This window comes from Martes martes (assembly GCF_963455335.1).
Source record: "Martes martes genome assembly, chromosome: 10".
Lineage (NCBI taxonomy): Eukaryota > Metazoa > Chordata > Mammalia > Carnivora > Mustelidae > Martes > Martes martes.
This window is the reverse complement of record NC_137898.1, coordinates 59,130,128-59,201,114: the sequence shown is the minus strand read 5'-3', so window position 1 is coordinate 59,201,114 and position 70,987 is coordinate 59,130,128. Positions and strand designations below refer to the sequence as shown.

Here is a 70,987-nt window from a genome sequence, read left to right as displayed (position 1 = left end):
ATGTGGGGTGGGTGAAGAGGCCTGGCTCTGGTCCCTGGAGCTTAAAGACGTGACCAAGCCTCCTCAGTGTCCAGGCTTGTGCTTGACCTAGACCCCACCCAGGGAAAGGGACGGGCTGGGGGGAGCATTTGGGACTGCATGCGGGATATGGTTACTGACTGTTGGAGGTGGTCAGCTCTGGTGCCCGTCGGCATCCAGCCTCATCCACAGAGGTGGGGGGTGGGGGGGGCAGGACGTGCCCATTGCCACTTTTCACTTAAAATCAATCACCAAGACTAACATCCATCAGACTGTCTGCTCATCTCATCCTGTGGTCCCTGCCTCAGCCTAGACCACATCCACCCAGTGCTGTCTTCCATCTCCCCAGCCAGCCCGTCTTCTTTTTGCAACCAGAGGGATCTTTGCTCAGCAAAAATCTGACCTCATTGCTCCCCTGCCTAAGCATTTTATGGTTCCCCAGGGCCTGGAGATAAAGGCCAAGCAGGGCCCTGCTGACATCTCTGTTCTTAGCACTCATGCCTGTCCCTCACATGTGACCTGTGGAGACCAGAGCTACTTTCAGTTCCTGGGACGTTTGCTCCTCACTCAGAACTCTTTCCGCCGGCCCCCGGATCGTCTGCTCCTCACATCTGCCGCTGGCCAACTCCCGCCGTGGGCTCAGTGACAGAGGAGATCCATGTCCTGCCCTCAGGTGCTCAGTGCAGACAGGGATCCTGAAGACCCATTACCTGAGGCAGGCATCCGTGCTCCAGACTCCTGCTGAAGCCCAGGCAAGGGGAGGGGATGGTTCTGCAGGCAGGGAAGGCTCCGTGGAGGAGGCAGTAATGGAATGGCCAAGTGTACATGGAGGCAAAGGCATTTCAGGCAGAGGGAACAGCAAGGGCTGAGGCTAGACGGGGCACGTTGAAGGATGCTGAGCCCAGCTGGAGCTGCCAGTGTACCGGCAAATGCAGCTGGAAAAGAGGCCCCAACGAATCCTACTAGTGATTCAGTTATTGGACCCTTACTGTGTGCCAGATGTACCACACTCCATGCAATCCTCATGATGGCCCTGTGAGATAAGACAGGTATTATCTCCGTTTAATCCCTCAAGTGGAGAAACCAAGGCACAGGTACGTTAGCTGACTTACCCAAGGTAGCACAGGTAGAAAGAACGGCTACTGGGCTAGGAGCCCATACAGTCTGGCTCCAGAGGCACACGTTCTAAGCTCCCACAATACACTAGGGCTGGAGTAGGGAGGTTCTCAGGTGCCAGGGAAATCCAGCCCCTCCAATCTCTGCCCAACCTGCCTGGGACCCATCCTGACCAGAGCTCACACTCCCACTAGTCACGGGACTTCCCCTAGGGAAGGAAGTTATCTGGGAGCAACTAAAAGGATTCCTTCTACTTCTCCCAAGGCTCCCCATGGGAAGTCTGAGGTGAGGGATGCCCTTTCCCAGACCTCTTTGGGGGAGGAATGTTTGCCTGTCAAGCATCTCTTGCTATGGGAAGCTCCCTCCCCCACCGCATGGTGATCTTGTTCATTTGAAGTGGGCATCCGACCCCGAGCTGACCAGTTAGAACCTCCATACAGACCTGTTACTGGTGATTGGTTTAGGGGAAACCAATCAAAGTTTTCTCTAGGAATTTTGGAGGAACCAGTCTGAAAGTTTCTCTCCCTTTTTCCTCTAGGATTATTAGTTGTGAGGGTCATGGAAGCCTGGTGCTTCTAGAAAGAACTTGCAGGTGAATGTAGGAAATAAGCAGAAAGTCAGGATGGAGGATACAAAAAGAGTGCTGATGGCATTGTTGTCACTGCTAGATTTAGTCAGGCCTCATCCAGGTCTATCTTCGACTTTTTCTTTACATTAACGTATAATACCTTTCTTGCCTACACCAGCTCTATTTGTCACTTGCAATCAAAGCAGCCCTGACCCCTAGGACACCAAAAGTACAGGCAACAGAAGAAAAAAACAGATAAATTGTATTTCATCAAGATTTAAAACTTTTGTGCAGAATGGGAGAGATTTACAAATCATGTATCTGGAAAAAAGATGAATATCCAAACCACACAAAGAACTCCCACAACTCAACAACAAAAAAGCCAAACAACCCAATTCAAAAAATGGCAAAAGACTTGAATAGACATTTCTCCTAGGAAGACACACAGATGGCCAATAAGCACACAAAAAGCTGCTGCTCATCATTAGGGAGACTCAAGTCAAACCGATAATGAGAAACCACCTCACACTCATTATTAGGATGGCTATTTAAAACGAAACAAAACAAAACAAAAGACCAGGAAATAGCAAGTTCTGGGAAGGACACGGAGATGCTGGAACCCTTGTGCACTGCTGGTGGGAATGCAAAATGGCGCAGCCGCTGTGACAAACAGTATGGCGGTACCTCAAAAACCAACAAAGAACAACCCATAGGATTGCCTTCGAGATCCAGCAGTTTCACCTCTAGGTAAAAATAATTGAAACTTATTTGTAAACAGACTCAAACAGATATGCATACACCAATGTTCACAGCAGCATTATTCACAGTAGCCAAAAAGTAGAAAGAACCTAACTATCCATCAGCAGAAGAATGGATAAACAGCGGTCTATCCCTACAACAGAACACTAGTCAGCCTCCAAAAGGAAGGGAACTCTGACAGATGCTCTAACACGGATGAACCTTGGAAACACAATGCTGAACAAGATACAAAGGACAGATACTATATGAGTCCACCTATATGAGGTATCTAAAACACTCAAATTCATAGAGACAAAAGGAGAATACTGGTTACCTGGGGCTGGGGGAGAGAGAAGTGGGGTATTATTATTTAGTGGGTACAGTGTTTCAGTTTGGGATGACAAAAAAGTCCTAGAGATGGATGGTGATTTTGATTACACAATTACGTACTTAATGCCACTGAACTGTGTGTTCAAAAAAGGTTAAAATGGTAACTTTTAGGTGTGCCAAAAGAAACATATTTGGGGGGCGCCTGGGTGGCTTAGTTGGTTAAATAGCCAACTCTTGGTTTCGGCTCAGGTCATGATCTCAGTGTTGGTCGTGAGATGAAGCCCTGCATTGGGCTCTGTGCACAGTGTGGGGGGGGTGTCTGCTTGAGATTTTCTCTCCCTCTCTCCCCCTACCCCCGCTTGTGCATGTTTTCTCTCTAGAATGAATAAATCTTTATATATATGTATATACATACATGTGTATATACACACACATATGTGTGTATATACACATATATATGTATATGTATATATATATTTTTGTCTTTGTCCCCGATTCCTGACACAGAGCTCCTAAATTCCTCGGAATTTCCTGCATAATAGGAGCATCTTTTGTTCTAACGAGTTGACTCTTGGCTGGCCCCTGAATGATTTCAGGATGGGGGTGGTTGCCAGAAAGAACAAATCTTGATGAGAAACTTAGAACTTTCAGCCCTGCTCCCTAATCTCCAGGGAAAGGAAAGGGGCTGAAGATTGGGTCAGTTGCCAACGGCCAGTGATTTAAGCAATCATGTCTTTGTAATGGTGTCTTCAAAAAAAAAAAAAGGCAGGGTTTGGAGAGCTTCCAGGTTGGTGAACACGTCCAAGTGCTGGGAAGATTGTGTCCCTTCCCTCATACTTCACCCTATGTACCTCTTCCATTTGGCTGTTCCTGAGTTGTATCCTTTAAATAATCTGGTAGGGGGCGCCTGGGTAGCTCAGTCGGTTAAGCATCTGCCTTTGGGGCAGGTCATGATCCCAGGGTCATAGGATCAAGCCCCACATCAGGCTCCCTGCTCAGTGGAGAGTCTGCTTCTCCCTCTCCCTCTGCCCCTCCCCCTGCTTGTGCTCTCTCACTCAAACAAATAAAATCTTTAAAAAACCAATAATAATCTGGTAATAGTTCAATAAAGTGCTTTCCTGAGTTCTGTGAGCCATTCTAGCAAATTATCAAACCTGAGAAGGGGGTTGTAGGAACTCCTGAGATACAGCTAGTCAGTCAGAAGCATGCAAGTTCCAGGATTGGTGACTGGCATCTGAGTGGGGGGGGACAGTCTTGTCCTGTGGGACTGAACCCTTCCCCTGTGAGGTCTAGGCTACCCCCTCAGAGTTGATGTCAGAACTGGCTGACGTCAGGAGGGGAAAACCCTGCACAGTTGGCGATGCCTTCCTCTGGGACAAAGATCAGGCCGGCTGACTGCCCATTATAAAAGATTCCAGTTGCCTCAGGTCCAGGCTTCTTTCTCGGAAGGCAGCCCACTGTGTGTGCAGGCATTCATTACTCGGCCTTGTGTTCTACTGCCCTTGTGGGAACTGGGGCTTGCCGAGCCAGTGCTAATACCGACATTCTCCCTGCTTCTGTTGCTGAGGAACAAAGTTCTCCGTCTGCAACCAGGAGTCAGGTCTTCTGCCAGCATCTGTCAGAAGTGCAGTAGGCTAACCTGTCAGCTTGGATGGCCCTTCAAAGTTCTTGATGATCCTTGTTTCAGAATTGCTGGTGGGAGATGGAGGGAATTCATGTTTTCAACAATTTATTATGATAGTCAGCCGACTCAGGCTTGGAGGACTCTCGCCTTAGAGTGAAACTGTGGGAGAGTTGGCCTTCCTCCGGAGCTGGCCCTTTCCTCCTCTGGGAGGCTGCTTCTCCCTTTTTGCTCCAGATGCCAGGAAGCTCACAGTCAAATTTCTCTGTGCTTCTGCCCTAGCGTCCACATTAGTCTCAACCTTCTGTGCCCCTTGTATGTTCCTGCTTCTGTTTTCTGAAAAATCAATACATAATCCACCTGCCATAAAATCTACACTTTCAAAATGTACAATTCGGTGGCTTTTAGTATATTCTCAAGATTGTGTAACCATCCCCACTATCTAATTTCGGACCATTGCCCTTACCACAAAAGAAATCTTGTACCCGTTAGCACTTCTCATTCCTCTCTCCTTCCATCCTGTGGAAGTCACTTACTGACTTTCAGTATTTACAGATTTGCCCATTCGGGAGACTTCATGTAAATGGGAATCATAGAATACATGCCTTTTGGTTTCTGGCTTATTTCACTTAGCATAATGTCTTTAGGATTCATACATATATGTATGGCTCAGAACTCCATTTTCACAGGTGAGTAATATTCCAAGGGAGGGAAATACTATGTTTTGTTTGTCCATTTATCAGCTGACGAACATTTGGGTTGTTTCCACTTTTTGGTTAATATGGATAACACAGCAATGAACACTGTAGGAAGTATTTGCATGGATACGTGTTTCCAGCTTTCTTGGATATATACCCAAGAGAGGAATTGCTGGGTTCTATAGTAACTCTATGTTTAAGTTTTTGAGAAATTGCCAAACTGTTTTCCCAAGTGGCTGTGCCATTTCACACTCCCAGCAGCAATGTATGGGAGCTCCAATTTCTCCACTTCCTCTCTGACACTTGCTACTCTCTGTCTTTTCCATTAAAGTCACTGTAATGGGGGTAAAGTGGCATTATATTGTGATTTTGATTTCTATTGTCCTAATTACTGCTTTTTCATGTTGTCATTCCCATTCTAACATTTTATTTTATGTATTTCTTATCTGAGGTTTGACATTTTTAATGGAACCAGTGCCCCATGGAGTCAAGGGTTTTAGGGCTAGACTTCCCTGGGATACCTTATCTGCTACTATTAGCTGTATGACCTTGAACGAGTTACACATCCCTCTGAGCCTTGGGTTACCCATTTATTAAACATAGTATTTGCCTTTCATGGTTGTTGCTGTTACTGTAAAGGTATATCTATGATACAGCTGTGGCTTAGGTCTGGCACAAAGTAAGTCCTCAGTGAATCTCTCTAAGCCTGGGAGTCTGACAGGGAGGTTTCCAGGTGGGTCAGGAAACCCAGGATGGGGGCTGTTGGATTTTAACTTAGTATCTGCTTTATTCTAGCAACTTTTTACAACAGAGACATTTCAGGATGTCTCACACATCAGCCTCTCCGAGTCTCTATTTCCCCTTTGAGACATGAGAAATGAGACTGTGCCCCATGATGTCGAATGTTGGCGAATCTATAGGGTTCCTCCTAACATCTTTACAAGTTTTGTCTCCTGCTTCAACCATCAGACTAGCTGCTGCCTAGAGGAGTGTCTCCTCCCTCAGACGAAGGGCTCTCCAGGGTGAGGCGGGAAAGGAATTAACACTTTGTAGGAACCTACAGTAATGCTTCGTGCATGTGAGTTTTCAGGTATGCTCTAGCATCCCATTTTACAGGTGGGGAAACTGAAATTCCAAGAAGTTAGGTAACTTGTCTGAGATCACACAGCCAGCAAATACTGGTGTCTAGGTTCAAACCTAGCTCTGATTTCAACATCTGATTTCTTTTCCCTGTGCAGAGTGTTCCCCCCATCTCTGCCCCTTAATTGGAGGTGCTCAGGAAAACTTTGCTGACCTGAATGGCTGGTTCTCAACCCCCTGGCTCAGCAGAGTCAATGTCATCCCTTTGGGCTGAGATCTGCCTCCTAGACACCGCAGGTCAGTTCACTCCTGGAGCCACAGAACAGCCCTCACTCAGTCCCAGCTTCCCCCCGCCAAACAAGTGCTGCGCTGGAAGTCAGGGTACCAGGATCTGCCCGCACTACTAGAGACGCAAGCCACCCAGGGCTCAGCACTCATCCCAAGTTGGCTAAGTGGAAGGTTGCACCTACTTACTCCTGGGTCCCTGGCATCCAGCACAGCGCTGGGCTCAGAGACCACAGACCTAGCCTAGGCCATCTCCACAGACCCACAGCTGCACCCTGGCCAGGCCTGCCCTCCCATGGCAGTTGCTAGTGACAAGGCCAGCCCTGGGGGAGGGGGAACAGGAGGCCACCTCCATTTGCCTAGGCTGGGGCTCTGGCCCTTACCAGAAATGCCAACAGTCAGAGAGGAAGAGTCTGAGCTGGGCCACCAGTACCCACCCCAGACTGAAATAGGAACCCATTTCAGAGACAAATGGGGAAATGGGCCCGGGACCAGAGAGCTGGGGTGGAGTGTCACTGGGGAGAACTCTGTAGACACAGCTGCCTGAGAGTCTTGTCTGGCCTCTGCTACAGAGAGCACCAGTCACCAGACTCTGCCGACTCATCCCTCCTCTGGGGAGGACAAATTCGAATCCCAGGTCTCACGCTTTAAATTCTCTGAACCTCAGCTTCCTCAACTGCAAAATGGAGAGAACAACAAGCTTGGCTGTATTCGTTGGTTCAGTCTCAGAACTTTGGAGCACTTGGCACCTAGTAGGTGCTCAATAAATGGCAGCCATTGCTGTCCTCACTTCACCTGCTCTTTCAGCTCAATACTGCCTGACTGACTCATTCATTTGTTCTCTCCTTCATTTATTCATCCGGCCAACCAGCCAGCACATGCCCACTAGGTGAGTCACAACAGTTAAGAATAAAGTCTCTGAGTCGGGTCACGGTTAAAAAACTCCAGAAATGCCATTAGTTGGCTGGGTAACCCTGGGAAAGCCACTTCCCCTCACTCAGACTTCATTTCCTACGTGTAAGATGGGAATCATAAGAGCACCTCTGGAGGGGGCTGGATGGGAGAACGGCATGACAGCAGCCAGCCCAGAGTCTTGGAAGGAAAGGTGGGTGGCAGGTGAGCCACACAGAGGAGCCAGGCAAGGCGCCAGCCCTGCAGACCACGCCAGCCTGGGAGCGACAGGCAGGCAGGCCTCTAGGGACAGTCACAGGATGAGGCGACGGCGGGTGGGAGGGAAGAAGAGTCAGCAGGCTCAGAGACAATTGCTAGGTTTCTGGACCATGGCCTGCTCCCTTCCTGGTAAACTAAGAAGCAGTGAGGAAACACACACACACACACACACACACACACACACACACACACACACATACACACACTGATTGTAGGAAGTGTAGAGGAGAAAAGCCCTAGCCAAACAGGGAGCCTTGGGCAGTGTGGGGTTACCCCACCCAGCCAGGCCAGGGGAACATGTCCACGTACACACATTGCACACATGTGCGCACACACTCACAAGCTGCACGGTCTCGCTTGTGCATCCACCCCCAAGGGCTTGCACACATAGGCACATGCCCCCTCAGAGTCACACACTTTGTAGTCTGCAAAGAGCCTTCTCATTTATCATCTCATTCCATACGGAGGGGTGAGAGGTTGTCCCTGAATTGGCCTGGGACGCGTTCCGGAGCAGACATGATATGTGACTCCCAGACGTCTTCAGGACACACCCAGGGCCCATCCCAGGTCTGTGCTGCATCAGTGTCCCCTGCCCCCCAACCCCGGAGGTGTTAGCAGGAGCTAGACGGCACCAGAAACCCCAGGAAGGTTTGAACGCAGCCTCCTTCCCCAGATTTACTTACTCACTCCACTTCACTCTCCTTCAGCAAGTCACACTGCGCCTCAAGAACTCACGTTCCCCACCAGTCACACGTGGTCGGCTCTAGGCGGTCTAGCGATTTAGCTGGGATGGCAGAGGCAAGAGTTTCCCAACCGCCTTTTCTGTGGACGCCCATCGGGTCACCTAATCTTTCTTAGCCTCTCCCACCGTAGACTCTCAGAGGTCTCTGAGGGCAGAACTCAGCCTCCTTCCTAGGGGACCCTCACCAGCATACAATACCTAACAGTTTTCAATCCTCAGGGGGCGTCATTGTTATCCCCATTTTATAGAGTGAGAATTGAGGCCTTAAGAGGGAACATGTCCTGTGCCACTCGAAACTCAAAACCAGATGAACATGGCTCCCAATTCTATCTTCACTATTCTACACCCCCGCCCCCCCCCCCCGCCCAGTACCGAAGTCTTCAACTCCTCTGCCCTGTGCGGCCTGCAGGCTCCAGGTACAACCAGGACCAGGAAGGGAGGAAGACCCCCGCGTCTTCTCCCACCCCCACTCCAGCCTGTGACCAGCCACAATGGCTGCAAGGGGGACTGTGGGTGAAGCCTTGAGAGGAGGTGGGAGCTCAGGGGCATTGACCCAGAACACTCACCCAGCAGTTAGTAAGCTCCACGTTGGTCCACGAAGTGTTGGGGCAAATTCTGACTCCTAGAACAACCCCTAGAGCTAGCCAGTTCCTGCGCCACAAACTGTCACGCGCACGTTTCACAGAAGTCCAAGGAGGTAGCAAGAAACCAAGAAATCAAGGAGGGGAAGTAACTTGCCGCAGCACAAAGATGGCAAGAGGCAGGGCTGGGGCTCAAATCCCAAGAACCAGTCAAGCTCATTCAGCCACTACCCAGTTGTGAGCAGGGACCCCCATCATCTGGGTGTGCTTACCTGGGTGTGCTCGCCCATTTAGTCTGAGGGCTGTTGGGATGAGAGTCTGAGATTGCCTTTCATGGTGACACAGGGAGGCACTCCTCAGTAACCATTTTTCTCCTCCTCCTTTCTGCCCTATCCCTCAGCCCTCTCCTGGCCTTTCTCAGAAAGGTCTGGAGAGAGTCCTGGCCCTGCTTCTTGTTGCCATCGGGAGCAACTGACCTGATTTTCTTTAATAGTGTCTGGAAGATCCATTAAGAGAGGCTGAGACCCTGAGTTAACAGCTCTGTCATCTACAGCTCTGACTCCAGATGCCACCCGCTCCTCCTAAGGGCCTAAGATGACTCCTTGGATTGAAGGTGATTCGGAGAAAAAACGGCTGAGCCTGGGCCACCATCCTCTTGACAGCTGTAACCCACCTTCAAGCTTGGGCTTGATGAGAAGGCGGACAGGGTGGCTCTGCCTAGAGCCAGTGGTGGCCTGGGACAGCCCCTCCCCCTCCAGAAGACTGGTTCCCCTCCTCCTCCTCCTCCTCCTTCTTCTTCTTCTCTCTCTTTTTTTTTTTTTTTTTTTTGGTCTTGTTTTGTTTTTACAAATACTTATTGGGTACTTACTCTGCCCAGGTAATGTCCATAAAATGAACACAAAACAAAGCCCCACCCTCACACCACTGACATTCTACCAGGGAGACCAGTCTATTTTAGTTAATGAGTTTAGTAACTACAGAGCAGGTCAGGTAGTGCGCTGGAGAGCGACATCAGGAAGGGTAAGGAGGACAAAGCGCCAGGGGCTTGCAATCTCAGCCAAGCTGGACAGGTGCCATCACCTCCCCCCCCCCAGCCCAGAGGAGACCCCAAGCCCTGAGTCCCCATTCTGTACCACGCCCTGCCTCAGGGGTTCTCAGAAGTAGGCCCGGGCTCCAGGGCACAGGCCTTAGCTCAGGACCATCAGGGCTCTGGCATGGAGCATCCTGAGCCTGCCTTCCTCTCATGGCCATGGGGAAGCCTTCTGAAGGCTCCACATTCTCCAGTCAACTCCAGTGTCCCAGTGTTGAGAGGGCACAAGGCCCTGATAGGCACAGGTAGGGACTGGCCTGGATCCCACAACGGGGCAAAGGTGTCCTTGCTCCCCCTCCCGCCTTCTCCCCTGGCATGTCCACAAGGGCAGACTCAGGGCTGAGCCTCAGGGCAGAGCACTGGCCTATGGGGGCTGTCTGTGCCCTCAGCCAGCTCCTGGCAAATGACTGTGAGGTGTTCCTCCGTTGGGCCTACCTGGTAGTCACAGCCTGCCCCATCCTCCCAGCGTGGACTGGCCAAAATGTCCTTCTCTAAGCCCCGGGGTGCTGCGACCACTTCTCCCCAGCTCAAGCTCAGGTGACTAGGGTTTTGGTTAACTCTGCCTCACCCTGCTGTCTGACTTCAGGCAGGTCCCATCTCTTTGTGGGCCTTGGTTTCTTCATCCGTCTGACAGAGGAAATGCAGACCCCTGTACCCCTTTCTGTCATAAAGAAGGAGCAAGCCACTGGCAAGAGGGCAGTTTGCAAACTTCTTGGTGCTATCCATGTGACAGGGGATATTATATCCTTGACACCCCTGCTTGTCTGAAAAACAGCCTCCTCATGCTTGTGGGACCCTGACGTAGCCCCCAGAGCAGGCCCTTGATGCTTAATGGGATCTGAGTGTAAATTCAAAAAAGACAAAAGCACCTCTGTTCCCAGCCCGACAGCCAACAGTCGACAGGAAAAGCCTCTCCTCTTTAAGAAGATGAGGAGGGAGACATGGAGAGGGACAAGGCTAGGAGGTCTGGGGAAGGCAATTCCAGGAGGAGAAGGTGGAGGCTTGAGGTAGGTGTAAGGGTCACTCTCCTCTGTCTCAGGCCCCGGGGCTAGGAGAGGATGAAACTAGATGAATGTTGGGTACATGTGGTCTACAAGGGAGGGGGGTGTCCGCCATGTGTGGGTTTGACCCGGAAACTGTACAGGTATTCACAGGGGCACACGTGTTTAGAATTGCACCCGTGTGTCTAGGGCACACATGTGTGCCCATGGGAGTGGCCCTGGAATGTCTATGTTTGTTCACACACATGACAGCCCGTGTCTGTGTCTCTGTGTGTGATACACACATGTGCCCACTCCTGTGAACTTCTGGTTCACAAGCCTTGTTTTCCCAGGAGATTTGTGGGGTCCTGGTCCCTGTAGACTCTCGATTTTCTCTAGGAACAAAAGCAGTTACGCAAGAGGAGGAGGAAGGCTTAGAGGATTAACTCAGGCTCAGGCGCTCCCAGCTCAGCCAGGGGTGTAGTCTCCTCACCATGGGTGTGTGCCCCAGGTCAAAGCCCTGCCTCGCGGGGGTCCTCAGACCCTCTGCAGCACGTGGGCACTGATCCCCCCCCAGTCACCCTCCTGTCCTCTAGCACTAGCAGGAGCCCCTCAGTCTCCGATGATAGCCAAGCACGTTACATTTTATGCCCCATGTCCTTGTTGGATGATTGCTGAATACGAACTTCAGAGTCCCATTCCCCCCACTCCCCACAGGCAGCGGCTGCCAACTGGGTCTCAGGGTCTCCCCTTCCTCACTCTGGGCTGGGCTCATCGGACAGCTCTGGCTACACCACAGGATAAGTCTCCCCTCTTCCCGAACATGGGTTTCTCCAGCTGCCCAATAAAGCTCTCTCTGCCCACAGCAGACTGGACCACTGAGAAGGCCCGTGATGAGCCACCAGTAAGCAGCAACAGTGTCCTGCACGTCCCAGACACCCAGACACCCAAGGCTACGGCTCACTGGCGCCTTGCTGCTCCCTGGAGCCAGGAAGGAAACACAGCCCTGAGTTCTCTGCCTGAAACAGGAGACCACCTGGCCCCAGGCTTGGGGGTAGACCTGGTTCCTCTGGGGTCCCCAAGGGCCTGGACCCTCCTTGAGGCTTGCAGGCAGCATGCCTGGTGGTCTCCTCAGACAGGGTGAGGCTAGGCCCTCTTGCCTGCACCTCAGCTTTCCTTCTCTGCAACCTGGGCACCCCGTTCTGTCTCGTGTCCGGGATCTGCTGTTACCCATCATCGGGAGGGTCAGAGGGGCATCCGAGAAGTGGTGGAGGAGGAAGGAGCACGTGCTGGCGGGGGCAGTCCCTCACTGGTGCACACCCAGCACACCCAGACCCTGACACAACTCCACACAACCCACAGGGGCCCACACATACACTCAGGGGCCCAGGCAGCTGGCGCCCTCTGGGGCACACCCCCGTGCACAAGGGCAAGGGCAGCCGCATAAGTGTGCACTCTCATGCAGCCCAGGATACACAGGGTGACCGCTTGGCTCCGCAGCCGGTTTCATTCCAAGACCTTTCAGAACCAGGAGAGGGGTACACAGGGAAGAGCTGAGTTCTTGGCTTCCGCCCAGAGAGGCGGAAGTTTTCCCAAGGACACCAAGTGGTTTTTCTGGCCCATCCTCTCCGGCCACCAGTCACAAGCCCTGCCCAGAGTGCTCAGAGAGAGCAGATCAAAGTCCTTCCGGGAGTGTGGTCCTCCATCTGCCCAGTCCTGTGTGTTTCCGGCTCAAGGGGAGGCCCTGGACTAATCAGTCACTCTGATTTGGGAGCCGCAGGGGCAGAACAGGGGAAAGAGGAGTTGTGGGGGGGCACAGGGCCATTGCTAGACAGAGAGGGACCAGTCACCCCCAGAGCCCTCACTGCACTAGATTTGTGATTCATTCATTCATTCTGTATTTATCAAGCTTTTCCGAGTATCAGTGACCTATGGTGAAGCTTCGCAGCCTGTCTCAGGCTTGGCTTGGAGTCCAGTTTCCACGGAGCTTCCGGGATGGTGTGGGTGGGGTCCAGTCCCAGGTGCCTCCACCGCGCTCTGGTTCTCCTGGATTCCAGCCACAGCCGAATCTGGTCCTCACCGCATGGACTGAAGTGGGAACTTCGCTCAGGAGCACTGGCATCGTCTAAGAACATGTTAGAAATGCACCCTCAGGCCCTGCCTTGACTTACCAAATCAGATCCCCAAGGAAGCTAGGCATACAGTGACATTTGAGAAACACTGATATAGAACATTCCATAGAGACCCAATTCTTCCTGCTGGCCTTTCTAGGATGGCAAAGGCCCATTTGGGTAACAACTATATGGGCAAACACACAGTGCTTATAACACCTTATTCAACCCTCATACAGCGCTATAGGGGAAGTACCATTACTATTCCCATATTACAGATGGGGAAATGAGGCACTGAGCAGTTGTGTAACTTACCCAAGACTGATAGAACTACTAGTAGCAGAGTCAGGATTTGAACACAATGCTTTGGACCAATACACTGCCCCATTCAGCACTGATGTCTCCCTATCTGGGTAGGAGTCAGTGTGGTGAGATAGGCCATAAAAAAAGTGGAAAACTTAAGGAGAGAGTGGACCTCCTCCTAAGAACCTAGGAAATAATCAGATTTTACTTATGATTTTTTTAGAATTTACAACTCTGGGGGCACCTGGGTGGCTCAGTGGGTTAAGCCTCTGCCTTTGGCTCAGGTCATGATCTCAGGGTCCTGGGATTGAGCCCCTTGTCATGCTCTCTTCTTGGTGGGGAGCCTGCTTCCCCGCCGCCCCCCACCCCGCCTGCCTCTCTGCCTACTTGTGATCCCTCTCTCCCTGTCAAATAAATAAATAAAACCTTAAAAAAAAAAAAGAATTTACAACTCTGTCCTCAAAGGGCTGGAGGCAGCACAGACAATAGCCATGCAGGCCACATGATCCTATTAGAGGCAGGGCAGAAAAAACCGGTAGAGAAATCCGGACTAAGATGGTGACTGAGCTTCCTGGCAGCCAAAATAAAAAGGGAGGGAAGAACGGGGCTAGTAGTAGAGAGGCTGTGAGGGTTCCTGAGCTGAGCCAGAGTCACAGGGAAGGAGACAAGGGGACCACTGGAGAGGTATTTGGGATGAAGGTTCAATGGAGTTTGATCACCAAATGGAGGAAAAAGCCCAGAATACACCCAAGCCTTTGGCTCCTGCTGGGGTGCTGGAGGACCAAGAGCACACAGATAAGGACTGGGCACAGCACCTCACACAGTAAGCACCAGTGAATGTGAGCGACCTGTTCCCTCTTCATTCATGGTAATGCCACTCCCTTCCGCACCCCGCTTCACACAGCCTGGAGGCTCAGGACTCTGGCGTCTGCTCTTCCCCAACCTCTGGGAGGCTCCTGCTCACCACCCCAGCCTCCAGAACCACTGCCCCCAAAGCTACAGCTCCTTCCCTCAATCATCAGCTTGGGGGGCTGAGGGGTGGTCGCGGGGAAAAACTCATGGCCAGCACTGTGTGTTAGCATGCCTGCTGTCCGGCTCAGGGCAGGGCTGGGTGGAAAGGCTGCAGGTCAAGAGGTGACACCCAGGGAGCCTGTCCCCCCACCCTCCCCAATCTCATAAACTCTCAGCCAATCCTGCATTCTTCCAGAGGACAAGCCTCCCCAGTTCTTTCAGTTCTGAGACCAATTTCTCACATGTGGGCTGAGACTGAGGCGGAGCAGAGAGGAGGGGACGAGAGATCACAGTCACGGTGCCTCGTGCTCTATTTTCCTAACTCTTCACCTGATTGTTCATTTCTTCACGCTCTCCTCACCTGTTTGACTAATATCTACAGTCTGGTCCAGGCATCCCACAACAAGGCTGATGTTCTCAGGAGCAGGAGCGAGAGGTCAGGGCGTTTTAGTCCTGTGTGACAGTTTATCAGGCAAGCAAAGTGGGTTCTGGAGAGGGAAAGTGACTTGTCCGAAGTCACATTGCTGACAAGGGGCCTGGCCGTCCGCCCTCCACTCCCCAGCCCACGCTGACTTCCAACACGGCTGTGCATTAATGGTGCCATTCTTGCGGACCCCACAACAGTCTTTTCTATAACCCAAGATGCTTAGAGAGTCCCCGACACAGTGATGTTTGCCTTTGGGTTCTCCTCAGGCCCATTTCTTTTTCTCTCCCTTTGTCCTCTTTGTGTCCCCTTCAGGAACTCAGTGATCCCACAGTTCCCTCATCCCGAGGGGAATGATGACCAACCCTGGATCTAAACCACTCCCTCTCCGTGGCCACCTCCTCCCCTGAAAGCCATGAGTTCCAAGTACCTTCACTGCCCTGTTGCAGAAGGGCCTTCAGGTTCACTGTCACCTATCCCGAGGAGCACGTGGTCATTTTACCAGGGACTTCCCCTTCCCCCTTCCCTTACCATGGGAGGAAGAGCTCCAATGGCTGCGGTTGTCTGTGGATGGACATTTCCTGGAGCTTCTCAGATAATCCTGCAGAAGTGACTACTAGCATATTTTCTCTGGCAGTTTATAAGCTTGAAAGTGTCTCAGGCTTCCAGAGCCAGGGTCAGAATCCTTGAACACTTGAAGTTGGAATCAAAGAATGTTACAGCCGGAGCACAGAAAGTTAGAGCTTAGGTTATAGACTTCAAGAATGTGTGAGTTGAGATTATAGATTCTTAGGGCTAGGGCTGTAGAATCACCGACAATTACAGCTGGGATTATGGATTAAAAGGAAATCTGACAGTTGAGAAGAGAGAGCTGGCCTTGTCACCCAGCCAGTCAGGGCTGGGCCAGGTCTCCCGCAACCCAGCAAATTTCTGTCCTCCAGGCCTCCTGGAGCTGCACACAGGGTCTCTGGGGCCAAAACACTGTCTGCCTGGGGACAGTGGGGACACTGGTCTGCCTCTGCCCTGTCCCAAGCCTCACTGCCAGGCCATCACAGCACCCCGCCACCACAGTGGATATATTTAGGTGCCCTCCCTAAATATGTTTCCACAGCTCCCAACACTGCCTTTTATGTCCCCTCCTCCTCCGAGGCCTCCGGGCACCTTCTCTAAACTGCCCCAATGAAGTCATCAGTATCAAGAGCTCTTGCTCCACCAATGCAAACATTCCCCTCCCCTAAACAAAGCCCAGCTTGAGGGGTCTCCTGGGTCACCTCAGCCTGGAGCTCAGGCCCACCTGCTCTAACTCTGACCTCACCTCCTCCCTCCAGCTCCCAGGGCCTGCCTTGGGCCAGGGACCAAACATCCTTGATCTTGCCTTGCCCTTCTCGACTTTCCTCATTCTAGACAAAGGGCACCCTTGCCCCCGCCAGTCCCCAAACACACACACACACACACACACACACACACGCTGGCATTTTTCTGTTCCTCTAGTGTTTGTCAGGAGAGAGAGTCCTCTGTCAGATGGCTACCCTCGCACTTCACCCCAGCCTCCTTCCCATACTCCATTCCAGCCTTGCCAGAAACTTGGCATCCTCCCTTTTCAGACTGCATCTTCCCAGGAGCACAGAGTCACTTAGAGTACCAGAGTGATGGAGACCAGGGTCAGGAATGGATTCCCGAGACGTGCTTCGATGGAAGGCTCTCAGATTCCCAACTGCCCAGCTCATGAGAAATTGTCGTTCCTGTGGGAATCAGGGTTCCTGGGGCAGGCAGGGAACCCCTCATGTAGGGGCTCCATCACACCCTTCATAGTTTTATCACCAGCAGTTAGTCTTATCACCAACAGTTAAGGGACTTTATGGGCTGGAGTTTGTGCTAGCGTTTTATATCCTTACAATGACCCTATGAGGCAACTATATTAATGTCTCCATCTTACAAAGGAAGAAACTAAGGCACAAACAGGTTTTAACCAAAGTCCCACATGTAGAGAGTGCCAGAGCTGGGACCAAGCCTGGATAACACAACCACCTCAACAGTCCCAGGTGGTAGCCTGCCATAGGGACCCCCTTCCCCGTAGTCCCCAGTGGTCCTGCAGCCTCTCCTCTGCCCAGCCAGGGGAGAAAAAGTGAGAATCTCATTGATGGTCAGGGCTGCTCCCCAGAAGCTCAGCTCCCCTGCTGCTGAACTAGAAATAACCAACAGACCCCACTACAGTTCCCTCATGCGGGGTACACCCCCCACATCACTGGAGCCCCTTCCTTCATAGCCCAGACACGCCACCATCCACAACTCCAGCTTCCCATAATGCCCCTGTGCTGCACACAGGCACACACAGCACAACCACACACCAGCCACGCCATGTGTTAAGTCCTGCCACCCCAGTCTGGAGGACAGGCAGGGGACTCCTACTCTACAGGTGCCAGAGGGCTCCCACCCCAGGACAAACCTGCCAAGTCTTGAGTAAACTCACGGGATGGTAATTTACCCAAACAATATTTTACATTAAAACCAATGCAGAAATCTTACAGAGAGGAATGCAAAATCCACATGAATGCTGAAGATTAGACTTCAGAGAAGCTGTGTGTGTGAGTGTGAGTGCGGGACTGTTTGCACTTCCTCCACCCAGATCCGGGGTGAGTTTTCATTCTCCCGAGCCTTTAGGGGTGCTGCGTGGAAAAGTAAGAACCACCCTGGGGTCACGGAAAATGTTCTGCCCAGGGTAACAGCTACACAAATGCTTCTCACCATCCACCACCGGGCTCAGCACACCACACAGGGCCGCACATGTGCCACACATCTCAAAACCCGCACAACGCGCGTATATAAGCACCACTGTGCTGCGGCGCCTGCCACAGTGTGCACACCCCTGGGGGCACACACGGAACCCCGGGGTTCCTCCCGCACAGTCACCCAGAGCTTTGGGAGGTACTGCACACACTTCCTGCGTGTGGTCACACCCCACAATCCACTGGTCACACGCCACACACACACACTAATGCATACAACCCGGCACACACATTGCCCATACTCCACACTCATGTCTTACTGTCAACATCACACACACACACACACACACGCGCACGCACCCCTAGGAATCCCACCCCGGCAGGGCTGCGAGCCTGGAGCTGGAGCTGGCAGGCATACCCCGCACCCGCGCTTGCCGGCACCTCCTGCCCCTGGATTCCCCCGACCCGCACGCCCTTACCTGGGCCCCGCAGCACCAGCCGGCTCCAGGCGGGGAAAGGCGCTCGCTCCGGCGCTGAGAGGCGAACTCGCACGCCTCAGGCTCTGGCGTTAGGAGGCGAACCCGCAAATCAAGCGGCCGCAGGCGGCGGTCCCAGCTCCCAGGCCAGCGTCTCCCGCCTCCCGCGAGCCTCGCAGCCCGAGCCGGAGCACCAGGGCTGGGGCGGGGGCGTGGCCGGGCTGGCGCGCAGCCACGTTGGAGTCCCGCCCAGGCTGGACCCGGCTGGGTTGCCCGCCCCTTGGGGAGAGCAGGGGGTGCCGAGAAGAGTCTGGAAGAGGCCACAGGCGTCGGGGGCGGCGCTCTGGGTTGGGAATCCGGACCCCTTGGACTCTAGTCCAGGTTCCGGCATCCTTACCGTTCCCTGGTCTCAGTTTCCCTCTTTGTACGGGGGCAGTGGGAAGTGGTGATTCCTCGGGTCTTTGGGGCTCTGACATTCTGCAGTTCTGAGCTGGTGGCAGAGAGGGAGGAATAATAAATGTTATTTCTTGAGTACCTGTTATGTGCCAGACACCGACTATGTTAGGTATTTTAATACGTTACCTCATTTAATCCCCATGGCAATTCCAGGGACTTTTTAAACCCCATTTTACAGGTGGAGAAACAGAAGCACAAAGAGATGAAGTGACTTGCCCAATGTTATGCAGCTGGTAAATGGCAGACCTGAGATTTGAAACCGGGCAGTCTGGCTCTAGAGCCCAAGTACCCCTACAGCCCGGGTTGGTGGCACTTTCCACACCAGAGACTGTTCCCTGATCCTCATAACAATCCCAGGAGCCTGGTGTTACAGATCCATTTTACGGATTAAGAAATTGAGGTTTGGGGAGATTATTTTACCCGGTCATGGAGCTGGTGGGGCATCACACTAAAGATGGGAGTTGGAGTGATGCTGGGGATGGTGAGTGTCAGGATAGTGTAACGGGACAGCACTTGGCACATAGGTGGTGCTTAATCAATGTCAACATTCCTCCTGACTGTCACTCGCTGTGCCTCTCTTCTTTTATCTCCTAAGATCTCCTACTGGACTCTGGCCTCCACTTCCCTCATCCCTGAAACCACTCTGACCTATAGCCCTCAGATAAGCCAGTCCCGGTGGCTCGGTGACCACTGCAGCTTTTATTCAACAACTGAGTTCCTAGTATGTGTCAGGTTCTGTGGTAGGCACTGGAAATGCACAAAGACAGTCCAGAAAGCTCTGGCTTCATGGAGTTTATGAGCCGGTGGGGAACACAGACATTAGTCACACAAATTAATACATGATTACACATTGTGATGAGTGCTAAAAAGGAAAAGTGAAGGGCTTTATGAGAGATTATAATGGGGGGCAGGGGAGACATCCAGTTTAAATCAAGAAATTTGGGAAGACGTCCCAGAGGAAGTACCATTTAAGCTGAGACCAAAGTGAGTGGCTGGCCTCATCCAGTTGAAGGTGAGGGGAAGAGAATAGAAACCACACAGAGGGCTCGAGGCAGGGAAGGGCTTCTCTGGTTCCAGGAAATGAAGTGCAGCCAGACTTGGGGGTGCCCCCACAAGCTGGGAGGCATGATGGGAGATGGGTTGCAAGAGCAGCAGTGGCCATCCAAGACAGGTCTTGTGGCAATGGTCAGGAATTTGGCCCTTGTCTGAAGGGCCATGGGAGTCACAGAAGTGTTTAGAGCAGCAGAGTGACATAATCCAATTTCACTTTCATAGATTTCTCCAGGTCCTGGATGGAGAATGAGGAATGGATGAGAGGGGGAAGGTGGCAGCAGGAGCCCAGCTAGGACGCTGGCTATAGTCGGCTTTCCATAGGCTGCAGGCTGGCTTTCCATAGTCTGGAACGAGTTGATGGTGGCAGGCTCTGGTAGGGAGTGGGGGATAGAGCTCTGAGGACAGATCCAAGGATGTCTAGTGTAGGGGGCTCTCTCTGACTGGATAGATCTTGAGGCAAAGCCTTGTCTGGTTCATCCCTTTGCAGGGAGAAGGTATTTGCCTGTGACTCAAGGGACTTGGGCCCCTAGAAACCCTCAGCCAGGGAGGCTCTCTCCTCTGCCTTCACAGTGGCCCTTCCAAATCCCCCCTCCTCACAAACCCTAACTCACAGATATCCCCATCCTAGCTGCTGACCCCACCCAATGGACTCGCCAAGAAAATTCACTCACAAATGTTCACTGGCCCTTTCTTGCATCAGACAGACACTAGGACTGAGGTCAGGCTTTCTAGAGGGGGCTCACTCAGGTTTCTGCCCCCAACCTTTCAACTCAACAACCTTCTATCCAAAAAGTGGCTCTTCTGTCGTCCGCAGTGAAGGCCCCAGCCAGTGCCCAGAGCGGTTCTTCTGCTTCTGCAGTTGGGTCTCCCATACCCTCAGGCAGCCCACTCTCTTCCGGTCTCCTTCCCTGCCAGTCTGAACCTGCTTCAGCATCTCCCCCAGCCCTGCTTTGGGGCCACGCTCTCCAGGTACTGCCCCTTCTCTTCCCTTCACTGCCACTGCAGTCCTTTCCCATTTACTTCAGTCCCTACAGCACTCCCAAGACAGCCCCTCCAAGAACCTAGGAACCCGTGTCTCCAAAGGAGTGTCACTCCATGGACACTGTCAAGAACTCCCAGGGTGGCCCCCACAATCCCCTTCCTGGTTCTCCTCCTGCTTCCCAGATCCTCCCAGGGCTCTGTCCCTGCCTCTTCTCTGCTCACTCTGCACATTGTCCCTGGGGGAAGGCTCCTTCAATTACCTCTGTGTGCCAGACACCCAGTCCCCACCTCCAGCCCAGCCTATCTCCCGCATCCCAGACCCATTGCTCCTTGGACATCTTTGATGTCCTTCGATGACCAAAGCATCCTCTTCTCTACGGTACTCTCCCTCACGTCCTCATCTCTGTGACGCATCAGCCCCGTCACCTCACCCCAATATCTGTGACACTCAGAAGACAGCCCCTCCTTTCAGCTCCCTTTGTAGCTTGTATTCAGCAAACATTTACTGAATTCCTGCTGTGGGCCAGGACTAGGGAAGGATTTCTTAAAGAAAAACAACAAAAGAGAAAAAGATTATGCAGGAAAAAATTGGTGAACTCAAGTCAAATAAAATTTTTAAAGTTCAGTTAATCACAGACATACACATACACGCACACACAGACACACCACACACACACGAGTGAAAAGACAGACCACAGGCTGAGAGAAGATAATTGCAATACGTGTAACAGACAAGGGTTACGATTCAGCACATATGAATAACGCCTAAGTATCAATCAGTAAAAGCCAAACTGCCTAATAGAAAACTGAGCAAAACACACAAACAGGCGTTTTAAAGAAGAAGCAAGTATGGTCAATGCACATAGGAAAATATGTTCAACCTCATTATCACCCAGGGAAATTTCAATTAAAACTGCGGTGAAATGCCATTTCACACACATCAAATTAGCAAAAATTGAAGAGCTTGAGAATATCAACTTTGCTGAGAGCATGGAGACAGGAACTCGTACGCACTGTTGGTAAGGCTAGAACGCACACAACCAAGTCCAAGGACAGTTTGTCAATATCTACAAGTTGCAGGTGCACAGAGTCTAAGACTGAGCCGTGCCACTCAACATGCATAAGCAGGAGAAACCCACAGATGCTTCAAATGTACATCACAGCATTATGTCTAAAGCAAAACACTGGAAGCAATCTAATGTCCATTAACAGGAGAATGGAAAGATACATTTTTATTCAGGTATCCCTTGCTGTCTGAACTCTCACTCTCCCGGTGTTTGTTATAATGGCTTGCAAAAATTTTACTTGTAGAAAACCTGACATAGTGGAGCTCCATGTGCTCACCAGTGTGAGTCTGGGTAAGCCAGTGTGGAGGGGGTGGTAGTCCTAAACTCAGCTGTTCTCCCAAGAGGGCAGGATCATGCCCCATGCTAATGTCCCTTAAACTCATTTGATCCATAATTGTCACCATCTTCCTTTCATTAAGTGAAAATGTCTTCTAAGGAAGTTGGAAAGCCTGAGAAGAAAGCAGGTAACCCCAAGAGGCTTAGAGAAGCCCATACACTGGAAGAAAATGTGGAAGTCATAAAACTCATTGAGAGGCCTGGCCAGGCCCACGTCCTCCTTCTTCACATACAGGAACTGTTCTGTGCATCGGAGAAAACAGGAAAAAAAAAACGCATTCAGTGTTTATGGAGTAATCAGTGTTTTAAATGTTTTAGAACCTTCCTCAATGAGGGAAACGTCCCATATCTGCCATTCACTGGGTAACTTCTAGTCCCATGTGGCTATTGAGCTCTTGAGATGTGTCTAGTGCAACAGAGGACCTGAATTTGTATCTTTTAATTAATTTACATTTAAATTTAAATAGCCTTGTGGGGCTAATAGGTACTGTACTGGACAGTATGGCTTTATACTGGGCTGAAGTCTTTGCTGATTATTAATACCTTTAAAGAATTTTAGTGCTATTGGGGGCAAATCAGTTGAAGTTTTTAGGTGAGCTGGGAACCTATTGTTTTCCCCAGCTAAAATTCTGTACTATGAGCTTTCACTATTCATGAATTTGCTGTTAGGAATGGACTATGTCCTGATAATAAGGGATGGCTGTAGAGTCTTATAACGGAGTTCTCTACAGCAGAGAAACTTAGGGAACCAGAGCAACACATAGCAACAAAGCTATGTTTCATAAGCATAACATGACTGAGAAACATACATAGGAGGGAGCACATGGAATGACACCGTGAACACCAAGTTTAAAAACGTGCGAGATAATGTCAAAGTCATGTAAAAGTGCATGAAGATATGAGTGGGAATGACCAACAGGGTAGAGGTCACCTTGGAGGGGAAGGAGGAGGTGGAATTATAAGGGACACACCAATGGCCTCTGTTTCTTTCCTGACTCCCTGCATGCCCTGCCGAGACCGAGGGTGAGCAGGACCCCATGGAGAGGAGGCACCTCTTGTCAGTAGCTTTCTTTGCCCTCCTCCCCACCAGACAGGGCTCAGCACTCCTCTTGGCTGCCAGGCCCCAGGGTTGGCCTCTGATATACCCAATCATTTCTGCCTAATGTTGTCTCTCTCCACGTCTCTCCCCTCCTGGCAGAGAAGTCTCTCAGGGCAGGACCATGTCTGGTGTTCACCAGCCCCATGTTCCCCCACACTTGGCACAGGGCTTTGTAACTATCTAAATGAGGGAATGAATATAGATTTTTTTTGAGGATTTAGAGTCATCCTTATCATGTATTTATTCTCTGACCCTTGCTATGTTCCCAGGCATGTGCAGGACCATGGATCCAAAGATGAATTGTTTGTGGCTAGTGCTTTCGAGAAGTGTCCAGTGTGGCAAGAGGATAAAGCAGGATGTGGTGGGCATTGGGACACGGAGACTTGCACTGAGGCATAGAATCCCAAGGGGTCCCTGACCCAGCCTGGGGCGGAGGCACAGGGGGTAGTAGAGTGCAAGTGTGTCCTAGGCTGAGTGTTCGAGAACAACTTGAATTGTTTGGGTAAAATCCGGGGAGGTGGCAGCATGCAGATGGGGATGAGAATATTATGAATTCTGGGGACCTTGTGAAGCTCGGTCCTACTGTAGCGAGGAGGAGTAGACAGGACAAGGCTGAAGAAGGGGCGGGGACCAAGTCTTGCAGGGACTCGAATGCTAGGCTGGGAATCTTGGTTTATCCTGAGGGCGATGGGAGCCATGGAAGGGCTTAAGCAGGGAAGGGTTAATCAGAGAGCTGTCTTAGAATGATTGCTTGTCCTGGCTGCTGTACTGGGCAGAAGAGGAGGCAGGGGACCAGTGGGAAAGCTGGACCAGTCGTCCCGGCAGTGGCGATGGAGGAGGGATGATAAGTGAGGAGCTGATTAGAAGATGGGTTGGGGTGCCTGGGTGGCTCAGTTGGTTAAATGACTGCCTTCGGCTCAGGTCATGATCCTGGAGTCCCAGGATCGAGTCCCACATTGGGCTCCCTGCTCAGATGGGATTCGGCTTCTCCCTCTGACCCTCTCCCCTCTCCTGCTCTCTCTCACTCTCTTTCTCTCAAAAAAACAAAATCTTAAAAGAAGAAGAAAAAGAAGATGGTAAGTTGTGGGGCTTTTAGGAGGTAGAATCAGCAGGACCTAGGCAGATTGGATATGAATATGAGGGAGACTGGGGGGTATCTTGGTTTGGGTTCCCCTGGAACTGATCCTGAGTTGAGGATTTAAGTGCAAGTACTTAATTTCTGAGGTGATCCTGGGAAGCGTGAGTAGGGTCTGGGGAAGCGTGACAAAGAGAAAGAAACGAATTTAGGGTGGTCAGTGAGCCTATCATCACTGGGGGTGAATCTCATTGGGAACCACTAGGAGGCAGCACAGAACAGGCCTCAGAGAGGTCCCACCTGAGGGAGGGAATCTGGAGCAAATTTACCTACCAACTCTGGCTGTCATGGGTTAAAGGCTGGTCCCCAAACTGTCTCGCACTTGTGGCCAAGTGTGCTCCAAACAACCAGAGAAAGCCCCTGGGTAGAGTCCCAGGCACCTTCAATGAGAAGCGGCAGGGGTGTGAGGAATAGTGGGTACTGAGGGTCATGGGCAGGGTGAGAGGAGTCCCATTTACTTCCCAATAGGTTGAGCCCTGGTTCTCCAAGGTGGGCAGAGGAGGGAAATCCGTGTCGGAGTTGGGAGAGTGGAGGCAGACATGGTGGCCCTGACTGTTCCCCGGCGTCCTTCCCTCAGACCTCAGCCTCCCTTGCCTGGTCCATCCACTGTCCCTAGGGCCTCCTGAGTATGCAAAGCCTTGCCCGATTTCAGTGGAGACTGCTCCAGTTGCTGGAAATGCCTCTTCTGATTGGCTTAGCTAAGTGATTTGATCCCTGCCCCCATATCAAGGCAGAGAAACTTGGTGACTCTTTAATAAAATCAAGTCCTGTCACCCAAGGTTAGCAGTGGATGGGAGACATCGATTTGGGGCTTAACGTATGTTCTCTAGGCCATAGGGTGGGTGAGGTTGCTTAAGAGGAGAGAGAAGAACAGAAAAGAACGTTTAGGATAGAGCCATCAGTTAAAGGAGGGCAGAGGAGACACCAGGGGATGAGACTGAGGAGGAGCAGCCAGAGCAGTGAGATGAGCAGGAGACCAATATGGTGTCACTGAGGCCAAGGGAAGACAGGCTTTGGAGAAGGCGGAAGAGGGCTGCGGCTCAGAGCTGGCCCAGGAGCCAGGCACCATCCCCTGCTGGCCCCGGGAGAGGTTAAGGACCGTTCATTAAACTGCGCCTGGCAGCAAGCTTACCTCCTCCTTTTGCTCTCCCTTCTCCTCCCCCTCTTAGCCTTGGTCCATGACCTCAAAAGCTGGCAGCTGGCAGGCGTCCAGTGAGACCTGGAGCTGGAGGAGCTAGGTCTGGCATTTCCAGTGACTCCCGAGACTACCCTGCACCAGTCAGCCCCCAGACTTGATGTGCCTGCAGCCTCCTCTTGAGGCCAGCACTGCTCTTTCAGCCCCAGCCATGGCCCCAGGACTCCCCAACCCCTTTCCTGAGGTCCGGGAGCCATTCGTCGCTCCTATTTGCTTTGTCAGTCCGAAGCCATGGCCAGCCCATGGCGGTACCCTGTTTCCCATCCCCACACTATTCCAGCTGCCCGTCTGAGTGTTGATTCGCAGATTCATGACCCAGGAATTTCTGCCATGGCAGCTCTTCCTCGGACTCTGGATCCCTCTCCTGCCTCCCCGTGTAGGGTGATGGTGGATGCAAGTGAATCACTGCCCTTTTCTGGGTCTCGGTCTCCCCAGTGATGCAAAATTGGGTTAGCAGTCCCTGCCCTGCCTCCCTCCCACAGCTGGCTCGGAGGGTTCATACTTTGTAAATTCTGCTATTTATACATGCTGCTCCCCGTCTTGGAATGTTATTCCTTTCCTTATCTTCTCAGTGGGTCTTATTTATCCTGCCAAGCTCTAGTAATAAAACATGCTACTATTTATTTCATGTGTGCTCTGAGCCAGTATTGCGCCAAATGTTTTACATTCATCATCATGCTTCATTTGTAAGTGGAGTCCGAGTAGCCACTCTGATCATTCCCATTTTACAGGTGAGGAAACTGAGGCTCAGAGGGACTACCTATATGACTTGTGTTAGGTTACACATCTAGGAAGTATTGCTCAGAATTTGAACTCAGGACTTCAGAGGTGAGACTTAGGTGTTTCTCCTTTCAGCTCAGCTCCTTCCCACCAGCTTCATGCCCATCAAAGCTGCTCCTGATTCAGAAGTTAACATGCTCTGAAAGGGAAAGAGGTGCCCTTTCGGTCTCAGGGTTGTAAGTTCAAACCCCAGGCTGGGTGTGGAGGTTACTTAAAAATTAAATCTTAAAAAAGTAATAATGTAATAGTAATAATAATAAATAAAAGGAATATGATATCTTTGACAAAAGAGGTGACATTCCAGAGAGGTCTGCGGCTCAACTGCCCCTACGGCCTCACTGAGCTCCATAACACTGATGCTGCTGAGGGGCACAGGGGTGACAAAATCAACACATGGAGCCAGGAGTCAAATAACATGAGAGTTGAACCTTGAGATCAGGAGGCAAATCTCTCACTTGGTGCCAACAGATTCCTGCCCCTCTTAAATCAGACTTGTTGAATCTGAGATACACCCAGACGTGATTGTTTGGTTCCCTAATTTAAATGTCACCATGAAGAAAGAATTGATATTTGCATTCATTTCAGGTCCTGAAGAAATCAACAAATCGATATCCAAAGCCTGGAAATGACCTAAATATCTATTCACAGGGAACTGGTTAGATAAATCATGGTGGGACTCAATCCCAAGACCCTGGGATCAGGACCTGAGCTGAAGGCAGATCCTTAACCAACTCAGCCACCCAGGTGTCCCAGGGATTTACCATTTTCTAATTAGTTTGCATAAGTGTACACATTAATTTTCTTAGGCCTTATATAGAACACATGATTACTCCCATTTTTTCAGAGGAAGAAAGGGAGAGATCCATGGTTTTGTCTAAGGTCACCCAATCTCTAAGGAAAGGAACTGGAGCCGGGGGTCCTGCTAACAGGAACAACAGAAAAGGCAGAACAAAACCCTCACCTGCACCTCTCAGAGAGCCAGTCCCTCATAAAAAGGGGGATAATAATTCTGTCCTCCTGTGTGGTTTGAAGCAATGTAAGTAAAACTCTTAGCACTGTGCCTAACCTGGAGTAAATAATCAAATCCTCTCTTTAACTATTAGAGTGCTTTATTTAAGTACTAGAACAAGACATTCCAATTCAACTGATATTTCTTGATATTTCAAATTGATATTCAATTTGATATTTCTTGGCATATAAATTAAGAAAGGGAGAAGCAAGCACTGAGGAAATGAAGGAAGTATAGGAAACCACTGTTGTCCTAATGATGACTGTGGTTTTTTTTTTTTTTAAGATTTTATTTATCTATTTGACAGAGATCACAAGTAGGTAGAGAGGCAGGCAGAGAGAGAGGAGGAAGCAGGCTCCCCGCTGAGCAGAGAGCCAGATGCAGGGCTTGATCCCAGGATGCTGGGATCATGACCCGAGCCGAAGGCAGAGGCTTTAACCCACTGAGCCATCCAGGTGCCCTGATGACTGTGGTTTTATCAGTGAGACAAAGTTAGGTAGACCCACATACCCAAACTTGTAGGCTGAGAGTTTGTTATTGTCGGTGTTCAGCTGATTTTTCCATGCTGAACCTCATTGTAAAATTAAGCAGATGAATTATTTATATGATTTTTTAAAAAGATTTTTTTAATTTATTTGAGAGAGAGAGAGAGCATGAACAGGGGGAGAGGCAGAGGGAGAAGCAGACTCCCTGCTGTGCAGGGAGCCTGACCTGGGGCTTGATCCCAGAACCCTGGGATCACAGCCTGAGCTGAAGGCAGACGCTTAACTGACTGAGCCGCCCAAGTGCCCCTACAATTATTTTTAAATGTTATTTAAGTAATCTCTACACCCAGCATGGGGCTCAAACTCACAACCCTGATCAAGAGTCTGTGCTCTGCCAGCTGAGCCAGCCAGGCATCCCTGTTTACCCAAATTTACGTTCAGCAGTTTTAAATGACAAAACTTGCCACAAGAGCTAAATTTTTTTAGAATATTTGATGCCATTTTAGATAATATTGTGCAACTTTCATACCACCAACCACCCTCCCCCCTGAGTTCTTGGATATGTAATTAGTCCTTTAATCACCCTGGATTAGTGCTGTTTGGGGCATTAATGGTGTCAAAATGGTGGCATTGTCATATGTTCTCTTTATCATGTAATGTTTTATTGTATTGACATACATGATGCTCACTTTGTTTTCTGGCAATTTGCAGATCAGAAAAATACTAACAGAGTATTACTGTCCTGCAGTGAAAATCATCAGATAAGAAATCGAGGTGCCTGGGTGGCTCAGTTGGGTTGAGGGCCCAACTCTTGCTTTCTGCTCAGGTCATGATCTCATGGGTCGTGAGATGGAGCCCTGTGCTGGGCTCTGGGCTCAGCGGGGAGGCTGTTTGAAGATTCTCTCCCTCTGCCCCTTTCTTTAAAAAATTTTTAAAAATTTTTTTTACGAATTTTGTTTATTTGAGATGGAGAGACAGAGTGAGAGCAAGAGAGCATGAGCCAGGAGGAGCGGCAGAGGGAGAGGGAGAAGCAGACTCCCCACTGAGCAGGGAGCCTGATGTGGAGCTCGATTCCAGGACCCAGAGATCATGACCTGAGCCAAAAGCAGATGCTTAAGTGAATGAGGCACCCAGGTGCCCCACCTCTGCCCCTCTCCGCTGCACGCATGCATTCTCTCTCTCTCAAATAAGTCTTTTTTTTTTTTTTTTAAGATCTTGTTTATTTACTTGACAGAGCGAGACACATCGAGAGAAGGAACACAAGCAGGGGGAGTGGGAGAAGCAGGCCTCCCGCTGAGCAGGGAGCCCAATGCGGGGCTCGATCCCAGGATCCTGGGATCATGACCTGAGCCAAGGGCAGATGCTTAACGACTGAGCCACCCAGGCACCCCCAAATAAGCCTTTAAAAAAAAGAAAATTATCAGATAAGAAGGAACATAATTGTTCTTTACAGTTTATTTTTTGTCTCCAAAGTTTGAGAATAAGGGGATGTGATTCACGTCTCAAAGGAAAAAGCCCTGACTTCCTTCTCTTTTGTGGAGGGGGGTCCCAAAGGTCCTTACTCACCAGGGAGCATGGTTTTATGTGGAAATAACCTCCACCTGCGACCTCTTGAAGATATGGCTGGCAGAAGCTCCTAGATGTCGCCACTCTTACAAGCAGACAAGAAAGGCCGGAATAACAAAGCGAGGGTGACTAGGAATAATAAACCAAGATCAAGACGGTTTGGGTCCACTCTGAGCTGTTTACACAGGCTGAAAGAGAAGCATTTCTTTGGAATCCTGCTGCCTCTTCCAGTAACAGAACTGACAAGAAAGAGAGCCCCTTCCAGAATATTTGGCACTTCTGGGTTTAGGTAAGCCAGTTGCAGTGTTCAACTTTTCTCCAGGTCACTCTGGACTCATAGTATATTTGCAGAATAGGGGAAAGAGCAGGAGACAAAGGGGTGCCAAAGAGAAGGGAAAAGTGTCTAATGTATAAGCAGCTTCACTTAGTCAAACCTGTCTGCACGGTGTGCAGATGAGAACGCAAAGAACAAGCCAAGATGACCTATGACGGAAGTGATGAAGAGTCTATTTTAAGAAAAAACCAAACATTTCTCCATACGTAGAATGAACTTAGTTAGGAACAAAAGCCCACCATGAGAAAATACCAATGAAATAAAAATTTAGATCCCCTTACATTATCACTCCTTTCCTGGATTTTAACCAGGATTTTCCATTTTTCCCCTCGGGCTTTACAGAGGGGCTTCAGCATGGACCCACATTGGAATAGAAACTACACCAGTTTGTAGATCCTGATTCATAGACCCTGGAGAAGAGTGTGTAAGACCCACAAATGTCGCTCACCCAAAGAAAAGAGAAGGGGCACTGGTGTGAGAGCAGTAGGTGCTGAAGGGTTTTGATTTGTCTTGAGCGGATTGAGTGAAAACGAAAGCAGCAAAGACTGGATCATGGATATCAGTGCCCACCGCAGCAAAAACGATCTCATTGACACAGGCGTTGGTGCAAGCTGTTTGGAGGACCAGGAAGGTATCATCTAGATAATGGTTGGTGCCATTCCCATTACAGAAGGTTGGCCTAAGCATATGCCCTATGCGCAGTGGCTCCAGCAAATCCCATACCTCCCCACACCCACACACGTACACACATACACACCTGATAAGATGGGCTGGCCTTATAACAATGATGGTTTACAGACAGCCACAGAGCAATTATAGGCCATTAAGGTCACTGCATGGTATTTGGAAATGACAATAAAGAGTAGGAAAATCAGCTGAGTCACGCAACTGGTAGAAGAGGTGATGTTCTTTGAAACCCATTGTGTATTTTATACCTGCAGCACAATTCAATTCAGATGGATCGTATTTCTAATGCTCAATGGCCACTTATGATATGATTACAAATACTGCTTTAAGGTTTCCTTGTAATTGTCTTTGTTCTTAGCATATGTCCCTCTTAAGGGTATACAGTGAGACAATTATTAATTCTAGGAAAAACAAAAAAAGTTCTGCAAGAAAGAAAATGTAATCATAGAATTCTATGTTATTGCAAACAATACTTGCAAGGTCATAAAAATGTTAAGCACTGAATATTGTTTTACCCAGAAATTGCAGTGGGAGGATGAGGGAAGAAAACTATGTCTTCATCTTTCACACGACAAATCAGTGGACAATGTCTAACATGGAAGGAACCAGTGTTTTGTGTTTTTTTAAATTTGTTCATTTTTGTTTGTTTTTAACAGTCTGAATGAGTTACCGGCAGGAAATGGTTTTCTTTTCCTCCAGGCAAGCGTACGTTTCCATCTCATTCCCATGACATGAATTTTTTAAATGGCGAATTGCACACTTAATTTTTTAAAGTTTTTATTCAAATTCCAGTTAGTTAAAAATAGTGTACTGAGTTCCAGTTGTATAGTGATTCAACACTTCCACACCTGGTGCTCATCATGACAAGTGCCCTCCTTAATCCCCATCACCTGTTTCACCTGTTCCCCCTCCTCTGGGAACCATCAGTTTGTTCTCTAGAGTTAACAGTCTGTTTCTTTGATTTGTCTCTCTTTCTTTTTTACCCCCTTTGCTCATTTGTTTTGCCTCTTAAATTCCACAGATGAGTGAAATCTTATGCCATTTATCTTTCTCGGACTGACTTATTTAGCATGATACTCTCTAGCTCCATCCATGTTGTTGCAAATAGCAAAATTTCATTTCTTTTTACGGTTGAGTAATATTCCATTGTATGTATATACTACATCTTTATCCACTCATCAGGTGATGAACATTGGGGCTCTTTCCGTAATTTGGCTATTGTAGATAATAATGCTGCTGTAAACATCAGGATGCACGTATCCCTTTGAATTAGTGCTGTATTCTTTGGGTAAATATCTAGCAGTGTGATTGCTGGATCGTAGGGTAGTGCTATTTTTAACTTTTTGAGGAACCTCCATACTGTCTTCCAGAGTGGCTGCACCAACAGTGCAAGAGGGCTCTCCTTTCCTCACACATGATATGAATTTGACACTTAACTCTCCTCCCCTCCCTCCTTGCACCACCCCTCACCCCTTCTTCGGAGTCCAGCTGCTCTGTGGGGAGGAATTTGGGGAAATGGAAAAGTGTTTTTTACTTACTTTTGTGATATAAATGCTTTTGGGGTGTCCTTCTTCCCTAAAAACCCCCACTTCGACAATGTCCTCTGTTGGAAGTAGGCTCTTGGTTGAGGGATTTTTCATCCTACCTGTGAGAGTTCTCTGCCCAGAGAGGTGAGGTCAGGGGCAGGGACGGTGATCAGCAAGGCTTCCTGAGGAGGGGATTTTGAAGGGAGTCTTGGAGGAGGAGGAGACCCTTAGCAGGTAAGCCAGGCAGGGACAAGGACAAAGACAAAATGCCTGGCGTGGGCTCTGCCCCAAACCAGAAGCCTGTGATTATTTCTCAGAGAAGCCATGCAGCTGCTCTGAATTTTCCAGAACCCAAAACATGGGGCCATTTTCTAATCTATTTAATAATAGGCAAATACCCTGGCATCTGCTCAGCTTATCATCTTGGAACAAAGGGATCCAATTAAAAGGCCATCATTGGGGAATTCACAGGAAGAGGAAAAAGCCATTGATCAAATCAATTCCCTGCTGCCCTGGGCTGGTCTGTGACCTCCTGCAACAGAAGAACCCTTCCTCCCATCCTGCCCGTTCCTCCCCCAGACACTGCACCACACCTGGGGACCTTCCTGCTATCCCGAGCGCCATTCTCTACCCACTCAGGGACCTGTGGGTGTGTCCCAGCCCACCAGACCTCCTCTGGACTGCAGTTTCACTGGCGGCCAAAACTTGCAGGGAAAACTCTCAGGAATCCTACTGGTTGTTCCTTCCAAATACATCTGGCATTGGTCCATTTCTCACCATCTCTGTTGCTACCACCTGGTCCCAATCCGAGATCTCTCTCCCGGCTTCCTGCATTAGCTCCTTCCTGCTCTTGCTGCTTGATTCTTACCCCACTCTGGTTTATGCACAACACAGCAGCCAGATCCTTCTTCTTTTATTTTTTTTTAAATATTTTTATTTACTTATTTGACAGAGATCACAAGTAGGCAGAGAAGCAGGCAAAGAGAGAAGGAGGAAGCAGGCTCCCTGACGAGCAGAGATCCCGATGTGGGGCTTGATCCCAGGACCCTGAGATCATGACCTGAGCCAAAGGCAGAGGCTTCAACCCACTGAGCCATCCAGGCGCCCTTCTTCTTTTTTAAAATTTTTTTAGAGAGAGAAAGAGGGAGGAAGTGGGTGCGGGGATGGGGCAGAGGGACAGGGAGAATCTCAAGCAGGCTCCGTGTTGAGTGTTGGAGCCCAACATGGGCTCCGTCCCACAACCCTGAGATCATGACCTGAGCCAAAATTAAGAGTCGGTTGCTTAACTGATTGAGCCACCCTGGTGCCCCTAGCCAGATCCTTCTAAAATGCAAGCTGGATTGTCATGATTTTCTGCCTCATTCCATGTCCTACGAGATTCCCCCTATCTCTGGCCTCCACTCCTCCTGCCTGCACCCCAGTCACTGCCTCCTTACCCAGGCAGTGGGAGCCCCTTGGTTAACTCCCCCTCCTCCTTCAAGTCTTCTCAAATGCCCTCTTTTGGGTACCGCCTGAGGCTTCACCTGACCATTCTCTTTATTTTTTTTAATTTTTTAAAAAGATTTTATTTATTTTTTCAACAGAGAGAGATCACAAGTAGGCAGAGAGGCAGACAGAGAGAGAGAGGAGGGAGCAGGCTCCCCGCCAAGGAGAGAGCCCGATTCGGGGCTTGATCCCAGGACCTTGGGATCATGACCTGAGCCGAAGGCAGAGGCTTTAACCCTCTGAGCCACCCAGGGGCCCCTGACCATTCTCTTTAAAATCCCACCCCCACCCCTTACCCTCTACCTGCCCACCTTCCCAATCCCTCTTTCTGCTCCACTGTTCACCTTCTAGCATACCATGGAATTTACATTTAATTAAGACTGGTGCTTTTTGTCTCTCCCATCCCCCCACAAGGGAAGGAACTTCCACAAGGGAAGGCTCTTTGTTCTTTTAATCACTAATGGTTTCCAACTATCTACAACCATACTTGGAATATAGGAGTAGGCTCTGTGTAAATATTTGTTGAACAAGTGGATGAATGAATCGATAATGTTTTTGCCTCAAAGAGCCATTGTGAAACTTACATGAAATAATTAATTTGACCTGTTTTGCAAAGGAAAGGCATTAATGTCTAATGAGTATTCACTGGTACTAGATAGTCTACAAAACAGTTTATAGAGGTTATCTCATTTTTCCTCACTATGAATCGCTCTGTATTCATTCATTCATTCATTCATCCATTCATTCATTCAACAAGTAATTGTTGTGTACCTACCATGTGCCAGGCAACTGTTCTGGGCACTGGGGATAAATTAGTGACCAACATAGACAAAGACCCCTGTCCTCTGGGAGCTTTCACCCTAGTAGAAAGAGACAGTACCAACAAAATGTAAATTTTATGATGAGGAAACTGAAATGCCCTTTAATCATCTGATAAATTAGTGGCAGAGCCGAGATTTAAATGGAAACAGCCCAAGGTTTCTGTGTTTTCTAAGTGTCGTGAATGAAGGCACCTGGATTCAGGTGGAGGAAAAGCTTGTGGGTAAGGGCTGCAGGTGTAGAGCAAAGATGTGAGGGCGGGGCTTGGAGGGCTGGCTCACCTTTGTGCTTCCCACTCCCCCCCTTCCACATGCCTGAGACTCGGATGCATTTTACACACTGATGTGCTGGTGGGATCCAAATTACATACAACACTTTTGCAGTGGCTGGACCCTGACTTCTGACGGGGCTCGGAGGACCAGCTGAGCTTGGTCACACCTCCCAGGAGGTGGAGTCCAGTCTTAGAGGCAACCCTGTGAGGAGGCAAGGACTTCTAGGGGTATCCAGAAATCAGGGGCTCTGGTGGGGGCAGAGGCACTGGAATGGGGCAGTGCTGGGGGCGGGGGCCTGAGAAAGCCCCTTAGGAGGGCCTCTCACCCCTCTCCCAAACACTCAGCTGTGTTCTCCAAACCAGAGCTTGGGTGCCTTCCTGACAGCCAGTGAAGGTGGGGAACCCCGTCTGGGACCCTGAAGGTAAGCAGGAGGTCAAAGGGACACACATGGCCAGAGGACATCATGGCACCATCCTCAGGGACACCCCCGCCCCTGCTCCTGGAAGAACCAGAGAGGGTCAAGGGAACATCTTTGAAACCTCAGGCTGGGGAGGCTGGCGGGGGCAATGCCCAGAGGATGGGGCAGCAGGGTCCGCCCCTCAGTCTTGCCTTGACAAAGCCAACATCTGGACACGGTGTGCTTCCTCTGAAGGAAGAAAACACCCAGTGTGGCACTTTGTCCTGGCGCCAGAGTGTACTGCGATGGGTCAGCTAGGGGCTGGAGGGCTCTACATGGGGCAGTCCCTGAGAGCCCCTGGGGGTGGGTAGGCTGGAATGTCACCTGCTCTCACTCCTTCTGCAGGAATCTCTTGTCAGTGCGGGCAGCTCCACCACGAACACACCTGCAGCCAACAAATCTGGGCTTCTTTTTTTTTTTTTTTTTTAAAGATTTTATTTATTTATTTGACAGAGAGATCACAAGCAGGCAGAGAGGCAGGCAGAGAGAGAGGAGGAAGCAAGCTCCCTGCTGAGCAGAGAGCCTGATGTGGGGCTCGATCTCAGGACCCTGAGATCATGACCTGAGCCGAAGGCAGAGGCTTAACCCACTGAGCCACCCAGGCGCCCCCAAATCTGGGCTTCTTATTTGCAGCAGCAAAGACTTCACACTGGGGGATCCCTGGGGTGTCTCCAAAGTGGGGAGTCAGAGAAGGGTGCTTATAGGATCATGGGGGGTTGGAGTTAGTCAAAGGATGGTCTTTATCAGAGATTGGTCAGAATTTGAGGAGCAGGAAGTTGCTGAAACGGTCAGCAATCCTATGTTGAGAACACAAGAGTCCTCCAGGAGTGTTACTATTAGATCCGCTTGTCTGCAGTCTTCTCTTGGAATCTGCAAGTCTAAGTACATTACGTGTGCACTTAGATAGTCTGGGGTGGACAGCATGGCTTGATCAAGTACTATTACCTGTTTTGCGAGTCACTGTATGTTTTGTAAACTGTGTTCCCTGTTTCAATTCTCAGTCCCACCCTGGCCTTGCACTCTCCAACAACTTGGCTGCCAGCAGGATCCTTTTCCTCTCATCACTCCACAGGGGAAGGTCTGGACCTCAGCCCCAGAGCCTCCATCTGCAGCCACTTTGGCCACCAGGGGGCAGCAGGGCAGCGTCCACGAACTGGGGACCTACAATGGCCCAAGCACAGGCCATGGAGGGAGGAAAGTCAGTGCTCAAGAATGAATAGGTCTAATGTTCTGAAGTGGCCTGTTCGCTTCCCTTTGTTACAGGGAGCCAAAAAGAGGAGGAAAATGGGGACTGTGGAGGGACGGGAGCTGGGGAAAAGGAGGAAGAGTGGGGAATGAGGGGAGCAGAATGGGGTCCCCAGAGCTAGCAGCTGGGGATTTAGTGGTAAATTAAGAATAGAGACCTTAATAGGGCCATGAAGCACACACACCGGGTCCTCTCCAGACTCCCTGTCTCCTGCCTCCTCCAAGCCCATCTCCTTCCAATAGTTTAACTTCCCGGCAGACCCTCTTCCCTCTGCTTTCTCCAGGGTGGCCACCCACCCGAAGCCCTTCTATCTCCAGTAGCTACTTGGTGTCTGGGGGGGGCTGCCCTTCCCCCCAGCCCTCTCCCTAGAACACAGATGTGACAACTCAACACAGGCATAAACACACACACGCAAGCACACATACACGCATTAGCACAGGCTGTGTGGTGACCCATGCAGTAGGCTTTGAATTTCCTCCTCCGCATTTTGCAGTTGCTTTGGTCACAAAGGCTGGTCTAACAGTTTAATCCTACAATGAGGTGGGACTTTTCATGTGGCTGCTGAATTGGAATTTGGCTCTAGGACATGAACCTGAAGATACATAGCGGGTAAAATACCCTACTTTTGACAGAAACCCGAAAACAATTGGGGTCAGACACCTTCTCTGAGTTTATTACCCCATCCCTCTACCACCCTCCATGATGATTCCACAGGCTGAACACCGGGCTCAGTGACCTTGAAAACATCCCTGCTGTTGTGAGCTATCAACCAAGCCAGGTGAGGGGTGCTCTAGAAAAGTCACTCAGAAGACTGGAGCATAGGAGCCAAGAGTCTCAGCAAGAGTCTCAGCAAGATGGGGCACACTCAGACTACGTGAACGAAGAGATTCTTTACAAAAGTATGGGCTGGCTTTTGGAGGGTTCCACGCAGAGAGGCACTGATGGTCATGTGGTCATAGCCAGAGAAGCAAGGACAGCAAGAAAGGGCTGTGGCAGTCCTGGGGAAGACACACTGGTTCCCTTCCTCCTCCCCACCTTGCCCAACACCCAGAGGAGAAAGGGACCCAAAGGAGGGGTGAGGAGGCACCCCCCAGCACTGGGGAAGAGGAGGGGTGGGCATTAAATTAAGTAGGGATTGGAACCTTAAGCTGGAGTGAACTTTGTTATAAGTGACTCAACTATTTGGAGTTTACCATATAAACAGTTTATGGAAGGGAAAGGGAAATTAGACATTGTGTAGGCAGGACTGACAGGAAAATAAAATAGCTGTGTTTGTGCCTGCCTGCATTCTCACTGTTCAGCAAACTGGAAAAAGAAGTATTAACAGTTCCATTTTACAGACAAAGAAATCGAATTTGTGCTCACAGAGCTGGTGATGGCCGAGCTGGGACAGAACCCTGCTCCTCCTACCTTGACTTCCCTGGGTCCCCCAACTCCTCCTTTCCCCAGAGCCACAACTTGGTAAGCCTGGATTCAGTGCAAGCTAAAGCCACATTTGGTAAAAACAGGACTGAACGGGGTGCTCCAGGTTCCCAAGATACACCCCCTTCCACCCACGTCCCCCAGGCCTCTTTCCAGCAAGCCCACCTGTGCTCCTCCAAGGTAAGCTCTCAGAAGGCACAGCCAGGTGTTGATGAGCGCAGCATCTAGTCTCCATGTTGACTGCTGTGTGGCTTTGGGCAAGGCACAGCTCTCTCTGGGCCTCTTGTCCCTCTAAGCAGCCAAACCATCCCTGGGGTCCCTGCCAGGAGGGAAAACTGATTCCAACCAGTCCTGTCTTCCAGGGACTCATGTGCTGCTTCACAACAGCCTTTGGGAGCTCACAGGGAAGACATGTCGAGGTGGGGACGCCCAGGGAGTAGGGGCAGGGAAGATATTTTGGGGCAGGCGGATCTCCTGGTCACTGCTGGACAATGGTCCAGGGCAGCCATTGTGCTGGGAGTGGAAAATCCTTTTCTGACTCCATCTCCAACAGCTGAAAATAGTCCAGGGTGAGCCCCCGGGGACTGAGTCTGGGGCCATAACTGACTGGCCCAGCCCCGCCCATTGTTCCTGGCTGGGACAGGGCTGAGATTGGACACCTGGCTGAACAGGAGCCAAGACGGAGGTAAGCTCAGGAAGCCTGTACTGGAAGAAGAGCAGCTGGGCAGAGCCAAGCCCCATGGCAGATGGGGAAACTGAGGCCCAGAGAGGAGGAGAAGGGATTCCCCAAGACATCTGGTGCACAGGGGAGAGGAAGAGAGCCTGGCTTTTGGAGTTCATCTCCTCCCACCCACTTGCACATACCACTTGGCAAGGCAAACACCTCTCTCACCCTCTACCTGTAAGGGGCAGGGCCATCAAACAGTGGACCAGCTCTGCTCCAAGCTCCCATGGGGTGCCCATAGAGTCGCTTTCCCTGTTACTTGATGCCAGCGGAGAATTGCTGCCAACTCTAGTCCTCAGAACTGAGAGCCCAGGGGGTTGGGATAATGCCTGGGGGAGCAACTGTTAGCTGTGCCTTTGCTGAAGAGCAAGGTGGCTGATGCCCTGAGGCAGGAGAACTGGGACTTGGGAGGCACGGGATCCAAGCTCCAGAGAGTGGCCCAGAGAGGGCAGGCAGCTAGCCTCCGGCCACACAGCAAAGTTGCCCATCTGTTGCTTGCTCTGGCCCAGCTCCCAGCTGGTCTGGGTCTCCGGGCTCTTGGTTGAACCAAGTAGTTGTTACAGCACCCCATAACGGCGACCATCACTTAGGGAGAAATGGCTAAGCCTGTTGCCATGGTGAGTGGGAGCTCTCTGGTCCACAGGGGCTGGCTCCAGAAGTTGGTATCAATGCCCTCCCTCCTCCTCTGCATGCTGCTCTCTCACAGCCTGGCAACAAGGTTCCACACACACACACAGGCCCATGGACCTGAGGTCCACCTAGTGCCAAGCAGAACAGCGGGAGTTCCCACACCTTACCCCAGGGTAGACATGCTTTCCTCCTGCTCCATCCTGGGAAACCTTGGTCACGGGAGGCCCACTGTGGCTCATTGGCTGGACATTCCTCTCCTCCAATAATGCATCCTAGCGTGGTTATACACTGTTATGTCAACTCCACGAGGGCAGGGTCCAGCTGCTTTGCCTGGCCTCACCTTGGCACTGTGCCAGCCGCAGAAATGCTTACCCAGTGCCTGGGACTGTTTGAAGTGTTTCATGCGTTATCAATCCAATGCCCCGCGTGGGAGGGAGTATGTCCTTTCAGAAATGAGAAAACGGAGGCCCAGGAAGATTCAGGAACTTGCCCGAGGCACTATAGCCACAAGACGTGGAGACCCCACTTGGGCAGCAGTGGTAAGGGCTCCCCACCCCCACTACAACTCCCCTTCCAGCTCGAATCCCAGGGAGGGCTGCTTACACACCCTCCTGCCCAGCAGGGGCTGCAAGCAGCCTGGGATGCCAGAAAGGGAACTAATCTATCTGATGGACCCGGATTCCATCCTGACCCACCCCTGGCTACCTGTATAACCTGGAGCAAGTCCTCACATCTCATGGCCTGTCTCCTCCTCTGCTAAATGGGGATGATAATGTCTATTTCACAGTCATGGGTAAGAATAAATTAGAGCGATGAGAGGTGCCTGGGACGTGAGTTAATACAGGAGTATCCTTCCTCATGAGCTTGACTCGGAACAGAAGAGCTCAAGTCTGCTGTGACAGGGTGGTGACAGAGGGGTAGCTCTGGGATACCCGCCCAAACCCCGTCTGGGGCAGAGGCCCCTCACGTGTCAGGGCCCCTGTCCTGGATGCACCAAGCTCACCAAGACTAGCCTGCAGGGAGGACAGCAGACCTTTACCTCCCTGCCCACTGCTCCCCTTCTCCTCTATGACCCAGGCCTCAGAGCTCAGTGCCACAGCTCCACCCACCAGCTCCATGTGGTGGGGGGAGGGGAGGGTGCTAGGGCAGCAGGGGCGATGACAGGAATCCCACTAAGGCATGGACCTGAACTAAAGGGAGCAGAGCAGCCGCGACAGCCTGAGCTGTTGGCACACATCCAGGCTCCATGCTGACCGGCTGAGTGACCTTGGGCCAGGCCCCACCCCTCTCAAGTCTACAGCTGGGCTGGATAATCCCCAGGGTCCCCATCAGGTGACTATGCCCTTTCACAGTGGCCTTCAAGAGTCAACAGCCCCAGGAAGTGATGTCAGGGCAAGGAGGTGGGGTGGTTGGGAGGGAGCAGGGAGGCCCAGTGAGTAAGAGGAGATATTTTGAGAGCAGGCAGGTCCCCCCACGTCACTACTGGACAATGGTCAGGGGCTGGGAGTGGAAAATCCTGCTCTCACTCCAGCTGAAAATAGCACAAGGCAGGGGTCAGTACCTCACCCGCTAGGTGGATGGTCTAGGCACTGAGCAGCAAGGACAGATGTCCACATCGAGGGGTCAGTCTTACTGGGGTCCAGGGGTAGAACCCTGGGCCCGACCCTGGTTCCCTTAGAGTCTCTCTGCCCCGCCCCCCCAACAGTGTCTGAGACTGGATTAGATGGTGAGTAAGGCCCTCCTTTCCCAGGTCCTCTGTCCTTAGAATGTGCTGGTTCAAGGAAGACATCCTGGGGCTAGGTCATAGTGTTGGCTCCATGTGCTGTAGGGCCCTGGGTTCTCAGGGTCTCCAGGACAGCCACTTGAGGAGTAGATAGGCAGGACATGAAAGGAATGGGGACTAAGGATACTTGGGTCTGTGGTGGCCACAGCCCTACCTCCAGCCACAGATGCACACTCAGGAGCCCCCAGAATCATGGTGTACAACCTCCTGCCTCTGGGTCTAAGCAGGACTGAGGGAATCAGAGCCCAGCATTTATACTCTTAGGTGTATACTCTTACCTGGGTATGGGGTTCCTATAACTAGGATGGGGTTCAGCCTGAGCAGCAGCTGGTAGGAAAGAGACAGGCTTGGGCCTGCAGTAAAGGCTCAAGGACAGTCTGCAAAAAATAGTCACAAAAAAGCTCATTGGGACTCCGGTCACATTAACAGAAGTATAGGAGCTAGAATGTGGTGAGCATTTCACACTACTTTGAGCACGTCACCACATTGCAATCCAGAATAATTTTTCTGGATCCTGGCTTTTGATGGGTCCCTGTTGCATGAAGGAGCTGTGGAGCTAAACTCAAACTCTTGAGGAAAGGGTGCTCTGTTCTGACAAAGTAGAGTGGGAAGGGTGAAGCAGTCGTAAGAGGGAGGCAGAATCTTCTCTGGGTGAGAAAAGAATCTTCTCTCAGGCAGAGTGGGCTGAAAGGGCAAGGGGTGTCCCCGAGGGAGGGAGTGAGTCTTTACATTTGAGATTAAGAGTGAGGCCTGTCAGCTTTGCCCTACCCGTCCTAAAGCTGAGCTGGGCCCTGTTCAGCTGAGTTCTACAAATCTCCACAGTAGTGCCGGGAGGACCCAGAATCTGTCACAGGTGAGAAAGATCTCCCTCACCCTAAGCCCTGACCCAGGCTGAGCATGAACTATTATGCCACATAGCTGGATTTTCCCAAGAGACAGAGGAATGGACAGGAAGAGAAATTAATCTCTCCCATACTTAGTGCCTGTGTGAAGGAAAGGCAAGGAGGGAACCCTGTCTTGCTATCCTTGCGATCCAACCCCAGTCTCATTCCTGCCGTGAGCCTGGGCACTGGCTGCCCGGCCTGCTTCCAGTTCCTGCATACCCTGCTTTCCTGTCCCCATGTCTTTGCCCAAGATGCACCCTGCACCTAGATGTTCTTCTCTGATGAACTGCTTTTCTCAGAAGCTACAGCCCAGGAGTGTCCCCCACTCCAGGCAGCCTCTCTGACCCAGTGGTCCACAGCCCCAACCACGCAGCATTATCTATGGTGTGCTTGCAAGAGCCAAGTGTTACATTCTCAGAACTGTGAAAGGAGGTTGATGTCACATTAATAGTCTGAAACTGGCCAAGGCAGGAGTATCTGCACCACTGCTGTTGGCAAGGCTACAAATAAGGGGTTCCCCTCACCCCCTGGAGAACCAGTTAGATGGTTTAGCATTTACCAGCACATGACTGGTCACAGCCATTGAGCCCTAAAGTGGGGGGATCCCAAGGACAGGACCCCACCTGACTCCTGTCTGCTGAGGCAGCTAATGGGAGGGCAGGTGGCAGAGGAGTACAGGTTGGAGAAAGGACCCCAATGTGGCTATTGAGAGCTTCTTAGGCTGTATCGTCATCCTCAAACCACACAACAGGGCACAACGCAGTAGGTAACAACCACTTCAGTACAAGTTACAGCCTAAAACTGGCTCCCAGCCCAGGGGAGCCTCCAGCTGGGTTTCTGACATTAGTTCCCTGACGTTTCGTTCATCACTCAGGATGGGGCTCCTCCTCAGAGGAAAGAACCATCCAGACCTGCCCTAAACCCCTCTGCAGGAAGCTCTGGCTCAGTCCTGGCGCCTTACCAGGCAGGTTCCTTTGGTCAGCCTCTAACCTTGCCCCTCCTAGGTGGCTCAGGCCCAGACCGTGACCTTCGTAAGTCACTTTCCTCTCTGGGCCCAGTTCTCCATTTGACTTGATCAGGCTTTGATCAAGCCTTGACCTGACCTGGCAGGCACGGCCAGCTATCTGTGTGGGAGACAGGCCAGGGGCCTTACCTTTGCCTTTCTTGAAGCCTTATTCCCCAACTCACACACACAAATTGTGACAGGCGTCCTAGGGACTGTTGAGATCTCTGGGCCATAGACAGCATTCTGAGCCCCTGCCAAATGACAGAGCACTGAGGTCACGGCTCCCTTGACCATCAGGCATGAGTCACTAATGGGGCCCTATCTAGGGAGAATATCCCATCTGCAGAAGTCCTAGTCCCTACAGCCCCAGCCCCCATATGAACTTGCACAGGCCTGAGGGGCTCAGAGCCTACAGCCGGATGTCCTTAGTGTTCTCACCACCAGCTGGTGTCGACTCTGTCCGCCTAGAGTCCTCACTGCTGGTCGATACCTCTCTGGTCCTCTTGATGTCAGTCCTGTCCGACCTGCGCAGGCCCACTCTGCGACGAGCAGGGGCCACTGGAGTGGGGTCGGTGGGCGGCTTAGCGTCTCGGGCAAAGCGCACGAGCCTCTGCCCGGCCAGGAAGTATAGTACGGGGTCCAGGCAGCTGTTGGCACTGGCAAGAGGCCGCGTGATCTTGTAGGCCATGTTGACCGCATTGAGGGTGTGGCAGCTGAGGTCCAGCGAGCGGAAGGAGTAGTAGAGAGTGCGCGTGACGTGGAAGGGCAGGAAGCAGAGCGCGAAGACTGCCAGCACCACCGCGATGGTGCGCACCGACTTGCGCTTGGCCCGCGGCAGGCCTCCCGACGTCCCGTAGGCCGGCTTCAGCAGTCGCCGAGCCATGAGCACGTAGCACACCAGGATGGTGGCAAAGGGCATGGCGAAGAGCAGCCCCAGCATCACGGAGCTGTAGGCCACGAACTGGCCGAAGAGCTCGGGCGCGGACGTGTCATGGCAGGTGATGCGGCCACCGCGCGCGCTGGTGGTGACGAAGTAGAGCACGGGGGACTGGCAGGCCAGCACCAGCACCCACACGGCTGCCGCCACCCGGCGGGCGTAGCGCGCGCGGCCCCAGCGCAGCGAGCGCAGCGGCCGCAGGACCCCCAGGCAGCGGTGCAGGCTGATGCACGTGAGGAAGAGGATGCTGCAGTACAGGTTGGTGTAGAAGAGGAAGCGCACGAGCTTGCACAGCACCGTGCTGAAGGGCCAGTGGTCGCCGCGCGCGTAGTAGTAGACCAGCAGCGGCAGGGAGGCGGCGTAGAGCGCATCGCACACGGCCAGGTGGAACATGTATGTGGTGGACGCGTTCCAGGTCTTGAGGCGGCACAGGAAGATGTAGAGCGCCACAGCGTTCAGACACAGCCCCAGCACGCACACCACGCCGTAGGACACGGGCAGCAGCACGTACTTGAAGTCCTCATTGAAACGGCACTTGTAGCCCAGCTCGTCCCCTTCCCAGGAGTCATTGGCCGTGCTGTTCCAGCGGCCCAGGGCTGTGGCCATCGCCCTGAGAGGGAGGGGGATGGCGGGGGTGGGGGGAGAAGAGCGTCAGGGTCACCACTGGGGCTGGGGGCGCTGACACACCCACCCGATGGGGGCCATGAAGGACCCCACGCACCCACAGAGCCCTTGGTTCAGATCTGCCCAACCAGGTACCAGGCCTTTGTAGCCATGTGACCTGACTCTCTCCCCGACCCAGAGGGCCCAGAACCGTGGAACCCTAGAACTTCGAGAATGCGTGAGCTCCATGAGTATCAGGGCCACATACCTCTAAAACTTCAGGACACGGATAGGCAAACTACATCCGGAGCGCCAGAGGCAGCTTACCAGTCTGTTTCTGAAAACAAAACAAAACAAAACAACTTGACTGGAACACAGTTATACCCATCTATTTATGAAGAGTTGAATGGTTGTGACAAAGACTGTATGTTCCCAAAAGCCTAAAATAACTACCACCTGGCCTTAAAAAAAAGTTTGGCCACTCCGCTCTAGAACCTCAGGAGCACAGAGTTCTAGATTGAGGACCCTGAGCTCCAGAATCTGAGAAGCTGGGGGTCCCACCGCAGTGTCATCTCAGATTCACAGAAAGGGGTCTCTTAGGATGGCTGGCTTGGCCCACACCCAGTGCCCACTGCCTGCTGAGGCGTTTCTGGCCAGGGGGCAGTCCCTACTTTCCTGGAAGCATTAGAAAGTTCTTTCCTTTAGGGGCTCCTGGGTGGCTCAGTCAGTTAAGCCTCTGCCTTCAGCTCAGGTCATGATCCCAGGGTCCTGGGATCAAGCCCCACATCAAGCAGCTCCCTGCTCATCAGGGAGTCTGCTTCTCCCTCTAACCATCCCCCCTGCTTATGAACTCTCTCTCTCTAATACATAAAATCTTAAAAAAAAAAAAAAAACCATAGACAGTTTCTTGCTATAAAAAAAAATGTAAAAGTCTAAAAAACAGATCATTAAAATAATTTGGCCAAGGTCACATAGCTAGGGATGCCTGCATTTCCTATCCAGGTCCACCCCACAATGGAAGGGGTCACAGGAAGGAGGTAGTGAACTCCCTGTTTGGGGGTAAGAGGCTCTTCTAGCAGAGTCTGCGGAAAGGCTTGTGTCCTGTGTGTGCGTATGTCTGGGAGGACAGAGAGGGGAGATGACATGTGAGTTCTCCCTATCCTAGGAATCTGGGGCTGTACAATTCCCTTCCTTTTGGAACTTGAGGTCCTGAGAGGCTGGGACTTGAGGATTCTGTAGGGCCGGTAACACCCACTCTCTTAGGCCATGAGCTTCCTGCCCAGCCTAGAAACAATAGTTCAGGCCCCCTGAGGTTGAGATTAGGGGGCTGAAAGACACATAGGTCCCTCAGTTTCCCTTCTCTGCCCATGCCCCATACCCCCAAACCCAGAATCTTATGTGTCTCCTATTGTCAGCAAATGTGTAAACAGGAAGAAGGGAGTGTGTACCTCCCAGAGACGCAGGTTCCTCCTCGAGGAGGCAGGGCTGACCCAGGGTGAGGGGACAGGGAGGTTACATGGTGCCAAGTTGAGTGGGGGCAGCACCCCCGCCAGGGGGAACTCTGGCTAGGGCTGGCCTGCTGGGACCCCTCTGGCCCAGAGCCAGGACTCAGGACCTGGCATCAAAGCATTTCCTGTATCCCACCCCTGCTCCACACTGCCCATGCTGCCTTCACCCTCCCTGCCTCTCTAGCCTCAGTTCCCCCAATCCAGAGGAGTCTTTGTAAAGACAAAGTCATTCCTTTGCTTGAAACCCTCTGTGACTCCTGCCTATTCTCAGGAGAGAACCCTGCTCCTCGCTCTGGTACAGTGGCTTTCTCCTGAATCTTCGGGAAGCTCTCTCAGGTCACCAGCGGAGGAGAGACAGGTCTTCACTGGAGACTGTGCAACAGGGGGGATGTGGTCGACCAGAGGAGTGATGTTAAGGCCCAGGCTGGGGGCAGGCCTGGGGATGCTGAGAGGGGAGAGACTGGCCCAGAGGGAGGGGGGCGGGAGAGGGAGGCTGGTGGGATGCCTGGCTCAGGGGTGGGGAGGAGGAGTAGGCATGGGAAGAGAGGCACTCCTTGTCAGATATGACCATGCTGAGGTCTGGCCGGTCTCTCCTCTGGGCAGGGCCCTCTCCCCCACCCCCACCCCTACCCCCACCCACCCCAAGCTACAGTATCTCTACACAAGTTTTCTGGCTAATCACTAAAGGACGAATTTCTGATGCTAGTGAGATGGGTGGGGACTTCCCTAAGTCTCTCATGAACCAAGGAAACTGCCCTTTCCACCTGTTTTAAGACATCCTGGCCTCCACCCACTCAGGCCAGCTGGGGACTCCATTGCCGTGGCCTCCATCCAGAATGAACCTGCCTGCCCTGTCCCTCCACTGGCTGGCCCCCCAGCTCCTGCTTATGAAGATAGCCAAATCCCCAGCCCTCTCCCTTGGCCCTCTGCTCTGCCTCTCCTTACCCCCAATGCCCTCGGGGTCTCACCCCCAGCTCCCACCTAACTTTATCCAACACCATTTGCCAGCCCCTCTGTGCCCAGTTCTGGCTGGTCCTGCCTTGTAAGTACCCTTCCAGGCTTCCCTACCTTTGCTTACGCTGTTCTTTCTGCCCGGAAAGCCCTCCCAGAACCCACTTGCACTGTACCCCATCCTGCTCACCCCTCCAGGCTCTTCTCAAATGTCACCTCGTCTCTGAAGCTCTGCCCCTCCACCACCCCCGATGTTCCTCACACCCTGTTGGCAATCTGTCCTTCCACCCTCTACCCCAACACATTCCAGGTGCTCCTAGAGGGTTGCGTCCATCTGACTCTTTTCTCTGTCCCAATCACCCAGGAAGAGGCCTGATCCAGAGCAGGTATGACACCATTGAGAGAATGAGAGAATGAATCAATGAAGCAAGCACAAAAGGATACAGGGGTCCACGGCAGTCTGAGCTTTATGACAGTGGCTCTTCTTTCCCTTATCCCTCTGAGGGCCTCCCAGAGTGGCCCTGACACAGATTTCTCAGCTGCTGACCCTAGCTGGCCTCCTGGGGAACACTCCTGGGGACTGGTCCACCCGAGGCCTATTCCTCCTCCTGCCCTAGGCAGGCACCTGGACTGCCTCTCGATTTCAAGAGGCCTACCCTTCTCCGGCCAGGCCAGGGAAATGCCGGGCGGGGGTGGGGGTGGAGGGGCGGGGACTGGACCCAGGCATCCTGGAGGTGCATCAGCTGTGTGAGCCAAACACATTCTTTCATCTTGCTCATCCCTGGTTCAGGTCATGGGGTCAGCCTGGATCAGGAGTTCCCGGGCCTGGTGCCCCCTTACCCGCAACCCCTCATTTTGTAGGGGCTGAGCCTGGGCTGAATAGCTTCCACGCAGCATCTTCATTTCACGCCCCCCCCCCTTACTCCTCAGCAGTTACTGCCACAGAGGTTGAGCTACTCATTCAAGGTCACACTGCTAGGAATGGGAGAAATTGGGCTTGATACCAGGGCTCTCTGGCTCTGAAACCTGAACTCATCACAGCCTGGGATGAGGGAGCAGGGTAGGGATCCCCCTCAACTGAACCCTGCTCAGCATATACACGTGCACGAGTGAAGCTGCACGGGCCTCCCAGCCAGGGGACCCCCACCCCCACCCCCGCACACTCATACCTGACCAGAACCTGCTCTCCATCAGGATGCTCAATGCCTGCTCAAGTTCCTCACTCATGAATGTGCAAGCCTGGACCAGGACACAGGGGATTCTTCGGGAAACAGGAAAAACAGGTCCCAAGGCCTGGGACTGCACCCAGCTTCTAGCATTTCTCAGGGCAGGCCATGCTGTGGGCTCTGTGGAAGTGGAGACAGCAGGTGCTCTTGGGTTCCTGGTTGCAGGAAGTCACCTGGGCAGAGCCCTCCCAGGCCCACTTCTGATGCTCTAACCTCAGTCCAGAAGAGGCAGGCTCTGGTGTACTTGTCCCAGTAGGAGTGCCCACTGCCCACCCACACCCCTAGCCGTCTACCCTTGGCTCACATGGTGCAGAGATGGTTGCTCCCAGCCTCCCTCCCCCAGCAGCCCCTTTCACAGGAGTGTGGCTCTGCTGGGGAAAGTCTTCCTTCCACAATCTGCAGGGCTGAGCACCATCTCCAATGCCCCCTCCTTCCATCCTGGTCTGTGCTTCAGTCCCTACAGTTGCCTGGTATACACTTGACAGAATTCATGCCAACACAGATTTGTTCAAGCTAGGCCTCTTCGGGAATCCTCCTCCTCCCTGTCCCACCTGTAATCATTCCTCCATAGGTGTTATAAACACACATGAACACACATGGACATAGCCAGATACCCAGAGACTTACACAGTCACAGTCAGATGTCTACACAGCACGAGCACACACATGCATGCGTGCGTGCATGCATGCACACACACGGTGTCCTAGACAGGGCCTGGAAGAGCCTTTAGAAATCACCTGCACCAGGGGCGCCTGGGGGGCTCAGTGGGTTAAGCCTCTGCCTTCAGCTCAGCTCATGATCTCAGGGTCATGGGATCGAGCCCCACATTGGGCTCTCTGCTCAGCAGGGAGCCTGCTTCCTCCTCTCCCTCTCTCTGCCTGTCTCTCTGCCTACTTGTGATCTCTCTCTGTCAAATAAATAAATAAAATCTTAAAAAAAAAAAAAAAAAAGCAATCACCTGCACCAAACTCCCATTTGACAGAGGAGGAAACTGAGGCCCTGACACCAGACCTCACCATACTCCAGGGACAGAGCCAAGACTGGAGCACAGGCCTCCTGGATTCTGGCCCTGGTTCTTATCTCTTGTCTTGCCTGCGAGGCCCTCACACACAACAGGCACAAGGATTCATTGAGGGGGCGGCTGGTTCCCTGGAGGGAGGGACCCCTCTGGATGTGCAAGTCCCAGCATCCGCCAGAACCTCAGGCTCATCAGAGGAGAGAAGGACATCGCCTTCATTCTTCCATCTGCTCCATTTCCCTACAATGGGGGGCAGGGGGTGCTGGTCTGAGACAGCTAAAGCCAGGTCTCCAGGCTGGAAGCAAAGTGCAAGGGGGGCGGGTGGCGCGGACGTGGGAAGAAGAGAGGAGGAGACAGCCGGCTGCAGGAACAGGGCAGGAGGGGTGGTGCGGAGAAACGTCCTAGTGATCTGCCAACCCGCTGAGGAGTCCAGTGACCAAGGAAAGAGCTTCACCTTCCCCCCGCACTCCCCTCACCCCACTCATCTTCTCCTCAGGAGATGCCTTCACTTAACAGACAAGGTGGAGCAGAGCACTTTCTCGAAGCCATTCCTCCCATTTCAGAGAAGGATCTCTCCCACCCGCCCTTCCATGCTGTAAAACTCTAATATATCCTCGACACTGTAGCTCTTTCCCACCCGCGTGTCACCCCCACTCACCAGGCCCTGTCAGTTCCACCAGTGCAAGAGCTCAGACAGGCCCCTCTTGCCCAGCCCACGGCCTCAGGCTTGTGTTTCTTCTCCAGACCACTGCATCAACCCACACACTAGCTCGCGTCCTCGCCCCCACCCTGCCCCCTACAGTCCCCTCTTTCACACCGCAGTCACTGGCTCTTCTAAAAACGCAAATCTGACCCTACCTATACTGTTGAACTCAAAACCCTTCCATGGCTTCCTATTGCCCTCAGGCTAATGACCAAGCTCCTGAGACTGGCATTCAAGGCTCTCTGGCTGAGCCGACCCGGGTCACCCTGCTGGACAACTCTGTCTCTCTGCCTTCAGCCTCATCTTCCCATCCCAAGCACAGAAGTCCCATGGTCCTATCTTTGCTCAGGAAGGCCGTCCCTTATCTTCTAACATTTATGTCATAACAAGAGTGGAGTGCTTTCTCTGTAACCAATCCCTATTAGGTAGACCACCTCTCATTTAATCCAGAGAAGCTCAGAGAGGCTAACTAACCTCTCCAGGGTAACAAAGCTAGCCAATTGCAACCTTGACCTGACTTTAGGAACTGTGCCCCTGATCACTACCTCTTACCCTCCACAACCCAGATCCTCTGCTCCAGGAAGCTCCCTGACCAGCCCTCTTTGAGCCCCATGACTCTGCCTATCTGGTCAGTTCTCTGCCAGAGGGAACACCCTAGTGTTCTAGAACTCTAGGTACTAGAATCTACTACTCTTCCTGGTATTTCGTCAGAGTGAAACACCTCTGATGGTTACCGTACCCATTTCACAATTCCAAACACCCCACCAACAACAAACCAAGGCCAGAAAGGGTAGCCCACAATCTCATCCAAAGTCACCAATGATGGGGCGCCTGGGTGGCTCAGTGGGTTAAAGCCTCTGCCTTTGGCTCAGGTCATGATCCTAGGGTCCTGGGATCGAGCCCTACATCGGGCTTTCCGCTCCGTGGAGAGCCTGCTTTCTCCTCTCTTTCTGCCTACTTGTGATCTCTGTCTGTCAAATAAATAAATAAAATCTTAAAAAAAAAAAAACAAAGTCACCAATGAGTGAGGGGCAGACTAACTGCCCCCTTCTACCTGCCTCTACCTCTATCCCACATGGGCTTCTCCTTGTAGCCCCAGGCTATTTAACTCAAAGCCACGAGGAGGGGCTGAGGCAGTTTCCAGGCCGGCTACAGAATTTCCAAGGTGGTTGAACAACATTCCCGCTTCTCTACTAGGGCAGCTGCAGAATGAATGGACCGCCCACTCACCCGCCTACCTGGCTGGCCCTGTGCAGCCGGCAGGGGAGTGTGACATCATCATTCTGGAAACCCCTGCACCCTGCTCCTGCTGGGCCTGAGGTGCTATGAGAGCAAACAGAGGACCTGGACCCAGATCACCACTGAGGGGCAGGGGAGGACAATGGGCAGGCGGGAAATCCCAGTTCTGCCATTCCCAGCTAGGGTACCTGGACAAGTCTCAGCTCCACGACCAGAGTCCCAATCTTACAATCTAAGAAAAGCACCCATGGCATAAGGTGGTTGAGATAGTTAAAGGAGATGATTTAGACTCATTTTATGAAATAATTTAAAAAGATACAATTTCAGCAGGTGGGGAAGGCAGGGAGGATGGGAACATCCCAGGAAGACAAGATGGGCAGGAATCCCAGAGGAATCAGGGCAGAGTAGCAAGGTTACAGCCACACTGGCTATATAGATCAAGTTTCCCACCCTGAAGGCCATCGTCAGAAGGGAGGGCAGTCCAGGGGACCCCCCACCCTGGCAGGAAGTAGACCCCATATACTCCTTAATTCACTCACCCTTTACAAAGATTGCCATATCTATGCCTGTCCCCATGCAGGACACTTGGGGACTCCAAGGTGGGTCAGACCCTTCTGTGACCTCAAGGAGCTCACTGTTAAGGTGGAAAGTGGAGGGAGGGTGGCAGGAGACCCAGAAACACTAAGTGACAACCCAGGGTAATCAGGACTGAAGGAAGCAGAGGCACTAGGGCTGAAGCGGCCAAGAGGGCCTCTAATGGGAAGTGGGGGGTGGGGTGGTCACAGAAGGCTTTCTAGAGGAGAGGACATCTGACCTGCATTTCAGAAGATGGAGAGCAGTCAGGTGAGTGGAAAGAGAAGAGGAGCAGAATGAGCAAAAATCAGAGCAAGAGATCATACAGTGTGTCTCCGGAACTGATAGTCATCCCTGTGGCTTGAGGGACTCCGAGAAGGCAAGGCTGGCCAGGAGGACATGAAGGATCTTGGAAGTTATTCTGCACCCCTTCCCAAGTGTCCTCCACATGGTGGAGGGCCAACAAGCTCTCAGCTTTGCTTGGTGTGCTCCCTGCACCACAAGTACTGGGGCTGGTCTGGGGAAATGGCTGGGCGGGTGAGCTCAGATGTTATCTGCAGGTGCTGCTGCAGTGTGAAGCCTGTGCAGCCTCCCCCAGGAGACCCTGGGGTTTGGCAGCCCCTTTTGTAGGGCTCTCTCCTTCTTGGAAGCCCCTAGAGTTCTGGCCATGGGAACCACACACTGAGAGAACATCTGAGTGTGGGTGTCAGACCAACCAGGCTGGCCTCCCATGTTCCAGATCAGGAGACTGAGACTCCTTAAGAGGAAGGGCCTTCCTCAAGGTCTGGTGTTCTAATTATATTCAGTGTGGGTTGAGCTCCCTCAGCCCCAGCCCTGAGCAGGGCTCCAAACTACCTGTCCTTCCTCGGACTCAGCATGGCCTGGCCCAGCCCAGTGCTCTAGAGACACACTGCTGAACCTGAGCCTGTCCAGAACCATACCCTGGACTCCACCTTGACCTCTCACACCCAGATGCCTTCAGCCAGGGTCAAGAAGAAAGAGCCCTGGACTCCACCTTGACCTCTCACACCCAGATGCCTTCAGCCAGGGTCAAGAAGAAAGAGCCCTGGACTCCACCTTGGCCTCTCACACCCAGATGCCTTCAGCCAGGGTCAAGAAGAAAGAGCCCTGGACTCCACCTTGGTCTCTCACACCCAGATGCCTTCAGCCAGGGTCAAGAAGAGCGAGCCCTGGACTTCACCTTAGCCTCTCACACCCAGATGCCTTCAGCCAGGGTCAAGAAGAGCCCTGGACTCCACCTTGGCCTCTCACACCCAGATGCCTTCAGCCAGGGTCAAGAAGAAAGAACCCTGGGTTCAGGCTCCAGTTTAGAACCACCCATGCTGTGCAATCTTGGTCAAGTCAATTCCCCTCTCTGAGCCTCCAGTTCTTCATTGATCAGGTGGGAAGAATCCCCACTCTACCAGATGGCTCGCGGGGAATGAATAAGACAAGGGAGCCAGTGGTGTTCCATGCAGGTAGCAAATCATGCTCTGTCCCGAAGTGGGTGGGGGCTGTGTCTATCTAGCAAAGAGACACAGGAACCCTTCTCAACAGGGGCCCCTCCTGGGTAACCACTCAGGGGGCAGAAGTCACAGTCCAAGTAGGCAGGGAAGGCTCTGGGAAGGGGATGTCATCAGGTCTGGAGAGAAGCAGGAAGAATCCAGCTTGGGAGGAAAAGGGAGAACTGGAAAAGCCAACGTAGAAAAAAAGGACACAAGTACAGAGCAGGGTACAAGTAAGCCTGTGATTCTGGGACTGTCTCACTCTGGGTGCTTTCAGAATTCTTTCATTGGTTCTGACAGTCCAATTCCAAGAGTCTCTGGCTCTAAGTGTTTCTTCAAGTCTGTTACTCAGTGCTTCTGATAGCCTTCCACAGGAGGCTGGGCTCTCAGAGCAATGTAATCACAGATCACTGTCCTTGGAGCCACAGAGTCTCAGCAAACACTTGCCAGTGTCCCCATGTGCCCAACCACAGAGAGACCCTGCAGACTCAGACTCAGATCAGACTTGGTGAGGAGCTCCAGTCTGGAAAGGGAGAAAGACACAGATGTGGACTAAGTCCACTTGGGTGACTAAGCCATGACCAAGGGAAGCCCAGGAGCCATGGAGCCCAGGGGAACTCCTAACCAGCCTGTGGGGGCTGCCCAGAGGAGGGGTCATTTGAGCTGGGACCCAATAGAAGATGAGTTTGACAGGTAGACAAAAAAAGGAGGAGGGCACTGAAGTCCGAAGGAAGAGCATGCGCGTAGACTCAGGGGTGTGCTAGCACGGCCAGGAGGTGATGTGAAGCCGGAATGGAGGGGTGGATGGCATAGCACGTGCGTGGGCCCGAGGGACTCACATGAAAAGGCTTGAATACCAGGTTGAGGAGCTGGGCCTCGATCCTGAGGACAATGGAGAGCCATGGCAGGGCTTAAGTAGGGAAGGACACAGAGTGACCTTGAGAGGAGAGGAGTAGGAGAGGCCTACACATGTAACAGTCTAGTGAGAGACGCAGGTCTCTTGGCCCTGGATTCTCTGAGAGATGCGGAGCATCTTTGGCGGCCCACAGCACAGCCAGAGCAAGACTCCTCCCACAGCTGGGGCAGGGGAAAATGGGCACTCGCCAGGAAGCCAAAGCAACACCAGGAGCCTCCCCCAAGGGAGGGGGAGAATAGAGGGTCATGTGGGCCCCAAGAAGCTTGAAAGAGGTCCTCCTCCTATGCTCCAGGGCCTAAGCAGTATCGCTATCACTGTCAACACAGTGCCAGGGTGACACGGTAGAGGGCCAAGGAGGAAGCAGCAGCCCAGGAGGGCCCAGGCTGCCCACCCTCCCATCAGGGACTCTAGCTACTCACCCCGGACTGGAAATACTCAGGCCTAGGAGATGTCGTAACAGGGGAGTGAAGGAAGTCCTCTGCTCAAGCGCCAGCTGTAGCTCTCCATGGAGTAAGGCCCTCATCTCCCCCCCGTATGCTCACTTCCACACGGCCCTTCATCTCCCAAGCACTCCTTGGCACCTGCTCTGCCCAGCCTGTGCTGTGTGATGCGGATGGAGAGACAGCAGGCTGGCCTCGTCCTGCAGCTGATCTCGGGGGTTAGCAGATCATCAGGGAAGGCCCCACGGCCAGCCTCGCCCCACCAGGACCGGATGGCTGGGAAAGGCCAGGACTGAGGACCCAAAGGCAGCCAAGAGGTAGGTGTGGACAAAAGAGTGCAGCAGCTGGGCCCACAGAAGACAGTTCAGGGAGGGGACGCCTGGGTGGCTCAGTTGGTTAGGCAGCTGCCTTCGGCTCGGGTCATGATCCCAGCGTCCTGGGATCGAGTCCCACATGGGGCTCCTTGCTTGGCAGGGAGCCTGCTTCTCCCTCTGCCTCTGCCTGTGCTCGCTCACTCTCCCTCTCTCTCTCTGACAAATAAATAAATAAAATCTTTAAAAAAAAAAAAAAAAAAAGAAGACAGTTCAGGGAGAGGATTTCACCAGGAGAGCCTCCACCTTCTCTTGCCGGATCAGCTGGGCTTCACTGATCCTGTGAGCGGCATGGTCCATGAGGCCACAAGCAAGACCTAAAGTCATGTGTTCAGGGCAAGATTCAAACTTCCTTCAGAATGAAACCCAGAGGAGCAGGCCTTTGAGCTCCAGAAGCTCCAGAAGCATGGAGCTTTTGTCTTGAACGGGGAGAAGTAAGTTGGGTCAGGGAGCCAGAAGCCCTAGCTTCACCTTGGCTCTGTGATCTTGGGGAGGAAACTCTGAATCTCTCTTTGCTCGTCTGAAAAATGGGGGTAATAATTCCTCCCTCATAGGGTTGGTAGAGGGTAAAACGAGGAACTTTTATAAATATTTCCTAGTAAGCTGTTTCTGCAGAGGGGGGCACAGGGGGAGGAAGGAAGTCAGTAGTTAAAATTCTGATAATGGGGCGCCTGGGCTCAGTGGGTTAAAGCCTCTGCCTTCAGCTTGGGTCATGGTCTCAGGGTCCTGGGATCGAGCCCCACATCGGGCTCTCTGCTTGGCAGGGAGCTTGCTTCTCTCTCTCTCTCTGCCTGCCTCTCTGCCTACTTGTGATCTCTCTCTGACAAATAAACAAATAAAATCTTTAAAAAATAATAAAAATTAAAAAAAAATTCTGATAACTAGCACAACCCCTTGTTACTGTACCCACGTTCTAGTAACTTCAAGATGCATTTAAGTCTCTGAGTATCACACTTCTCCCTGTGCACTGCCCTCCACCGCTTACTACACCCTTTCCCGACCACTGTCTTAAGAACCGTCATAGCAACCTTGCATTTGAGGAGGCAAGGATCACCGCGTCCGATTTACAGATGGCAAAACTGACACCTAGAGGGGCACCATGGCCTAAGGGCCACAGTCAGGAAAGAAGCCAAATCAAAGCACTCACCCATGACACCTTGGTGATTTCTTGTATTCTTTTAACTGGTCCTTAGAGGCTCCAGGAGCCTCAGAGCCCTGTGCATCCCGGAGAAGAAAAGCAGAGGGAGGGAGGGAGGAGTCATACCCTCACTCTGCAGCCCAAGCCCGCCAACCATTTATGAGAGTCGCCCACTGTGATCTTCCAACTCCTTTGGCTGGACCCCGGGACAGCCCAAGGCCGGAAGAAGAGGAGGCTTACAATTCTTCTGGCCATGGTCTCCCCGAGCACATGCTCTTGACAGGACCTTACCGGTGCTGGCCCCCTTTAAAAGGCTGGCAGGGCAGGAACTACCCCAAGGTCAGCCAGCAAGTTGGGGGAAGAGCTGGGATGGGATCAGTTGCAGGTCCCATTGGGGGAGGGAGAGTCCTAAGTATCCCCAAATTCCTCCGCAGGAGCATGTAAGGCCTGAGGGAAGTGTCTGGCTAAGGGGTCAAGGGCTCAGAGCATAAATAATGCCTGGGAGGTTCTGACATTTCTATCTGACCTCCTTGTATAGCACTACTCAATCCATTCTTCACCCGGCAGCTGGAAAGATCTCTCTGAAATCCTGCTTTGACCATGAATCTTCCCTGTCCACAAACCTTTCATGGCTCCCTATGGCCTTCAAGATGAAACTGAAGTTTTCAGCTTGCACACTCTGGGTCCTGTAGTGTCCCAGAACACACTGTTCTGACAACACACGCCACCTACCTCCATGAATGGATTCTAGTTCCCTCTTCTTTGTGATGACCTGGAGCTCCACTGCAGGCATGCCTTCACTGGGAAAGCTGCAGGAAGGGGGGCGGGAGATGGCGGGGATGGGGGTGGTGGTGCAGGGGACAGGGATGGAGACTGCTCCCGCAGTTCAGCTCAGCCATGTGCAGGGTGCTGGCAGAAAAGAAATGCCCTCCAGGGGGCCCCAGACCTCTGGAGAGGGAAGGAGGAGCCAGAGACCATAACAGCCCAAGGTGGACCAGGGCTGTCAGCACTGGGACTGGCAATAGTCAGAAAAGGCTCCAACCCAACTGTGGGATCAAGGAAAGCAAGCTTCCCCAGTGAGGGGACATCTGAGCTGGGCCCCAAGGCTGGGTAATTCTCCAACCTAGGAAGATGAGGCTAGGAGGGCATTTCAGGCAGTGGTACATGCAATCACTAGAGCATGATGGGTCAGGCAGGAGAAGGGGCTGGAGAGGTTGGCAAGGAGCAGTTCTTGGAGGTCTTGAGTCTCAGCTTAAGGGGTTCAGGCTGGGTCTTGTTAGCCCAGGAAAGAGAATAGTGGAGATAAGGGTTTCAGGAAGTTCCCTCCAGGGTCTGACCCCACTCAGATCCCCAAGCAGTGAGCCTACCCAGCATGACACTGCTACCTCAACATGACCCACACACCAGCAACTCAATGGCCCTCAAGTTCCATAGTATTATTAATCCCCTTTCACAGATGAGGCCACTGAGGCTCAGAGAAGGTCACAGGGTGGCCAAGCAGGACTGGAATATAGGTCTAAGTTTCCAGAGAGCTTTTGTGGGCCGGGTCTGCTTCAAGAATCTCCTTCCCAACCACTCCCACACACAAACAACTGAGACTTCACCAGGGCCTCACCCTAGCCCTCGAAAGCTCCCCATTATTCCAGCCTAGAGCCCCAAACAAACCGGGCACCTCAGGCTGCAGGCCCAGGGTAGCAGAGGATGCCATGCATAAAGGAACAGCAGTCACCACCCCCACGGACCCCTAACTGGCAGTTTTAATTCACAGCTGGGCCTGGCCCTTGGGTCTGGCTCCTGGGGAAAAGAGGGCGGGGGGCAACCTGCCACGGACAATTGGGGAGAGGAGCTAGGGCACTGCCTTTCTTCAGTCTGACCCTTCCAGATTAGAAGTCCCCTGAGAGAGGCTGAACTGTCCTTCCAGGCCACTGCCCCAGCCCTCACGCCCACCCCCAACCCCAGTTTTACAAGGCCCCAGCGGGGTGGGCGCCCACAGTGGCCCCCGGGTTGAGGGGGCGCAACGGGCCTCCAGGGGCTCGCGGGTGTCGCCCGCCCCTCGGGGCCCTCACACCAGAGCACACACACAAACAAGTCCCACAGGTTCAGCTACTCGACCCGCCGGGGCGCACGCACTCACCCGCTGATACTCAGACGTTCCCAAAGACGCCGATACACACTCGCCAGGGAATCGGATCGTACTCCCGGAGGTGCACGCGCGGGTGGAGACAGAGTCCGACTGCAGCCCCACCGGCGCCCTAGCACCGCGCGGAGCCCAGCGCCCCTCGGACCGCCAAGCGCAGCGCCCAGGGGGTAGCCGCCGCGTCCCGGGCGCGCCTGCCGGCCTCTCCCCGCCTCCGATCCCTCCAGGCGGCCCGGCCGGCAGCTCCGCGGGGGCGCTCGGCAGCCCGCCGCGCCCCGGCCGCAGCTCCGGTGCCCGCGCTCGCGTCCAGCCGCCGCCACCGGGCCCCACGTGCCTCGAGCCCCGCCCGCCCCGCCCAGCTCCCTGCCCGGGCCAGCTCAGGCCGGGGCGGGGCAGACTCTGGACGGACCCTGGCACCGCCCTTCCCGCCGGGACCCATACCACCGCGCCACGCGCGCGGGGACGCCGGGCCGATACGCGTGCGGCGGGCGGGGGTCTGTGGCGACTGACCTAGCGCCCGGCGGGACGGAGGCCCCCCGCCTTCCTCACGCGAGATGTGGGCAGGTGTTCAGTGACACGAAATTTGCGAAGTTTGTCGGGCACCTGTGTGGCTCCTGTCGCTGCCCACCGGGAGCGAACCCGCGCCCTCTCCTGCCAGGTATCTGTTCCCAGCGCCACGCTGAGAACCCGCCTCTCTTGCTTGTGACTCGGAGGCGGGGGAGGGTGTCCGCATTGCCTAGAGAAGACATACGTTCAGGGTCCTGTGTCTCTCCAGTTCCAGGGAGGACGGGACTACTGGGAGAGTCTCACATATGCTCCCTTCACTGGGCCTGATAGACACTAGAAATTTCCTGAACATCTGGCTTTTTCATCTCTCCTCTTGAGCTGCTTCCTTTGAGCTGCCTTCTTAGACTCCACACAGCACTCTCTGCTTTCAACCCCACTCTGATGGCCTTCTTTGGTTAGGGACCGTATGTCTATGCCTTTTCTAGACTGTGAGCGCCAGGAGGAGGAAGGCGTACAGCTGGAGCCAGCGTTCCCCAGGAGTGGCTTAATACTTGTCTAACATTGAATGGATGAATGAATGAGTGAATGCCCCCTTCTCTCATTCTGGTCTAGGTGTAGGGAGTATCGCTTTAGCGCTGAACTCAGGGAGATCTTGACCCCTAGTTCCAGTCCCTCCCCAGGCCTCTTTTCTTGTGACATAGAGGCAATCACAACGTTCATCCATTTGGGGCTTTGGATAGTGGGTGTCTGAAAAGTGCAGAGTGGAGGAGGCCTCTTTCTGTGGCCAAGGAGCTTGCCCAGGACCTCCTTGGGTCCTTCTGGGTTCCACATCAGCTGATCGAGGCCTGGCTGCTGGCCTCAGGAGGGGCCCTGAATGGGCCCAAGAAGGATACTGGCTACAGCCTTGTCGGGAGCGGGAGCAGAGTGGACACACAGCCCTATGTGGTGGAGCCGCCTCTTCAGTCCCCTGGGGACCTCCACCTGGAAGACACAAAGGCCTCTTGTCCAGCTTCCTCCACCTATTGTCTAAGCTGGTCCATGCAGCTTCTAGGGGCTAGGAATCCTATGCCTCCCACTTACAGAGGCCCAGGCCTTGGGGTCCCAATGTGGGGAAATTCCCTGGTCACTGGAGGCTCCAGTCAACACCCTCCTCCTCTCTCTCCCAAGCCTTCAGACCTCTACTACTACTAAGCTCAAGAGAAAAAATTCCTTTGATACCAAGAAGAGGACCCAGGGCTCTGCCTCAGTCTCCAGAGTGGGCAGTCCGGAGTCCTGCTCCTGGCTCTAGTCCAACTCCCTCATTTGACAAAGAAACTGCATTCCTGAGACACCTAGAGGCGGAGCTCCCACAAGTGACTTAGAGAGGCCTGAGAAACAGAAGAAAGGGACATGCCCTTGAACCCTACACCCTTGAGGTCTTGCTTCACCTCTCCTGTGACTCTGAGCTTCACTTTCTTCTTCTGCAAAATGGTAATAGTCACTTTCTCACTGGCCTGAAGGTTTTTTTTGTTTTGTTTTTGTTTTTTTTAGGGTTTTGCCCATCCTCCCGAGCTGCCCCTGTTTGAGGAATTAGAGTTAGAGTTAGAGCCCCTCTAAGGAGGGGCTGAAAATCTGGGTCTCTTAACATGTTCCCCTCCCACTCTCATCACTGGGCTTGAGAGATCAAGTCCAGCAGGTTCCAGATCCCTCAGCTGAGTCCTCCCTCTGCTTGGTTTGGCTTAGGACCCCCCCCCCCCAATCCACTGCCACCTAAGTGCTTTTATTTTTATCTTCGTACTTATTTACATTTCCTGGCAATCATTTGTCGAGAAAATATAGAAGTTTCTGTGGCTGAAAGATTTTAGACCCTTTGACCGAGCCAGGAAATTGAGGCTCAATGAGTCCCACAACAAGCCCCACACAAGGCCCTCTCTGGAAGGTCGGAGGGGCCTCCACGGAGCCTCCCCAGAACCAAGCAGCCCAGGCAGACTGGTGGTGAAGACCCAGGCATGTAATGGTCCCCAAGAGGAGGGTTAATGGAGCCAAGGGAGGGAGATGGTTGCGGGGTTCCATTAGCAGCAGCAGGTCAGGATGGGGAAGGGTGAGCCCGAGAGCACTTCTCCCCATGCATTAGGAGTCTTCCTGTCTCTCCGACCCTGAGGAGGCTCTTGGCGTTCTGATGCCTTCTCATCTTCCGTCTAGTTCTCTGGTCTCCCCCGAGAAAACTTTCTGCTCTGAGAATCGGTGCTGGGAATGAAGGCCCCCGGTCTTGCACAGCGGGGATACTTCCAAGCCCTCTTTCCCAGGCCCAGGCGGGGCATCTGTCACCCCTCCCAGCCGTCTGGGGCTCCACCACCTTCTGGAGAAAGCCCGCCCCTGCGCCCTGCCAGCCAGGCCCCCCTGGTACCTCCCTTTGTCACACCGGTTACCACTCCGTCATCTCCCACTACCAATGGGCATCTCTTTGAAGGCGGAGCCAGGGTCTTCCTGTTCACGGTTATATGCCCAACACCTAGCACTGTCCCTGTCACCGGTCAGCCTTCGTGAACATTTGTTATATGAGGGAGTAGGCACTTGATGTAGTGATCACCTTTGTGCTGGTCCTCATGTTCAAGATTCTCCTTTAATCTTCCCCAGAGCCCTGTGAGGTAGGTGTTATCATGACTATTTTACAAATAGGGAAACTGAGGCTCGGAAAGGGGAAGTGAATGTCCAAAGTCACAGTGAGTCTGAGGTGGGTCCCCCAACCCTGTAACTACCAGGGAAGGAAGGCCCTGCTGAATTCCTGGAGTGATGGTTGAGCTGTGGGGTTGGTACCCACATGGCAGCTCTGGTTACATATGGCTGAGGCTGGACTGCTGCATCAGCCCCGACCATCCTTTCTCTCTCCCTTCCTCCCACCCTCCCTCACCAGCGGGCTGGGAACCTTGCTCCTCAGGTTTCCCAGGCAGGGCTCAGATCCCTGACGCCAAATGCAAACTAGATGCTCTGGCTCTTGGCATGCCAGGATGCAGGCACCCAGGGGAGGCAGCCCAGGAGGCAGGAAGCCTGGTCCAGACCTGGGCAAGGCTCCCCATATTCTCCCCGCAAGTAGGACCAGCTACATAATTTGTGGGACCCAGGAAAAAAGAAGATGCCCTTGTACAAAATTCTTACCTAGAATTTCAAGGTAAGAATTTCAAGATGGGACAGCAAAGCGGTAAATCAGTGCAGGGTCCTCCAATCACAGGGCCCTGTGTAACCATACAGGTCACAAACTCTTGAAGTCAGCCCTGTCCTCAGGCCTTGGTGTCCTTGTTTGTCAAGTGGGAGAATGACAGCCCCCTGCCCAGGCAGTAGACAGGATGAGGTTGGAGGTATAAGTAGGAGGTTCAGAGAAGGGCATGGACGTTGGGCAGGGGTCCCCATGGCCATCACTTGTTGCTTAGGTCTCAGCATTGGGGAGCAGACCAGTTCTTGCCAGGAGTTTGATTCCTCACACAGCATCTTTTCAGGGAATCAAAAGTAAGGCTCAGAGAAAGAAGACAACTTGCTCAAGGTCATATAGAGGTTCAATGGCAGAAGCCAAGATTAGAGCCCTCTCGATCTTTCTGTGCTTTCTGTGACACAGGAGAGAGAGAGAGAGGGAAAGAGAAGGGCAGGAGGGAGGTGGTGGTGGGGGCCGCCCAGGACAAAGAGGGCCACTGTGCAGACACAAAGGCCTGACCGCAGAGGCCCCTGTGTGGGCTGGGCCAAAGGGGTGGGTAGAAAAGCCCCACAGTGACTGAGGGAGGTGCCAGGAGCTGTCTCCCAGCCCCTCCCTGGTTGTGATGGGGGTGGGGGTGGCACACAGGAGCCAGGAAATGGATGGAGGAGGAGAAACAAACAGGACTGAGCCCTTCCCCCCAACCCCTGCCTCCAGGGCCAGAACTGCACACCCTACCTCTCCCTGGTTCCTCCTGGACAGCTTGCCAGCTTAAAGAGTCCCCCCTCATCTACCCACTACCCCATTTTCCCCCACCTCAATGAGGGTGGGGCTCAGGCAGCTGGACATCTGACAGTCCCAACTTCACAATCTTGCTCAGAAACTGCTGGCTAATTTCCATCACCCACAGGAGGTCGAAGCTTAACCTCCTCGGTGTATCATTCAAGGCCCTTTGTGACCTGTCCCAGTGACCTTTTCACACTCCCCAGTCCCTACTCCCCATTAGCCCTCCACATCCCAGTCATGTGGGAAGTCCCAGATTTCTTCAAAGCACTTGGCGCTTTCACACACACACACACACACACACACACATCCCTGCATTTGTTCATTCTTTTCTTTCTTCCTGGAGTGTTTTTTCCCTGACCTTTGCTGGCTGATCCCTTTCTTCCTCATGAACCAGCTCAAATGCCCCCTCAGCTAGGCAGCTTTCCTCACCCCCCCACAATGGGACTTAACCTTCACTCTGCCAAGAATGTAGGATTTACCCATTCCCTTGCTTATCCCTCTCTGGCTTGAGCCATAGTTTAACCCTACAAAGCCTACCTGGAAGAGGGGACCTTGGAGCTGGGCCTTGAAGAGCAGGTGGACATCGCTAGCAGACGGCAGTAGTGGGCAAGGAATGAGAGCTCAGGGAACAAGGGATACCAGCCCTCTCTCAAAGATTTTAGCGGAATCCATCTATTTGGTTCCTGAGTTCAGATAGCAAGGGGTCCATAGTTCAGAATCACAGGAATCAAGTGTCCAAGACTGAGGGAAGAGAGACTGTCAGGGGCTGATACACGACGGCAAGTACTAATCAGTGCAGGTCCTATATTTTTAAAATGCACTTGAATTTATTTCTTAGTTTATAGTAGTTTACTGAGTAATTCGTTTCTGTCTTTATTATTTTCTTTTAATAAAGAGTAGCTTTTCCATTGGGGTAGTTTTTCTGTTCTTTTTCTACAATTTTATTAAAGCAAACACTTATTTTGGGTATTGTCATTCTTTCTAAATAACATAAGCATTGAAGGCTATGATTTCCCACTGAACTCTGCTTTGGCTCCATTACTTGTGTTTTTAAATGTAAAGTTTTCTTTCTCACTATTTTAAAAATAATGGTATTTTTAATTTTTCTTTGACTTCAATCATAAGTCTTTTCAGGGGACTATTTAGGTTTTGTTGTTGTTTCTTGTAATTATTTAAACTTCTGTTATGAATTTCTAGTTTTATTTGCCCGTGTATGGGGGACATTGAAGGCAAAGCGTAAGGACCCCCTGCAACCCTCCCACCCCAACTCCCAGGTGGGACCTGTGTGACATTCTTCCAAAAATCTCCCAACTATCTTAATGTTAATACCTTGCTAGAGGGGAAAACAGCCTTAGTTTGACAATGGCCAGACCTCTGGTATGTTGTAGGTGTGTGTCCCTGCTCTTTAGTATATGAATGTTTTTTTGAAACTTCCCTTTTCTTACTTCCCCAACTCTGGAGTATAATCACCACTCCTCAAGCCCCAAGCCCCAAGGCCATCCCCACCCTCTCCCCTCCCCCGACCAGCTCTTTCTGCCCAGCGGACCTGTCCACTTGTGCCTTAATAAACCACAGTTTTGCACCAAAGACTTCTCAAGAATTCTTTCTTGGTCGTCGGCTCCAGACCTCACCCCACCCAACCTCACCTATATTCCAAAACCCCATCAGTTGGTTTAATGAAGTGTGGAGTTTGTGTTTATCTTATTTTTTGGAATTTCATTTTATGCGTTCTGTGGATTTTTAAAAAGGAGATATGTGTTCTCTTTTTATAGGATCCATCGTTTGATGTTTTATTAGTCTAGTTGTACTATATACACACACATATATTTTCAAATAAAGTATATCCATACTTATTTTTAGCCTATATAACCTATTAGGCTGATGATGATATCTCTCTTACTCCTTTTTTGTTCGTTTACATCAACCTGTCCTTCTTTTGTATTTTATCTGTTTTGATGCTCTATTAGTCAATATAGAAAGTTTCTGGGACACCTGGTTGGCTCAGTCATTGGAGTGTGCAACTCTTGATCTCGGAGTTGTAGGTTCAAGACCCATATTGGGTACAGAGATTACTTTAAAAATAAGAAATCCTGGGGTGCCTGTATGGCTCAGTCAGTTAAGCATCTAACTCTTGATCTCAGCTTGGGTCTTGATCTCAGGGTCGTGAGTTCAAGCCCCATGTTGGGTGTAGACATTTCTCAAAAATAAATTTTAAAACTTAAAAAAAAGGGGTGCCTGGGTGGCTCAGTTGGTTAAGTGTCTGCCTTCAGCTCAGGTCATGATCCCAGGGTCCTGAGATCAAGCCCCATGTCAGGCTGATGAGGGAGCGGGAGGCTGGCTTAGGACAAAGCAAAAGCTGGCACCTTGCACCCCCTCTCCATCCGCTCCCCTCGGTGATGTGTGTGGCATTCCTCAGGTACCCCTGACTGCCAAAACAAATAGTTAACTTGCTGAGATCACAATCCCGCAAGACAGGAGTCTCCCTTGGTTTAACAAAGAAGTTACATTATCAATAGCACAATTTCCAGAGGCAAATGACTCAGTTCCTCAAGCCTTAATGTTACCCTCCCCTCCATAAACAAAACTGAAGGAGGCTGGGGTAGAAGGAAGTTAAGTTTCTTCTATACCTAAATCTCACTAACAAAGATGCTTGATAGCAGGATTATGACATTCCACCAGGAATCTCCCAACCATCTTGATGCTAATGGCTTGCCAAAAGACAACATTGATCAAGCCTCTGGTATCCCTGCGCCTTGGAGGCCTCCTTTAGCATATGAAAGCTCCGTTGAAACCTCCCTTTCTCTCACCTTCCCCCAACCGCAGGGTACATAACCTGCCAACCCTCACAACCCGGGGCAGCAGCTCTTCCTGCCCACGGGTCCTGTCCCCATGCTTTAATAAACCACCATTTTGCACCAAAGATGTCTCAAGAATTCTTTCTTGGTCATCGGCTCCGGACCTCAGCCCACCGAACCTCACCCAGGTTCTAGAACTTCATCAAGGCTCCCTGCTTCTCCCTCTCCCTCTGCTGCTCCCCCTGCTTCTGCTCTCTCTGGCAAATAAAATCTTTAAAAAAAAAAAAAATGAGAATGTGAGAAAATTTGCCTTCAAAAGCATAGCTTAATTTATTTATATCTATTTCATAAATGATATAGTCTCATATTATTTCTTTATTTTTGTGCTTCCTTATTGTTTTGCTGTGCCTTCTAGGCTTTTTTTTTTTTTTAAGATTTTTTTAAATTTATTTGACACAGAGAGAGAGAGAGAGAGAGATCACAAGTAGGCAGAGAGGCAGGCAGAGAGAGAGGAGGGAAGCAGGCTCCCCGCTGAGCAGAGAGCCCGAAGAGGGATGCGGGTCTCCTTCCCAGGATCCTAAGATCATGACCTGAGCCGAAGGCAGAGGCTTAACCCACTGAGCCCCCAGGCACCCCCTTCTAGGCTTTTCTTGTTTTTATCTTCAATAATGCTTTAGAAAGTAGAACTGTAATTTGTTAATTGTATAAACCTTTAGCTTAGTCAAGCACAGATATTGAAATTCATATGTATCTGATTACCAAGTCAATAAATGTCTTACTGAGCTCGTGCTAGCCACTGTCCTGGATGTTTTCCGCATCTGTGCTATTGTCTGCGTTTTACAGATGAGGAAACAAAGCTCACGGTACGAAGTAGCTTGCCCAAGGTCACCCAATACTATTTGACGATCTTTTCTTGATGACGAGAACTTTAGCAAGCTTCAGCCAGCCAGGGCCATCCCCGGAGCTGGAGAGGACGAAATCTCAGTTAAATAACTGAAACATTCAGCTAAATAGCTGAGAGGGAGGGAGGCATGACTTCTTTGAAGTAAAATCCCCACAAGGATTTAAAATGGATTTCACAATGGATTTCACAAGGGCCTCACAATCCTGCAATATTAAAGTCTTGGACTTGGGGCGCCTGGGTGGTTCAGTTGATTGGGTGATTGGGTGTCTGACTCTTGGTATTGGCTCTGGTCAAGATCTCAGGGTCCTGGAATCCAGCCCCAAGTTGGGCTCCAGGCTCAGCTCAGAGGCTGCCTTTCCCTCTCCCTCTGTTCCTGCCCCTGCTTCTCTCCCCCAGCTCCTCTCCTTGGTCACAGTCTTGCATGCTCTCACTTTCTCCTTCTCTAAAATATAAATAAATAAACAAACACATAAATAAATAAATAAAATCTTGGGAGGGGGGTACAAAAACAAAGTCTTGGATTTCCCCCAATTTGATAGGTGAAAACTCATGTCTTGTTATAATTTGGTTTGCATTTCTCTTAGGAGTGAGAGAAGCATCTTTTCCTTCTGGAGAGCCATTTGCTTTGCCATTTCTATGAACTGCCTATTCATATCCTTTGCCCACTTGGGAGGCACCCAGCAAATAACCACTATATCAAAGCCTCCTGGGTGGGGGTGTTTGTTTTGAGACTACCAAACAGATGACTTTCAGAGTTTTATTCTGTTTCTTATAGAAAAGCATTTCAGAGATAAGAAGCTCTTCATGTGAATCTTCAGAACAGTTTTCTGCCTCCTTGTGTGTAGGATCTTTTCATAGGTTCCTTACTGATTGTTTTTGTTCACTCTCTTGACCAGGTGGAAATAAAGCCAGGCCAGGGACCACCTCCTCACCCTCTCAATTTTATGTGGCATTGCGTCATAATGATTGAAGTCTCAGTACCACTATTAGGCAGACAGTGTAGACACAGGAAGAGAAAAGCTGAGGGGGTGGATTAAGGATATGTCATCGCCTCATCATTAATATTCACTGGCACTTAAGCAGCAATGCCAAATGCATAGGTATATAGCATTATATAGATATTTATATGTAGAAAATATACAATATATGTAGTAGATATGGTATATACAGGATAGTATATAGGAAACATGTAAATTTACATATAGGTATGTGTGCATATATATACTGAATATATACAGATATACACTAAATTTACACACAGATGTAAATTTAGTTGTGACCACAACCCTCTAAGATTGGTACTATTACTATACTCATTTTATAGATGATAAAGGTGAGGCACAGAGAGGTTATATTACTTGCCTAAGCTCACACAGCTGATGATAACTGGTGGAGTGAGGACTCTAACTAGGTTTGCTGGTCCCAGAATCTGGGTCCTCAACCACTCTGACTGGCTTAGAACATATCCTGTGTTGTCCGAGTATGACCAAAAGTCCATCTGGTCAGTGGGTCCCTGACAGAAGAGGAGACAGTGGGTTGGGGCGCCTGGGAGGCCCAGTCAGTTAAGCGTCCCACTCTTAATTTTGGCTCAGGTCATAATCTCAGGGTCACGAGATCGAGCCCCACATCGGGCTCTGTGCTGGGCATGGAGCCTGCTTAAGATTCTTTCTCTCCCTCTCCCTCTGCCCCTCCTCCCCCCCTTAAAAAAAAAATTAAAAGAATACACAGTGAGGGTTGGTTTGTTTTATTGACTTTGGAAGCCATTGGTTCTTCATTCACTAATTCATTAATCCTCTGATTCATTCATTCAACAAATATTTACTGAGTGCCTACTATGGGCCAACTACTGAGCTAGGTGCCAGAGACACCAGGATAAATTAGATACGGTCCTTGTCTTTAAGGAGCTTACACTAAAGAAAGGAGAGGGACGTGGTCAGTTAATGACACCATGTGACACATACTGTTGTGTTTCAGAGGGAGGAGCAGGTGATGTTGTCATCTAAGAATGTGTTTCTCAATCTGTCCCCATTTGTCATCTAGTTAATGTAATTTCTCCTTTGTACTTTGCCTTGTGATCTTCTCTTATCTTTAATGTGTATAGTAATCAGTGCAAGTTTTGTATTTTTGCTTATCTTCCTGATCATTTTCACAGGGAGTAGAGAAAGGGCTGATCGGTGACATCTGCTATCCCTTTTTCATCCCAGAAATGTGGCCTTTTTCCTGTGAGGAATGGGGAGCCAGGAAGGGTTCTGAGTAGGGCAGATGGGCAATTTATAATGAGCACTCTGGCTGTATAGTGTGGCAAATAAGTTAGATGGGAGAGGTGATGAGGTAGAGAGGGCAATGAGCAGGCTGTTCAGTAGTTTGGTGAAGGATGAGATCTGGGCAAAGGCTGTGGCTGGGGGTGAGGAGGAGGGTATGGATCCAAGGAATATGAAGGAAATGGGATTAAAGGGATTTACTGAGGGGCGCCTGGGTGGCTCAGTGGGTTAAAGCCTCTGCCTTCGGCTCAGGTCCTGATCTCAGGGTCCTGGGATCGAGCCCCGAGTCGGGCTCTCTGCTCAGCAGGGAGCCTGCTTCCCTTCCTCTCTCTCTGCCTGCCTCTCTGCCTACTTGTGATCTCTGTCTGTCAAATGAATAAATAAAGTCTTTTTTTTTTTTTAATAAAAAGGGATTTACTGATTCATTCAGCACTCTTTAATGAACATCTGTTAAGTGCCAGGCACTGTGCCAGGTGCCAGGAATATGGCAGGAAACAAGATAAACACAGTCACTGCCTTTACTGAGTCTAGAAGGGAAAGATGGACTCTGGGAGCTTTTTCAATAAAAGATGATAAATAATGTGACAGGAGAAGTACAGGGCACTACAGGGAAACAGAAGGGGGACGTGAAGGGGTATGAGGGAGGAGTCCAGGCTGATGCCCAGATTTCTGCCATGGCTGTAGGGATAGATGCTGTTAGCTGAGCTGGGGAACCCAGAAGGGCAGAGCCCCATGGATATCTCACCGAGTCCTACAAGCCTGAGACAGGCAGGAGCAGGGGAGGTGGTGAGCAGCTGATGGCTGAATGAAAAAATACTCGAATGTGGGTCTGTGGCTACTCCCCAGCCCCCGGCTTGACCCTGAAAGAGGAAGGTGGGGAGTGAAAGAAATGAAGTTTCAGGAAGCCCAGCTGTTACTCAACACCCGTAAAACCACTAGCTTCTCCTCATTTGCCCAATGGACTGCATGAGACAGCCATGACTCTCTCCTAATGTCCAGGGACCAGAGCTGGGCTGCCAGGATGAAGTGTATTTGAGGCTTGGGCCCCAGGCCAACTCAGCATAATCCTGTTCATTCTGAGGTCACCAGCATGGGTCCCACAGGTTTTTGGAGGCCCTCCTGGAACTGGAGGGAGAAAAACACCAGCCCTCAGTACATGTCCCCAGAGGTAAGGGTCCTTCCTCTGTGTCTTCTGTGTGCCCTTCTGCCTTAACATTGAGCCCCCAGCTCTGGGTCTCCATCCAAGGGCGGGAACTGGGTGATCACCCTCTGTGTCCCCAGCACTCAGCCCAGATAACCCTTCTCCCTAGCACATGATAGAAAATGTTTGTCAAGTTAGTTCAGAGACAACTGTACCTTGACCTCCAGGGACTGGTCTCTCTCACCTTCAGAAGAAGTCCTACCAACAGCCATACCAACTCCAGTGCCACTCTTGGCATGTGCCAGTGGTGCCCATGGTTCTAACCCTGGGTAGAAAGCGCCAACCACTGCCTGGCCACAGCCCCCTCCCCCCTAAATATTTCAGAGTCTTGGAAGTGTAGAACCTTGGAATGTGAAGAGATAGAAAGGCCTTCTGCCATCATGTCTTCCAACTCCCCTATTAAGGAGTCCCACTGTCCAGTGCAGGCTCTGATCACAGTGCCCTTAGCTGTAGGAACATCCCAACGTGGGACCTGAGACCTGAGACCTGCCTTATGTGACTTCAACAGGATTCCCCTGTGCTCCCAGGGTCCAGAACAGCCTGCCAGAGCCAAGGTGGGCATGAGGGTCTCTGCACCTGTCACTCACAGTACTCTGCCATTCTTGAGAGAGGAGGAAGTGAGCAGGTGGTCTTTCCTCCAAGGCCACAGTTAAAGTGTCCTCACGTGCAGTAACCAAACCATCAGTGGAGCCCCATCAAGGCCGAGAAGGACAAGACACAAGCCACCAAGCAGTAAGCTGAAGGCTTGTAGAGTCTCTTGGGGCAGTGTGCAACCATGGTTTCCCACGTGCCTGCTTGGGAACAGGGCCCTGTGGAGCGCTCCCACGGGACCAGGAGAGCCACCAAGAGTGGGGGACAGGGAGGTGAAGGGTCGCCCAGCCATCGCAGGGCAGAGCAGGAAGAGGCCAGGTGAGAACTGTAGGTGCCACTCCACCCACATCTACCCCAGTTAAATTCTCTCTCAAGCATTAAATTGTTTTTTTTTCCCCTGACTATAGAAATCATTACAGAACATACAAAAAGTACAGAAAAGTGGAAAACACAAAATAAACAATTCTGACAGTCCTGATCCAGACAACGGATGTTAAGATTTTGGTGTGTTTTGGGGCTGAAAAAGTACAACATGGGGAATATAGTCGATAATATTGCAATAACATTACAGGGTGCTGGGTGGTGAGTACACTATGGTGAACATAATGTGTAGAATTATCAAATCACTGTGTTATACACCTGAAACTAATGTAACAGTGTATGTCAGCTACAGTTCAATAATAAAAAAAAAGATTTCGGTGTGTTTTATACTAGAATTTTAAATGCATTTTAACCTTGTCATAATGTATCCATAATTGTAACCTCTTGGTGTTTTGTGTTTTTTTTTTTTTTCAGTCACCATAACAACAGAAGCTTTTTTCTGGGTTTTTATCACCTAACCAGTTAATCCTGCCCTGTTGATTTCAGCCCCTCATTTGAACAAAGCCCTTAACTTGTGTTGGGATTTAGCTGCTTCTCCCCAGGATAGAACTGCTGGGGGTACAAGCCTGAAGGAAAAGGGGGAGGGAAGAGGAGGAGGGGAAGAGAGGTAGAAGGGAAGGAGGAGAGA

At 51.6% G+C, this 70,987-nt stretch overlaps 1 protein-coding gene across 3 annotated transcripts; it reads right to left on the bottom strand.

Moving 5' to 3' along the window:
• Nucleotides 1-35,243: 35,243 nt before the first annotated feature.
• On the bottom strand, nucleotides 35,244-57,968 carry P2RY2 (purinergic receptor P2Y2; the record flags this gene model as incomplete). Of its 3 annotated transcripts, XM_080815795.1 has the most annotated exons (5): nucleotides 57,768-57,968; nucleotides 47,674-47,850; nucleotides 44,314-44,382; nucleotides 42,944-44,052; nucleotides 35,244-37,797 (listed from the first exon to the last, which is right to left on the bottom strand). In XM_080815795.1, the coding sequence occupies exons 4-5, from the start codon at nucleotides 44,046-44,048 to the stop codon at nucleotides 37,703-37,705; spliced, it is 1,200 nt and encodes a 399-aa protein (XP_080671921.1). In that variant the 5' UTR covers nucleotides 44,049-44,052; nucleotides 44,314-44,382; nucleotides 47,674-47,850; nucleotides 57,768-57,968. The 3 variants fall into 3 exon arrangements, with proteins under 3 accessions (XP_080671921.1, XP_080671922.1, XP_080671923.1); XM_080815796.1 differs by lacking the exon at nucleotides 47,674-47,850; XM_080815797.1 differs by lacking the exon at nucleotides 35,244-37,797 and having other exon boundaries at nucleotides 42,915-44,052.
• Nucleotides 57,969-70,987: the final 13,019 nt, after the last annotated feature.